Source organism: Xyrauchen texanus, chromosome 24 (assembly GCF_025860055.1).
Source record: "Xyrauchen texanus isolate HMW12.3.18 chromosome 24, RBS_HiC_50CHRs, whole genome shotgun sequence".
In the NCBI taxonomy this organism is placed as follows: domain Eukaryota; kingdom Metazoa; phylum Chordata; class Actinopteri; order Cypriniformes; family Catostomidae; genus Xyrauchen; species Xyrauchen texanus.
In genome coordinates, this window is record NC_068299.1 from 30,102,618 (window position 1) to 30,162,324 (window position 59,707).

Genomic DNA, 59,707 nt, shown 5'->3' on the forward strand with positions numbered 1-59,707 from the left:
GGGGCTCCTCTCTCACGGATCATCCAACAGCAGTTCACCCAGATGCCCGTGGAGCCTTTTACCAATGGTGTTGCAAAAATGTCATCACACTGTTTTTGTCAGGTTTAATTTGGCTAATTAGTGCAAATGCAGACCCTGAAAGACAAATAACACAAATCAAAGGCTGTGTTTTAGATGGAGTTCGTTCAAGAGCAAAATATTTTATAGAACTTGTGCCGTCCTCTGCTTCATTTTAAGGCCTAGAGGTATCCATTAATTCTTAATTGTTTACAGAGGAATTTGTTTACGTCTCTACAAACACCACTGCAGTTGTTTGTGCGTCTTCAAACACACAGGCGGTGCTTTACTGAGAGAAAGTGTGATGGAGTGCAAATTAAAGCATAAATAACTTTAAATGACTGTTAAATAATTGTCAAATGCCCTCGATTAATTAAATTAACCCTTAAAAAAACATTTGGTCCGTGTTAGATCTTAATGGGCATCTTTCCTTCTTCTTTATTAAGGGAAATAAATCTCTCCAGAGGATAACACTTTTACATATTGTTTTGTTTCACCAAAGCTCTTCCATACATGTATTTTTAAATAAACACACAAGGCAAATACACAAATGTAACAAATTATACAAAATAAATATTTGTAAAAATTGTTCAGAAATTTGGAAAGTATAGACAGATTTTAGGAGATGAAACATTCAACCTTATATCGCCGACTTTTCTGGTCTAGTTCCTTAGTGGTTCTTTTAAACATTAATAATTGTGTTCCAATACAAGTCCTGATACTGCTGCTCTGTTCAAATGCCACAAGGAAATTCTGCACTCACACATAAGATTCAATATTATAACTTTATGTTTAAGGTTATGTTGAGTCAAATAAGACCCAGAGTACGGTCTGTTTTCTGCAGTAAAAGTTTGAGCAACATGATCCAACTGTCATCTAATCAGGAAACAAAGTGCTGTAAAAGACTATGAATTATTAAAGAAAAAGTCTTAATCTGAACCCCCACAGTACTGCTGTGTAACTGTTGACCTGGAACTGTGATATTTTTCGACATAATTATCTGGTAGGGTGGTGGTTCAAATAACTCTATTGGACTATTTTAACCCAACTTGTTCAGCCCGTATAGCTCTCTCTGAATGTTTATCGGGTATTTATGTTAACTAATGCCCATGTTTAACGTTAGCAATCAACGTATATTACCGTCATCAGTACCACATTGCGCTTCCCAGATATACAAGGGCATTCTCATCAAATAACAAATACACACAGCCACATTAATGACAGAGCTGTTTTTCTAAACTGATATTAAAAAGAATATTGAATTGGACCGTTTTATCACGCCAAGCATCTACTAATCTTTGGCCACTCAAGCAGACTGTATGAAAAACTTTTTGCTTCAGTGAGCATAAAACCCCCCTTGTAGTCATCTGAACAATACCATGAACTCAGGATTATGCCAGAAATATTTTTTTTTGCATACAGAATGCTGTCCAAAACTTACTTTTAAAAACATTAATTGGTAAACTTAAAAAGTATTTTTTTAGCTGCATACATACATTGTTACGGAAGCCCTGAAACCGCAAGGTGGAAAAAAAAAACCGGTAAAAAATAAAATAAAATAATTGTCTCAGTTCCTTCCTGAGCCTGTCTTAAATGTTTTCCTCTCTTCAACAATGTTCATTTCTCTCTTATTTTTTTTCTCTCTCTCCTAATTTTTTTTTTCTCTTCAAAAAAAGGAATGTGGTACCAATCTTGGCCACCAGATGTCACTATCAGTAAACATGTAATATTATGCTTTTAATGATTTCTCTTAATTATTTCACCTTAAATAGTTTTGATAAATTGGGTGGAAAATGTGTTAATGTGATACAATTAAATTTAAAAACATAGTTTCTTAAAAGTCTCTTTCAATCTCTGAAAGTATCTCCCGTTATATCTCCATTGGTTGAATCTGCGTTTAGTCTACTGACTAATGCATTAACATTACCATGAACCCCTTAACACCAAAACGAAAATGTAAACTAACATAATTTAAATGTACAACCGAACCGAGCGATATAGGTGATTCTTCACCCCACACCACTTTGTTTGGGATGAGCATTTCACATTGGCGTAACTGTCTAACTGTAGTTTAGACAGACCAACAATATTTGAATATTTATAAATTTTTTTTTTTTTTTTTTTTACCTTGTGGTTCATGGCTTCTGTATATTATAATAAGTCATGGTTTTCAACTAGGAAATATTTTTAAATCATGAGAAATTAATTTTAATCATGTATGGTCTGAGCTTTTACATCCCAATTAATCACAGCCATGAAGTTCATAATGAAGGCCATCTTCTCAGCATTGGTTAAATATATGCAAGGAAGTCAAGACCAATCACAATTCAGTATGCAAATAGATGTTTAAAAAACAATTGCAGTTCCATGACATCATCAATGTCAGTTACAATTTGAATGCTGGACATTGTATCAATGTAAGTCAATGAGAGATTTTCAAACTTTAATCTTAATTGATCAAAAAGCATAATGTGTACAAAAACTAAAATAGATAGCACATCTAATGCTGAAGTTTGATAGGAGTTTATGTTGAGCAGTTAGGGCTGAATCAATCACAGAAAAAGTATAGGTAACACTTTACAATAAGGTTCAATTTGTAAACATTAGTTAACAGCATTATTTGTCATGAACTTACAATAAGCAATATTAATTAAGTATTTATTAATCTTAGGTCATTTAAATGTTAATATATACTATACATTTTTTAAATCAAAATTTGTATTTGTTAACATTAGTTAATGCACTATGAACAAACTAATAATGAACAACTGTATTTGTATTAACTAACATTAACTGAGATAAATAAAATATGTAATATATATTGTTCGTTGTTTGTTCATGAAACCTAATGCATTAACTAATGTTAACAAATGGAACCGTATTGTGTTACCAGTTAATACTTAGGAATATTAATACCGAAATTTTTGTGTCATGATGACTTGAAAAGGTTGAACTGGGCAAAAATGCAATTTGATTTAACTGAAGGTATTGTGTGTTACTTATTTGAGCTGCTGTGCATGTGTAGTCTTGTTTATCTCTTTGTAGGGGGATTAACATTTCCTGAATAAATCTAAAGTATAAATCTGAAAACCTACATTGTGGGGGGAATTTATTATTAAATAATATCTTAATTCATGTGTTAAAATGCCACAAGATATCTGCAAGTGGTAGGGTTAGAGTAAAGTAATTATATGTATCTTAATGTAAGAGCATGAGAAGTCAATGAGACTCCCCACCATCATGTTTGTGTGTTTGAGTGTGTGTGTGAGTGCGTGTGTGTTTGTGTGTGTGTATGTTTGTGTGTGTTTGTGTATGAATGTGTGTGTTTGTGTATGAATGTGTGTATGTTTGTGTATGAATATGTGTATGTGTGAATTTGTGTGTATGTTTGTGTGTGTTTGTGTATGTGTGAATGTGTGTGTATGTTTGTGTGTGTTTGTGTATGAATGTGTGTATGTTTGTGTATGAATATGTGTATGTGTGAATTTGTGTGTATGTTTGTGTGTGTTTGTGTATGTGTGAATTTGTGTGTATGTTTGTGTGTGTTTGTGTATGTGTGAATGTGTGTGTATGTTTGTGTGTGTGTGTGTGTGTATGTTTGTGTGTGTTTGTGTGAATGTGTGTTTATATTTGTTTGTGTTTGTGTATGTGTGAATGTGTGTGTATGTGTGTGTGTGTGTGTATGTTTGTGTGTGTGTGTTTATATTTGTTTGTGTGTGTGTGTGTGTGTGTGTGTGTGTGTGTGTGTGTGTGTGTGTGTGTGTGTGTGTGTGTGTGTGAAAATGTGTATGTGTGAATGTTTGTGCGTGTTTGTGTATGTGTGAATGTGAGTGTGTGTGTGAATATGTGTATGTTTGTGTGTATGTGTGAATGTGTGTGTATGTTTGTTTGTTTGTGTGTTTGTGTATGTGTGAATGTGTGTGTATGTGTGAATGTGTGTGTGTGTGTGTGTGTGTGTGTGAATATGTGTATGTGTGAATGTTTGTGTGTGTGTGTGTGTATGTTTGTGTGCGTACGCGTGTGAGTATGAGTGTGTGTGTGTGTGTTTCTGTGTGTGTGAATGTTTGTGTGTGTGTGATGTTTGTGTGCGTACGCGTGAGTATGATTGTGTGTGTGTGTGTTTCTGTGTGTGTGTGTGTGTATGTTTGTGTTTATGCTTTTCTGTGTGTGCGCGTCTGTGTGTGTGTGTGTATACAAGTGCAGGAGACAAGTGTCATTTTATCAGATCTAGAGCTCCACCTAGTGACTGCAGCCTATTCTTGCTTTTAGTTGTCACATTTCTGCATACCTGCAATCAAATCATAAGACCTACTATTCAAATCATTAATAATCATTCCATTAAACTGTTTCACATTTTTCTGTTCAAAATAGATGGCAAAACAGAAGTGCTTGTTATTCAATTCAACAATGAGTTTTCTGAGTCCCTGTGTGTGTCCGTTTACAGAGATCCATGACAGTAATTTGACCCCCTGCTGACTGCAGTGACAGAGAAGGCAATCTAAAGACAGACTAATGGCACTGTCTCCTGGCAACAGCTGACGCTGATGTTGACACCTGTGGATTCTATCTGCATAATCCCTTACCCGACCTTAGCAAGAAGAGAGATGCAACATCATTGAAAATATATTTCTAAAAGTTAATTCATTTTTTGCTATTATACTATAAATAATTAATGGAGGGGGAATCTGGTCCTGCGATGTACTGTGTAAGACTCCTCAGGGCGCCCTGTGTGGATTCAGATGAAGTGAGTCAGTGGCTGTGCAGACGCATGAATTTGCCCTGTGAGAGAGGTCCAGAGGGGAGGTATGACTTTGACAGCATGGTCAGGAAAGACAGACGGGCATTCGCCAAGTTAAATCCACAAGCCCAGTGGCCTGATGAAAACGCTCATCTGGTGCCGATGCGTGACGATGTGCCACTAATAGATCCGTGCTCTGGTCAACTGAGTGCAGGGACACAGGTGCATCTGGAGGCAAAGAGCAGAACCCCATTCATCAATAGAGTTTACACTCCGTCCGATCTGTGGGTTCCGGCTGGAGCGAGAGACAGGCCTCAGACTCCTCCAATCAGACCTTCAGCTGTGCAGTATGACACATCTGAGCACAAAAAGTGGAATTCTAGAAAGAAATCAGAGGCAGCGTTGAGGGCAAAACTTGGAGGTAATTGCAACTATTTTGTTTTGTAACTTAAGCTTGGCAGTGGACAGCGATTGTAAATTGAGTACATAACAATTAAGCAATATGACACTCGGAATAGTGTTGTTGTTCCAGAGGTAATCACAGTCATGTGGATGAACGGAACCATTGCGAGTGTGATATTGCTTTTCTATAACAGTTCAACAAACTGTTCTGTAAACTGGGGTCTGGGGAACCACAGGTGCCGCAGATAATTTCAGAGAAATATAAACTGTGAAAAATGTGTGTAAACTAAATTTAACAAAAGCTACCATTACTGATTCTTTATAAGGACTGCAAATAAAATATTAAATTTAATGTAAAAAAAAAAAAAAATCATAAAATATTTAAATATTTTGTTTTTACTTCAGTAAAATTATGATATAAAAGTATAACTATTACATTTAGCAAACAACATGCTGTATTTTATAGTATCATTCTTAATAATTTTCGAATAGGCTAAGAAATAAAAACGTTCATAATTTGTAGGTTTACTGAATCCTTCCTTGTTCACATTACTCAAAAATCCATGTAACCAATTGAACTTAATGTAACTGTTAGGATTACCTAATTTAATTAGGTTCCTTCTACACAAAGGATTTGAGTTAAGATTATATATTATTTGGGGTCCTGGGTAGCTCAGTAAAAAGACACTGGCTACCACCCCTAACTAAGATTACATATTCTTTTTCAGTTAATAAAACTCATTTAAAACATGTGTAAACACTGTCCACGATTGAATGAAGTTCAGTACACTATAAATGGGTCTTATACATTTTAACAAATCAGTTACGTCAGTTGAATGATTCACTCATAAAATAAAAGACACTATTTTCCAGAAAAGGTCAATGAGAATTATTAGCACTCTAGCACTCTTGGAACATCTCTTGTCCAATCAAATTATAGGACCAGAAAAAACAAATCATTAAATAAGTATTTACTTATTCCATCTTCTTTGTGCCAGCAGGTTGGACAAGTGTGAAGAGTCTTAAACCCCACTCTCAGGACAGCAGTGAAAATGTGGTCAGTAATCATTTAAAGGGATAATTATCTTCATTTACTCACCCTCATGCCATCCCAGATGTAAAAGGCTTTCTTTCTTCTGCAGAACACAAATTAAGATTTTTAGAAATTATTTCAGCTCTGTAGGTCCTTACTATGCAAATGAATGGGTGCCAAAAATATAAAACAAAAAACAGCATAAAAGTAATCCATAAGACTCCAGTGGTTAAATCCATGTGTTCAGACATGATATGACAGGTGTGGGTGAGAAACAGATCAATATTTAGTCATTTATGGTCATAAATTCTCCTCCTTGCCCAGTGGGGGTGCGATATGCACAAATATGGTAACTGCAAAAAGCAGAATAAGGAGAAAGTGAAGGTGAAGGAAAAAGGACTTAAAATATTGATCTGTTTCTCACCCACACCTATCATATCGCTTCAGAGGACATGGATTAAACCACTGGAGTCATGTGGATTTTGGAGATTCAAAATTTTGGCACCCATTCATTTGTATTGTATGGACCTACAGAACTGTAGTATATTCTAAAAACCTTCATTTGTGTTCAGCACAAGAAAGAAAGCCATACACATCTGGGATCGCATGAGGGTGAGTAAACAATGAGAGAATTTTCATTTTTTAGGTGAACTATCCCTTTAACATTAACATACATGCTCAGTGCCTTAAATCTTAACTTGTGTTTTAAACATCCTTGTTTTGTCATTCTCTTATTTGGCAGAGTATGCAGATGTTTAATGTTCTCTTTTTCCCGTATGTCTTTGTCATAGGATCCAAGATCTTCAATTCTCTCTGATACTATACAGAAGGCAGCTCAACGATACAGCTACACTTCTACAGCACAACGGTTTGATTTGTTGTTCTAAACACTCTCTACATCTACATCTATCACTACAATGTATTTCCCATGGCTCCCTCAACTTGCTAATTTTTCACTTTTCAAATGCTTTTTGTTCCATTTGTTTGTATTGGTCCAGTGATTATAAGTTAAAATGAATGATTTTCATTATAAAATGGGGCCATGTCTGATACATACTGATTATTTCCATATTGTTTTTTATTATAATTACACGGCTCTCTGGAACACTTGATTCTGATTGGTCATTCACTTCATTCTTTGGTCAAATTTTCTATATAATAACAGCTAAACCAGTTACCTAGATAGCTGTGCAAGCTTCATATCTCTAGCATCACTTCATGGTCTTCTCATTAAATCGAAATTTAATGTCCATTGTTATGGCTGACTGTATTAGCCTATCCCTTACTGTATGTGATTTTGGGGAGATGCTGTGTACAGAAGTTATGAGGATGTGGACTGGGACTCAAAGTTACCCCCTCGCCACAAACCACCCACAACTTCTCTGGAGAAAATGCCTGACCCTGTGAGTCAACGTTTCATGCTGAAGAGATTCCACAGCAGGCCTGAGCTATGGCAGGTCAGTCTATTTTATTCAGAGTGTAGTTTCTTATTAAAACCGGTGAGTTTCTGCTTTCACCACAACATTTTGAGAGCATTTTCCATGCTTTCAGGCCATTGGATCCCACTGGAACAAACATCAATTGCGTGCCACATTTAACGCAATGAAACCCATAAGCTTGTAAGTGATTTGAATAATGTTTCGATGGTTTTAGACTTAGTTACTGAATTTATAGGTACAGCATTTGGAACAGATACAATATTATCGTTCTGCATTTAATAAGGCAATGCTGAACCTGTATATCTATACTGTACATCTATTTCTACATCTCTGTGTATAAATTGTTTTTTCTGACTGTTTATTTTTAACTTCTAGCACCAGCCCATGCCCAAAATCAGGCCATATCCCTTTATACTGGTAAGCAAATGCAGAGATATTTATTACAGAAATGACCCTGCCTCAGCACATCTTTAAGTTATTCATTCCTCAAACAAAATAAATTACTATAATTGCTGTGTTTTATATAGTTGGTTACCTATTAATGAGTCACAGTCAATGTCTAATATATGCATTAAGATTTTGAATGATATTTGTGGTCTTGTTATACTGCACAGTGGCACGGTGGGCTCTGAGAACATGGATAGTGTGGACAACCCTAATGAAGACTTCATTCCTCTGACAGTCCTGCGGACTACAGTGCCTCACCACACCCCTACAAGCTAGTATGAATCTGCTCTGAGTATCTGCATATACCAAATAAACATTCTGTATAACCAGGATTTATAAATCGGTTGTTTTGTTTTCTCTAGCCGACCTACTATACCTGGCTACACTGGAAAAGCCCAGTTTGATAGACCACAGAAGTCAGCTGTTCGTTTGCCTTCTTTGCCACATCCACCACTGACAGCAGGGTAAGTCATTTCAGCCTTTCTGCTGACCTCTGTTTCACACCTGTGTATTAGTGTTGAAACAAAATGCACTGAAGATGCATCAAGCATCTAAATATACATTTTTATATACTTAAAGACACTTAAAATATTCGTACTACTTTTCAAGTAATAGTACACGTAGTGTGGTGTCGTAGTATGAAAACATTGTGAAATCTGACTATAACAGGTCCATTTATATACTTATAAAATCAATCTATATACAGTCAGGACAATAGTGTCTTATTTCACAACAAAGCCAACATAATGTCAGTGACATTATGTCACAATGAAAAATAAATAAATAATAACATAATGTCTCTAAACATGCTCTTTATGCAAAATATAATTTCCAGAATGTGTTTTCCTGAGATTCACCAAATAATAATAATAATAATAATGATAATGTATTCATTTGTTAATGTAATTAATCTATTAATTTATTAATAAACTAATGAACATTCCACCACACTGTAGGACGGCTTGTCTCAGCAGGTGGCAGCATTGCTATATATTACACTTTTTCTCAATCGTTTGGCTCAATTCTCGAATGAGAATTATTTTTTCAAAACAATATGTTCAAATGTCTGAACAATTCGTTTCTTGTTCACATCAGTTTTGGCACGTGTGCAAAAGAGTAAGTACAATTGTCTACAATTTGCACAATGTCTAAATGCACATGGGTGATGAGTTGAGGCAAAACTGATTAGTTGATTCACAGTGAAACTGTCAAACTCTTCACTACTTATAAACATTCTTTCATGCGTGTGAGCCATCACATGCAAAATTATCCATTCAATTATCAAAATCTGTCAGACATACATGTATCTTCCATAAATATGAAATATCAATGACATGGAGTATTTGTAAGGTCTGCTAAATCTCTGGCCAGACCAAAAAGAGCGACAGGATGTCCACCAAGAAGATGGGAACTTGTAGTGTTACGTACTGTGAGGAGGTACAATTTATTGTTTTTTACAGAACTACCGCAGGTTTTTTTCATTGTTGAGTTGTTGTTGTTGTTTTTTTTGTGCATGGATATCATTTTGTGGCAATTTTCTGTTCACTATATTTGACTTTACATGCAAGAAATGTGTAAAAATTGACATGCAAATGTGAATTTTCTGATTACATGTAACACAAAAATATTTGTGTATATATACAAACATGCATATCCTTTTTCTGTGCACTACAGTATTGTACAATATTGACTTTTCCTAGTAAACTTTTACCTACTGTTGAAATCGGTATCTAAAAAGATCTGTGCGATACACAATAGCATTCAACTAGACAAAACTGGCATTCTTGTATAGTACAGTAAGCAGTGTTCAGTGTCAACAAATTTTGAACAAAATTTTAATTTGTAAATAACACACATTTCCAGGGTTGACTGCCATGGTGAAAAACATCTGAACATTTTGACCAGTACGGCTCACACGATGACAATTTATTTATTTATTCATTCATTTTGGTGGCATTGGCAATTTACTGACACAATAACTAGCTTTTGAAGCATGAATTAAATGTTTTTAAATTTAATAATTAAATATTAAAACAGTTGTAATGCTGTTTGGAGAATGTTAAGGCTATTTACAAAAATGAGCCAAAGCGATTGAGAAAAACGTAAATTAATTTTCTCTCCATCGTTGTCATAAAATTTACAAAAATTGTGTTTGTTGTTAAATCTTCTATATTAGCTTATTTGAGCACTAAATATATATATTTTTTTAATTATATTCCTCAATTTAACGATTATTAAATAATGAACTTATAGTGAATGAAAAGCATTGTAAGTGGGGTAACTAATCAAGCAATTTATGTCATTGCATAGATTTATATCAGCTTATAATATATAGTCATAAGCATGCTCTGTAACAGTCAGCTCATAGGATCACTCTGAAGAGGCGTTTCCCTTAAGCATTGCAAACCTTTATCTTCAGATCTTTTCTTTCTCTATTGCTATCTTAGTATCTGCACTGTCAAGATTTTATATTTTAATTTTTTTTGAACTCCTGCATGTCCCCCTTCTGTTTGAGGCTGAGCTCTTCGCCTGCCCTAGATTTACTACTCTTCAGCACTCCTCAACATGTGCTTATGGCTGGAGGTGTTTGAACAAAAAGCATCATACACCCACAGAGCATAGACATAAAGCATTAGAGCATCACTTAGAGCACTTAAACATGATGTGTAAGGCTGAACAAAGTTTTACAAATGCATACAGGACGAAGAGACCCATTACAGATCAAAAGTGGAAGATTTGAATTCTCCATCGATGTTGAAAAGCAGCAAAACTCATGGTAGAATCATCAAAACTTGTTCTTTTCTGTGGGTTTCTGAAGAGTCAAATCAGACAGACACTAACGGGAACAAAGTCAGCCCTGCAGCACTCTTCCACCCTCTAGTCTGCAACGGCAAACATCCTCAGCTTTCAGAATGAGTAGGAATGAGACGTCTGCAGCTCGAGCAAAGAGGAAGAAAGAGGAGGAGGTGTTTGAGAGAAGCACTGGAGGAAAACCAAACTCCTCACCCAGGGACTGGGTGTTTTTTTTGAAAACCTGTTTCCTAGCTGGGCCCCAGAATAGCTGGTTTACCGTCTTTTTGGAGCAGACCTCTCCAGATGGCCCTATCGAAAGCTTAGCTGTTCTTGATGCCGGTGGTAATCGTGGTTTTTACTCAACCCAAATCCATTTTCCTGGAGTCACTGGCTTGCTGAAATCTGTTTCCTTTGCCGATAAAACAGGCCTCCCATCTCTTTTCCTTACAGCAGAATGTCAGCACCTTAACAACTTCCCCTAACTCTCCCCTCCTCCTTATTTGGTGCTAACTCTTATGTCTCCAAACTGTTTTCATACCCCTGAAGCATTTACAACACTTAATCACATGAGGCTGTATGAAAAAAAATACATTATAATACTGTATAGCTTTTCAGGTTGTAGTATAAAAATCTGGAATGGAATTGGTATTTTTAACCCATGGATTCCCCTAGGATTTTCCTATGGGTTTTTATAATGGTAATTTTGGATTTATGAGTAAAATAAGGTATGTGGAGAACAATATTTAAAGATACCTGGTTGTTTTATTCTACAACATAAATTAGCTCAAATGTGAATTTTTAATTCATTTTTATTTTGCTAACAAGTTGCTACAGTAAATGAGGACCACAACGGTTTTCTGTTTGGTCAGGCATGTCAACTCACATGCTTGTGATAGTTAACAACTTGTTGACAGCTTCAAAATTCACATATGAGCTACAATTGTGTGTAATTTACTGTATGTTGTTGAACAAAATGTCCAAATATTTTCAAGTAATGTTTACCACAGACCATATTTTATTCATAAATTGTAAAACCCCATTATAAAAACTCATCGGAAATTCTCGAGGGAACCCATGGCGAATTGCCTGCACTTCTTCTCTTGGAATATTGGCAATCATTTTTATTAAATTCTTTTTGCTGCATTTTTTTGAAATTCTACAGTGATTTTATTAAATGATTAGTTTTTGTTCATGTCCATTGTAACAATAACAAAAGAGCATATTCCAAATAAGGCATTTACATGACCCCAAATTCTGATTACTGTAATACAGACATATGCCAGCAGTCTTTTTCATAATTCTAGAAAACTTTAAGCCTAAAATTTCAAAAATGAATATGGCAAAATTCTAATTATTATTGGAAAATGTTTGTGCATGTAAGTGCAGTACATGTAGTTTTTTTAACAAGTTGCCATTGTTTGAAGCAAGTGAATAGCGTCTTTAAGACCCCAAGCTTTTCAAAGAACTGGTCAATATCAGTCATTATCTTTACTTTGATCCTTCCCAGTTTCATTAAGTGTTCCATTTCTAGGAGCAGTCGTGGTGCCTGGAGCTCACCAACTTATGGACACAAGGCACCTCTGTCAAGAATGGTCACCACTGTCCCACCAGGAAACCCCTACCTTCATCTTAAATGCCCAGTACTTTGCATGAAATGACTGCAGAAGCTCTACAAGTATAGATTTCCTTAAATATAATAATAAATGGTGAAAAGTGTGGGGAATGAGAAGCTCCCTTTTCATGAAATCCAATCTGTGTTTGTGAATAGATCTATAATGATGCTATGTCAATGACTGATTCTGTGAGTTCTGAATAATGAGATGCTTTATTAGCATAATTTCCCTTGATTTAGATGAGTGGTTCTGAAAATGTGGAGGTTGTGCTTTTGTCTTAAACATTCTGCGGGGGTGTGGGTGCATGTGTGCGTTTGCATTTGAGTATATGTGTGTCCATGCGGATAAATGAGTGAATCATTTCCTCACCAATCCTTTTTGCACACTTTTATTGCTTTGGTACGTCCAAATAGTACTGACAAAACTTTTTTAACATTGCTCGTGGAAAGAGCTACTTTGTGGTTATGCAGCAATGGGTGTGCAAACTTAAAACTCTGCTGTTTCTCCTAAAAAAAAAATAAGATAAGAAAGAATTTCTTAAAATTGCTCTAGCTTTGCACCCCAAGAACTGTGGTTTGGAGAATAAAAGAAAGAATACCAGTGCAGCTTCACCTACTGGTTTCCTGTTTTTCCCTTTGTCGTCTTTGTGTTTCTGTGTTGAAAACAGTCCGCTCTGGATTCAGCTCAGTTGAATCCACCAATTGTAAACACCTAATAATCAACATGTATTCAAAATTGCTGAACAGTCATCCACATAACTCAACCTCACGTCAAACACAGGTTTTGGTGGGTATAGAAATAGAGGAAATAAAAAATAATTCTATCTAATGCTTTGCAATGTTTAACTGTTTTTTAAAAAAACATATATTCTTTATATAAAAGTACCTGATAAAGTCACAGACACTTTCCACAATTATGTTACACTTGTAATTTACTTTTGTTCAGTTTTAGATGCACAAATCCTTGAAACAATTCTTGTGTGCTTTAGAATTATAATAAATGTAAGAACAAGTATTATTTAACATACAATTAACCGAGCATGTAAAGTTTTAAACAAGTGTTTAACAATAACAACAAACCAAAATTTTGTCCCAAAATAGCTTGCTCATATTAAATGATAGCAGAACTAAACTGCTTTTAGATATGTTTACAATTTTGGAAACAAGGTAAAATCTTGGGTGTAAAATCACATATAATTCTTGGTTGTAAAATAATAATAATAATAAATTGGATTTGTATTGTGCCTTTCGTACATAAAATGCAGCTCAAAGTGCTTCATATTTGGAAGTATAAAAACATAGAATTCAACATTAGTAGTACATAGTTAATAGTATAGTAAATATAACAGCTCATATTAACATAATATTTAGCTTGAACTCTTGAGGTTAACTATTTCTGAAGGTGAAGCACCTCTTTTCACTGACCATTTATGTTTTAGGCTCAATTTTATAACCGGTTCACGGAAAGTGCTCGTAGTTTACAAACAGCAGGCACATTTTTTTCTGGGCAGTGGGAAAATATTCTGTTTTCAGTTAGTTTGATGGCTGAGCCATGGTGGGAATAAGCCCTCTCTGTGGTCTTTCCAGAGATGGAGATGTGGTTAACTGATAACTAACGTACCTCTTGGGGCCATGGCTGTTTGGCAATGAGAGGGATCCAGACCTTTCTTTTGTCTCAGAGTTTGAAGTGCTTTGTCCAATGTGACCTGGCTTCAGCCAATCACAATGAGCTAAGGTAAGACAATGTGAAGGCCTTTCCGATACTATGAGACAGACTTAACTTTATATATCAGAGATTTTTCCTATTGATTCTATTGATCTTTTTGCATGCAAATATAATTTCTGTGAATTTTTCTCTTCTTCTCAATCTACACTACATCACCCTGATCAATCTTTAAATGTTAAATGGTCTTTTTTTTTTAACATTAGCGGTTACCAAAGCACTTTACCCTGTGTCCCAATCACCTATTCACACACACATTCACACTCATACACCAATGGCGGCAGAGCTGCAATGCAAGGTGCTAGCCTGCCATTGGGTGCAACTTGGGGTTCAGTTTCTTGGCCAAGGACACTTCGGCATGTGGAGTCATGTGGGCTGGGAATCGAACCGCCAACCCTGCTATTGGCAGCCGACCCGCTCTACCACCTGAGCCACAGCTTAAGGCACATGGCTTTATCTACCACTGCCACGCAGATGATACGCAGCTCTACCTGTCGTTCCAGCCTGATGACCTCATCACATCAGCTCGTAACTCTGCCTACTTCTCGAAAATCTTGGCTTTGATGAAGGAACGTCACCCAGCCAACCTGTCTGTTGACCACAACCTCTCTATTCATCTTAGTTCAACTAAGCTATCCCAATCCAGGACAGCCCAGAACCTGGGAGTGGTGGTGGATAACTAGCTTAACTTCACTGCCAACATCTCAACAACTGCCCAGTTTTGCAGGTTTGCACTTTACAACATCAGGAAAATCAGACCTTTCCCGTCTGAATATGCTGCACAGCTCCTGGTTCAAGCTCTGGTCATTTCAAGTCTGGACTACTGTAATGCCCTGTTGGCCGGCCAGCCAGCTAGCACAATTAAGCCACTGCAGATGGTCCAGAACACAGCAGCATGTCTGGTCTTCAATTGGCCAAAGAGAGTTCACCACACTCTTGATTTCTCTTCACTCAACTGGCACTCATCAATTTCAAGGCTTTGACTCTGGCCTTCAGGACAGCCAATGAACCAGCCCTCTTCTTCAATTCACTCCTCCAGGTCTATGTCTCAACTTGCTCTCTGTGGTCAATGAACAAGCAGCACCTAGTGGTCCTGTTGCTAAGAGGCACAAAGTCTATTTCACGATTATTCACTTTCTCTGTTCCTCTGTGGCAGAATGATCTTTCAGCCTCCACACAATCTGCCAGTGGTGATTTCTCAGGGCTGGCATAACATGCCTGATAAATAAATATTTATTTTCATTCTCACTGACATTTTTGCATATGTATTTGCAATTGCTTTCCACTCCTTATTCATATACAAGGAAATAGCAAAAAACTAAAATGTATCCAATCAGAATTTATTCCTCAATGTTTACAAGCAAAGTGTGACAACTGTTTCACAAATCGCCTGCTCCTTAGCCGAAGCAGCGCGTGAGTCTGAGCTCCACCCCGTCAGGCCTTCAGAATTTCCACAGAATGCATCAACAGAGCAGTGAATAGACATCTAAAGTCAGATTGTCAGATTTATCAGCCAATCAGATTGATTTATTTGTTATTGTGGGTGTGGTCTTTAGGATATTTAGGATTAGTATGTGCTTTTTGTATCGTTACAGCAACATCAAGAGTTTTCTAAGTGATAATTAGGCTGCTTGAGCATTCAGAGTCAGATCAAGTTTTGAAAAGTAACTGTGCAGGAAACTTACTTTATTGCAAGCAACATTTAAATCGCAAATATTATTGAGAGCTTTTTCTTGGTATTAGACCACCTTGGTTTTGGCTTTCGGGCATGTCAATTGGTATTATTAGTTGACTGCCAAGTAATGTATGATTATTCTTTGTTAAACTGTGTTTTCTTCATGGCATGAAGGCCATTAAGTGTATTACAGCCTTTTCAACACTGTATTCTAGCTAGATGCTATAACAAGGAATTTGTCTGTCCACACTGAATGTAAAACTTATGCTACATAATCACAGCCAATTGGAACATATTTGATGTTTAATATGAGTGTGATTTTGGACAGAAATACATTCTAAACGTTCTTTAAAATGTGGCGTGATGAATGATAGATCCAATAAAATGACTACTGTGGTCACAGCTGGTTAGGATTTGCATGGAAGAGATTGCTTTATCACATCACTTTCACATGTTAGGGGTGGGCTCAGCCTCAACCTAATTTGGGCGATATATTGGTGTAGAGTTACATCTCTTGCTATCAGATCCTTAAAAGTCACCTGATGTATTTAAGTGGCAGGGTCACAATTGGTTGCATTTTATTTTGTCATTTCACTGGAATAGTGAGCAGGCTGTGAATGAGGAATAGAGAAATTTAATAAGTTCAGTATCTGAAGGACATGTATGGAGGCAGCACAACAGGACATTTGCACTCTAGGGCCCTGTTTCACCTTGTATTAAAGTGTGTTTTGGGCAATCCTTTTGAAAAGACAACACTAAAGATGGGTGTAAACGGGGTCCGAAATGTTTTGAGATTTGTCCACTTCACCCTCATTCGAAAGTGATTAAAAACACACGTGACCACACTGGGATCATAGTGTAAATGGAAAATGGTTTGAATGTGTTAAAACAGCTGCAAAGCACCACCTACTAACCTGTCAATTAAACTCTAGGCTAAAACAAGACTTTTAAATTTTGCCAGTTGTAAAAGGAAATAACTATAAATGCATAGGCCTATATTTATATGCACAAGAAGTTCATGAATCTTGTTCAGTATACCTGATATCAACATGCAGAGATATAAATGTAAGGCACAGAAAGTCTATTTCGACTTTTCCAGGGTCTGCCACTAACTAGAGGGAAGGATAATTCAAGTCAACATGAAACATTGTGTTGCCGATGAACAACCCATTTTATTCTAAATGAAAAAAAAATAGGGTGGGACATTGGATTAATTGGATTGTGAGAAGTGTGCATTACACAGGGCCGCAACTAGTGTATGCAATATTAACGCTGACGCCTCCTGAACCTTTAGCCATCCAACTGGGAGTCCCCCTTGAATGCCTCGCCGTCCGAAACATTACATATGCGAAATACACCATTTTTGGGTCACTGCAAACCAGAATGGAACCAGGTGGTTAGAGGAAAGGGGCTTAAAAGTAAGAGGGATTCGTGTTTTCATCCAAAAAGGACAGTTGTTTCAGAAGCTATAACACTTTGATCAAAGGGTCACATAGACACAGATTTTTAGGGGGTCTAAAATGCCCTATAGTATGACCTCAACATATTTATCCTCTGTCCAGTCTAGATATTAGAGTGCTTACTGTAAAAACGACAGCATCTCTCATCTTTAGCCTAGCTCCGTTCAAATAACTTCCCCAAATGATAGATGTGTGATGATTTCTTAAATAAACTTTTCTTCACTCCACTCAGTTCCTTAAGATTAGTCTTTGTCTTGTCTACATCGTATCATTGGCTCAATTTTCAAGATGGGGTCACAAACATAATGACTGATTCACCGACAATCCTTTAGGGTCTTCACCATACTCGCTCGGCCGAGAGATTAATTTCCCTTTCGTCGCTTAGTTTTTTTCCCCCGTCATTTCCACATAAAAAGGCTAAATGTTAAGCATGCCTGACTCCCCCCAGTGACACATCCATTCCTGCAGATAATTACCATAAGGAAATTGATGCTTTAGTGTGCAGAGGGGAATTTAATTTACTCTGACATCCCCCTGCATAATGCATTCCCAAAGAAAGTGAGATTTTTTTCAGCCCGGATTAAGTATATTAATACACCAGTCTATTAGCTTGATTACCAATCTCGAACATCTTCGACTCCAATTTAGGGTACTAAAATCAATTATAGATTACACGGATGTCTCAGTTCGCTCACTCATTGTTTTACATTGCAAGATACTACAAGACAATACATTTAAAAGCCCCTGTTTTTCTCTGTGGTGAGACTCGAGTCATGATTGATGAACATCAGTGTGGTAATTCTGTTTATCCTTTCATCTAAAAAGAAATCCAAATTCTGCACAGATGGTCAAATTCTAAATAACAGCAGTCTTTCTTTCTTCTTAGGAACACAAACAAAGTAATTTTCAATTATATATGTCTGTTTGTCCATACAGTGCAAGACAATGGGGTCCAACACTTTCAAGCTCCAAAAAGGGTATAAAGGCATCATAAAGGTAATGCATACAAATCCATATGGTTTAATCCATGTCATATGAAGCAACACAACCAACATTTTTCTCCTTTTTCACTACAAATCTTGCCATTTGCAGTCTCCTTAGTGAGAGTTTAAAGTGAAATGTATTGAATTCAAATTGAATTTAAAGTCAAAAAGGAGTTTTTGGTCTGTTTCTCACCCAAAGCAATCATACATCTTGAGAAGACATGGATTAAACCACTCAAGTCATATGGATTCATCTTTATGCTGCCTTTAAGTCCTATTTCAAGCTTGAAATATTGGACCACATTGACTTGCCTTGTATAGGTATATTCATATAACTTCTCCAAAATATCTTTGTTTGTGTTTCGCAGAAGAATGAAAGTCATACGGGTTTAAGACGGCATAAGGGTTTGTAAATTATTAGAGAATTATAATTTTTGGGTGAACTATTCTGTCAGATATTGTACTGCTGTTAATTAGTATGTTTGGGGCATGTTTTTCCATCTTCCTTTCAAATTGTACTTGTACTGTAAAGCATTTTAACAACAAATCTTTTATTCTGGAACTCTATTTCAATCCAGTCCATTAGAATCTATTTGTAGATACTAAACAACTTAGATTTAAGTTGTTTTTCCTAATCATGAAATTAAATGACTGTTTTAATTATTATAGGGCAGAGCACTATAGATGTATAGTTAATCAGAACTTGCTTTTTTTTGTACATTACATTCAGTATTCTAAGTACTGTATCTACACCCTAACTCTAAACTGTTTTCTTAGCAGTATTACTAAAATTTAGGATTAAAACATTTAGAGGGAAGAATTAATTTCCCTTAAACTTGTTTCATATCATGACACTAATTTGTAACCTTCACAGACAGAAACCAAATATTTGTCAAAATTAAAAATGGAAGAGTATACCTTCATGTTCTCCAAGTATTTAAAATGTATATATATTTTTTGTTGTTGTAAAAAACTTGCATTAGATAACAAAATATCAAACCAATGGCATATTCAACAATATACTGGATCTTTTCTCAAATCTAACTTTTTTTAACAAATCATTTTCAGAGGTCATTTTTAATCTATGTATGAAGTTCCTGTCAAATTCACACTGGTGCCCATCATAATGGACCTAGTTCAGCGAATTAACCATGGACACGTTCCACTAAGTTTGACAACCATATATTGTCTTAATTTTAAACAGTTTTTCTACTGCTTTTTCTTTTAAAAATCAAATGTATTTATGTTAAATGTCTTGCCTGAAAACGCCCCTGCTATCTTCCTTTTATAACACTTAATATGATATTTTGTTGCAATAATATGTAATGAAATTTCTTATAAATTTGGCTAAAATATCCAAAAACTTTTGGGGCTATTGATAATAAATAGTGGGGTTAAAAAGTCTGAAAACAAGTGTAAGTTTTTATTGCAAATACGTAATATCTGCATAACAATTTGAGTGAAAATTGACATGAATTTTCAGAATTTCTCATTTGGTATGTCCAAATGTCATTGACAGCATGCACTCGACTTGCCATGGACTCCACTAGTTTGTGCAAAACCTGATGATCCATGTTATCCCTACATGATTTTAAAACATTTCAAAAAGCATCTTTTGATGTTACTGAATGCTTGGTTACGTCTGTCTGTTGTACAAAGGAGTTAATATGGCTCATGCCAAAACACCATATGCTTACTTAACAATTTATTACTTAAAAATAGCAGAATTAAGCAGAATTTTAAATATTCTCCATTTTACTTCATAACTTGCATGCTTCCAAATTCCAAAACAATAAACGGTAAATAAAAACCAAAACAAAATAAACTTCTGTAGTCTCATTCTTTTGGACCCCATTTGTACTGTATATATCCAATAGATATGATTTGGTCAATTTGTGTTATACTGATCGTGGTAACATTTAGGTCCAAATGTAAACTAATAGGCTGTCACTGGTAACTTCATACATTTGAGGCATGTAAGTCTTCTCTCTACTCGGCTGGTAATTACAGGAGCTAGAACACAGTTTGCTGAGTCACCCTATGCCATAAGCATTCCCTCAGTTTATTCTTTAAATATTAAACTGTCCCATTGTAAAGTCAGCCAATTTAAGCTACATTTATCATAATATCAGAAGGCAACATTTAAAGCTGTCCAGAGTGAAACAACCGTACTCAAACCACAGGTTGTCCTGAAGAAACAAGCCACATCATCCAACGTTCCCATTTCACCCCACACCCAACTGCCTGAAAAAGTCTTCCTGGAGAGGGGAGATAAGAGTGGCCCCCTTCTGTACATGACTCAGCACCAGCAGCTCCTGAGATATGGTTACCTGGAAGGGTCAAACATTTGGATCACTTGGAAAAAAGACTCATTTATTACACCAGTACCCCAAGAGGCATTGTACCGGAAATATCATTTAGAATATATTGCCAAAGCATGGGAAAGAAATGACCCTATTTGTTTAAAACAAAATTGCTTTCTAACTCATTATTTATTGACTGTTTCTAACAATATTAATGTAAAAAATAAATGATATCTATTTGGATGAATGGTATTGTTAGAGCATCCATTCTGATTCTGAAGATATATTTTCATAAAGTAATATTGGAAATATTGAATAGTTCAGATTGCGTGGACACAAAGCTTGAAAATGTTAATTATTGATTAAAAAATAAAGGCAAAAAAAGACTTCATTATCCAAGTATTTTAAAGATGGCTAAACTCACTGCGCCAACAGGTATAATGACTGACTGGTCAGGCACAAGCAAGTCATTACAAATATGTGCTACATTCACTTGCTTTAGTGGGCTACACAATCTCATTTGTGTGTTGCTGTGGAACATAAAGTATCCTTCATGTAAAGCTACAACCTAGAAACTGACAGGATGTACAACTTTCATCTAAAGCAACATCCGTTTTGAGCCATGAAGAGTGTATTCAAAAAAACCTAATTGAAATCCAAGCAGATAACAAATCAATCATGTGCCACTCATGACCAGTACACTGTCAAGCGGTAATAAACACTTCCACATAAACACAGAAAGCATCATAACATTTAGCATGAATTGTGTGCATATGGATGCATAAACTTTAAATGGCAGAGGGTATTTATGGGCAATTAATTAGCCAAATCAATTTTAATTTCTCATTAAAATAGGTGGAATTTCACTTCTTATTTAAGAAAGGCACTCTATTCTTCGAACAGGTGAAAACAGGTGACAGGAGATCACGCACTGAACAGGAGACCCTCTTGTCCCTCTGAGAGAAATAAATAAATAAGACTTGATCGGTCCACTCTCATAGCCCGCTTCATCCCATCTCATGCATGGCTGCCAGTGATGGTCTACTGGGTGTCAGCTTTTATTGGCACGATACAAAGCGAGGTGCCAAGGTCTGCTGCCTCGATTCCCCGAGCAGATTCGGCCTCTGGAATAAAAGCTTGCAAAATGCCTCATACGAGCACAGAGACAGAGCAATGCTGGGCTGGAAGGAGGAAGTGCAGTGGAGAGGGGAGGGACCGCGCGCAGAGTTCCATAGTGCTGCCGCGGCACTCAGAACTTCTGCACATGGAGCGGCGGGGGACAGCTGGAAGAGCTTCATACTGCAAACTCAAGGAATAGCAGGTAAAGTAACGCTCACGGCGCTTTCCAAGTGACAGATATTATACATGTGTAATTAAAAAGTTGTCAAAAGTTAAGAATTTTCCTCCGTGAGAGCGAGAAGAACTGGCGTAATGGAAATTGTTGTCCTGAACTCTGCAACGGGTGCACGAGCGCCGCTTCAATCCTCTCAGAGTCAGGCGCGCGTTCGTTTCGCGCGTAAACTTAATGAATTAGTTGTACATTTGCGCAAGGATTTTATTCAGTATTATTTTTAAGTTTAAATATACCTGATATAATTTTCTTTTCTCGGTTCATCCTCTTTCCCCACTTGTTTTCCACATGGGAAAAGTTTCCCGATGTCCCAAACTTGAAAATGGAACTGAGTGGATTTTCCCCCCCAATCATTTCACTAATAATGAAGTTTTGTACACGTAACATCTTTCTTCATTAAAATGTTGTGAAGATTCTGCGTGAATAAAATGTTAAAATGTACTTTCACAATCTTTTCTCGTTACGCACCTGTTGCTCACTATTACAATTCCACACTATCTTTAACGATGTGGAATTTCGAGTACATATTTTGCCCAATTTTTCCGAAAAAGTGTATTTTTAATAAGGCATGCAATTAATCGGAGGGCTAATTTGCCTGTCAACAAAATAACAATTATTTAAAAAAAAAAATGGAATCGAAAAAGTAGCTTTTGTCCATCAGGTTAGCCTGTTTATGCATGTTTCAGAAATATTTTTAAGAAGTTTTTCACAAGATAATTTTAGGGAAAGACAACGTTTTTGGGGGGCTTTTGTTTTGTTTTGTTTTTTGTCCATTTTTCTCAAGTGATGAATGCGCGAGAAGAGCTTCTCTTTTGTGTCCTTGTTTGGTTTCATTTACACGCGTTCATGTGCTCACGGTAGAAGTCATATGGGGCAACACAAGATAAGTTGTGCCAAAATACACCGGGTGAGAGACTTGAAAATAGTTAGCACATTTATTTAAAAAATAAAAATAATAAATAAATTATAAATTGACCGCAACGAAGTCCTACACACAAAACGTTCTAACTGAGAAACGAAAAAAAAAATGGAAACGTTGCTGCGTTTGTTTTAGGAGGGGACGAAAATATAATGATCAAAGTTGTATTCGTTAAGGTTTCTTTGTTAACAATAACCGCTTTGTGTATTTCATTACAGTTTTTAACTTATAGTCACGTTTTTTAGTTAAGAACTTTGATAAAGCCTTTGAAGAATAAATGTCTATTTGCGCAAACAAGTAAACGTGCACATACATTAGGATGTAATTGTTTCACAGTGTGCGTTTGTAGGTTTTGTGACGTCTCCAGCGCATACAGTCTGAAACAATTATCTTCCATCTCTATTTCATCCATATTATAACAACATCTTTTGTGCTTCGTTTCAGGCGCTTTTTATAACGTGTTAAACATATTTTACACTTTAATGTGCCACATAGGGAAAGAGAGAGATGAAATTATGAAGTTAATAAAACGACTTAACTCAATACCAGTGAAGTGAAGTGTGGCCAATGCAAATGAAGTGAGCTTCTTTTATTTCTGTGAAAGCCCCAGAAAGCAGTTCCTGCATATCATCTTTGACAGATAGCAATCACTCCATCTACACCCTCAAATGTGATGAAATCCTCACTGATGCAAGACAGGCCAGTCAATGGATGTCCTATTTAACAAAAGCTAAATAGTGTACAGAAGTTCAGCTTTCCTAATTAGAAAGCATTATTTTCACAGTGTTTAAACTGTGAATAATATTGTCTAGTATTATTCATTTATTTCTTATCCATTCATACTCCTAATGTTCAAAGAGTGCAATTTTATAATGTCTGAAAATGTGTGTTTATGTGTACATTATATCATGGATCATAAATAACATAGCATTAGCTTCATTTTTTAATAAGGAAGGAATGATTTTAGGGAGGTCACTTTTGGATAATATTTATAAAAAGAAAAAACATTTCCTACATTGAATATTATAGACAGCAGTGGGAAAAGGGAACTGAAATTGTTTGCAATAAGCAGTAAAAATGCTCCCTCACTAATTAGTATAACATGGGTGGACCAAAATGTATAACACTGTATACATATACAATGTATAAGGAAATCTGTTACATTTGTCCCATGTTAGAAGATATAGCTTAGAAGATTAAAAACGAACTGACCAAATAAACAATTTAAGTATTAATTATGGAATTATTATTGTTTATGCATGATATTATTTAATCAGTAAACCTGAAGGTAGCTAAGACAAAATATGTGAAAACTAAAAAAAAAAAACACAAAAAATTATTGTGAATGTTGCATCAACAGTATGTGTTTGTCTCAAATAGTAAATTAGATAAATCAATACTGTTCCCTCTGAAATCATGAAAAGCTACTGGATTATTTTTTCTGATGTTTCTAATCTTTTTTTGGAATACTGCTGTTTTTATGCAAAGGTACGAATTCCGCCGAAATGCAATCTTAACAGAAGATATTTTCTTCACTCATCTGATTTATTTGTAATTCATGCAAACATCCCTGAGTCAAATGATGAAACTGCAATTGTTGCAAGTACAGCTTTAGTTAAGTCATACTCACCTTTGAATGGCTCTGAACCCATCTATGGCATTTTGTCTGTTTAACGGCTCTGCAGGGTCGAGCCTCCACCCATCTCTTAAACTTTTTTTCACACTTAGATCTGTTTTCCTACCCTTTACACTCCCTTTCTTTTCACACACACATATACACAAATGCACAGACACACTACGGGTGTTTTTAAAACCCACATAGCTCTTCCTGTCGCTAAGATAGCATGCTTGACTATGCTAATCTCCTGTATTGAGTGTGACCAATGTCCTCTCATCCACATGCATACTGAGGTTTGACAAGAAAAGCAAAAACTGGTATGATAACAGTTTTGAGAGCTATTTACATGAGCGAGTGGTGTAGTGTGTACTGCCACTGACAAATCAGGAATAGCATAACATTTCATTCAAATCAGGATTTATCTATCGAAATAATACTAAAGTAAACTAAACCATACTTTTATTTGGCCTCTCTTTTTAGACAGAGCCCTCAGGTGTTAGTATCTCAGGGTGGGGGAATAACATTTTCTTTAGCTATACAGTCATATATTATAAAGTTATTTTGAGCAGTAAAGAAGCTCCTTCATATTCATCAGTAAGCAGTATTTTGACATTTTCTTTCCCCTCTTTGACTACAACACTATTTCCCCTCTGACATCTGCCCAGAAAAGGGGGCGCAGGGGAATACCGTACCACCACCCATCCAACACATGCATACACTCTACTTTTGAATGCCACAGAGCATGTTCTCATATCTCAGTTATGAAAAAAGGATAGATACAAAATGGTTAGTTTGCGGTGTGGGGTGCACAAGCAAACGAGAGAATGAAAAGTGTGTCAGATTTTAATTGCATCTTACCCTAACCCAAAGAGAACCAGACTCTAACCTCAACCTTAACGTCTCTTAAAAGAGTATCAAAACATGTATACATTTGCTCTGTATGATGTTAGAAAGAATTCACCCCCTTGATTTCATTTTTGGATTTTATTAGTGTTAACTCCAAAAATATTTATAATTTAAAGATGCATTTTCTCCCTTTTTTCTCAGTTACACAGTAAATTCAACAAATTATGAATGAATAAAAATAAAGCATTCACAATCGAGTAACATTTAAAAAATGATGTATCTTTGCACATTTTCTTCAGGAGCATACACATCTAATGCCACTTTAGATAGTTAGTGGACAGCAATTACCAAGTTCTGCCACAGATTTTCAATTATATTTAAGTGGCTTTCTGAATTTGCTTGCATTTGACTCCATATTTTGCCCTTGATGGCAACAAGCTTGTGCTAGTCAACGGCAAAGCTAGAGCAGTGGCAATGAACTGGCAAGGAAGCCAGTTGCCTTTCTTCTAGTCACTCAAAATCTGATCACAACTCTGTGAAGTTTTGACAAGAAACTGTGCCATTTCAAAATGTCCTGTTTCAGCCAGGGCTGTAATCACCATAGACATTGAGGTGGACATGTCCCCCACAATTTTCATAATAGTGGTCCACTGATATGGGTTTTTTCCATGGTTGATTATTAAATGATTACATTTGTAATTATTATTGTAATTATATTAAATAGTAATTATGCATTTCTTATCACCCACAACCTGCAATCCTTTACATAAATCACGTGCACCAAATACCTTTAACCCTCTCCATTTCACACACACACACACACACACACACACACACACACACACACACACACACACACACACACACACACACACACACACAGACACACACGCACGATCGCGCTCTGACACAACAAGCCCCCAACAGGGTTTTGGGTGTACGAAATGGTCGAAAGTCTTCCGAGAAGTGTATTCCCAGGAAGACATGGGACATTGCGACAGACGGTAGGCCGCTGGTTTCCCACTATTTGTTCCAAATGTGTGGAGCCATCTGTCATTAAAACAGGAAGGCCTTGGTTCCCCTTCTCCCAGGAGCTGTCTTCGGCTTGCTTGGCTATTTTCAGGAACTTCACTTCTCCCTGTGTGGCTGGTGAGGCTGGGCGTGGGGCCCTAGCGGGAGAGTCTTGAAGTGGCAGCAGCGACGCCGTGGCTGTTGTGCCCATCTGCTGTGGGCCCAAGTGACCCCTACATTATTAATGGGGCCATGAGCGCTGGTGACTTCTCAGATATGCAGGCCTGGCCTGAGGAAGTGCTCACCACTAAACTGACTCCTTCTGAGAGAAAAAAAAAACTAATTCTGGCCTCCCACACTGGCCCTCAGCATCACACTTCTTCTTTCTTCCATTTCTTCTCATGATATTCTTTCACTCGCTGTCTCAATTAGTTATTTTTTGTTAAGCTTTTCCATATTTCATAATATATTCATTTCCCATCTCAGATAAACTTGCTTTCTTTCTCTTTCACTTCATTTACTGGAATACTTCAACCACAATTACAATTCTGTCATTTCACTCACCCTCAAGCTGTTCCAAACCTATTTGATCTTCTTTGTTCTGGGTATTGTTGACACTGCTCCTTTCCATTCAAACCTCAAAAAAAAAAATTTTGTCCCGATTTACAAATTTCAAAACAAAATTCCATCAAATTGAACTGTGTAATCTTTAAAATGTTGTAATTAAAATAAACAAAAATACAAAAATGAACTTAAATTTTTATGAATAGAATTTTGTTAAAGATTACGACATTCAATTTGATGGAATTTTGTTATGAAATTGAAATGCGTAAATCTTAAAAATGTATAAAGTTTTATTAATTTAATTTGGTTAATGATTACGCCATTCAATTTGATGGCATTTTGTTATGAAATTGAAATGTGTGTGTCTTAAAAATAGGCTAAAATAATTTTATGAGTGTGTGTAGTGTCCAGTGACTGACTAAAGAAATCCCTAAACGTAGTCCATAGGACTTGTGCGCTATTTTTCCAAGTCTTTTGAATCCATCTGATAGATCTGTATGCTGAAAAGTCTGCAATTTAAGTTGTTATTTGCTGAAAATTACTTATTTCTTACTTTACATTTTCAAACCTGGCACCTCAAGATGCGTCTTGAGGTGAACATCTATAACGTCAAATGCCATTGGTCCTTGTGTATCTTATGACTGATCACAATGCACCAAGTTTGAACACATGCAAAACATCCTTTTTAGTCCTTTTTTTGAGCTTGACAACCACTGGTAACTTTAAGCTTATGTTTTGAGGAAAAGAACGGTGTGAACATTCTTCAAAATATCTATTTTTGTGTTCCACACAAGAAAGAAAGTCATGCAGGTTTGGAACAACATAAGGGTGAGTAAATGATGGCAAAATTTCCATTCTTGGGTGGAATCCCTTTAAATGGCAACTTCTGTGTCTTTTTCTCTCTCTGCGCGCATGTGTGTGTGTGTGTGTCTGCCTGCCTCTGTTTGAGTAACGTGTGTGTGTGTGTGTGTGTGTGTGTGTGTGTGTGTGTGTGTGTGTGTGTGTGTGTGTTAAAGAGAGCTAGAGGGACAGAAAGATGCAGAAAGAGTTGGGCTGCCGGGCTCACCCATGCATGCACAGTAAATTAGAGTGAACACGAGCTCCAATCAGCTGGCTATGCCAAACACCCGCATCCTCCATGACCCAGGGCCATCTAATTTTATGCTTAATTTTGCTGCAGTCAGTTTGCATTTTTGGACGATTATGAGGTGGGAAATTAACAATAAATAACAAATGTGGTCTGAAAGCCTGCTACTTTCGAATCTCCCCCACCCCATCCCCGGTCCTGTATAAGTACACCAGACAGTCTCAAACATATTCTCTCAGTTCACCCTGTCTGTCAGACTGGTAATTAAAATGTCTGTAGTTCTTTGTCATGTAATGTGGAAGACAGTGGTATGTGCAGCTGGAATGGGCTGTTCTTGCCAGGGTGATGGAGATGCACAAAGAGAGGGCATTCTCCTTTAATCACCAACCACTTCTCCCCAATAGGGCTATATTTGAGGCGACAAGTGCCCATGATAGTCTTTCTCTCTTTTGCTCCTGTTAGAATACCTGCACAGGATGGAGACTGAGGAGGCCAAGGAAATGTCCCAGATAGCAGGTAAGAACTGCCTCTGACACACTTAAAGCCGCAGTGAAGCAAAGACAACAGTCTTTTGACTGTTGTTAATGCAAGCACTTTTCCCGGAAAAATCAAAAATGGAACAAGGAACATAATCTGTATGCACTTAGAATTTGGACCAGCATTTGTGCTCTGTCTGCAATTTCATATCTAAATAAAGTTATGCCACTTACACTAGAGACATGATAATGTGCTAGAGCTTCATTTATTGCATTGAGGAGAATTATCTACAGTATGTAAGGGACAGTGTTGGGTAAATGACGAAAGAGAAAATGCAATCCACTACAGATTACATCTCTAAAAATTACAGATTACATTTCTGATTACTTAATGGAAAAAGTAGTCATTTCTAATTGCTTTGCTTTTAAGTTACTTTCTAAAACAATTGGCACAGAATGTGCATAAAAAAATGTCCATTTCATATTCACTCGTCCCTTCAGCTGTCACATAAACACAAACAGAGGTACATATGAACATCATATTATTAAATGTATTCTACATAAATGATATTGTGATATAATAACATGTAACCTATGCAATGTACAAAAAAGTAATTAACTTAATTGAAAGAGTAATCTGATTGCAGTATTTTAAATTGTAAAACGTTTTACAATACGTTTTGACTAAAAACATTTTTTAGATTACAGTAACTAATCACATTGAAATCAGATGACACTCAACACTGGTAAGGAATAAAGTGCATATTCTCACTATATTTTACAATAATTACCAGTTGACTGTATATTATCCTTAACAAATAAATACATAAAAAATAGACATGAAATATTGATTTGAGTTATTAATTATTTTATGTGAGAAAAGCAAGAGAAACAGAACACAAAGTGCATCAAGAGAAATGAAGATAAAGGGATAAAGGTCAATGGTCAAATATACTGTTTAGTGGCCATTATATAACAATATTTGGCCACAGAATGCAGCTTTTGACCAATCAGAATAAAGAATTCCAAAGAGCGATGTAATAATCTGTGTTTGGAATGCGGAAGTAACCTATAGCAGAGTAACATTTTTGTGGTGAATGGGAGACCACAGTTAATAATATTTGTGTGTCACCATTTGCTCCAACAGCAAAAGAAAAATCCACTATTAAGTTTCCATAACTTTCCAAAAGAGGGTAAAGAAACAGAGCGGTCAGAATGCCAAATTTACTGTCACTACGTCAGCAGCTGTATTTGAAAGCCCATCACAGCAGATTTGACTGATATTTTTTATAATGCCAGAATCATACACAAAGAATAATGTGACAAATTTAAACTTGAAAATATAAAAAGATTGCTAGATTTATGCTGCTAAATAAAGCGCAAATGTGTCATCACAGTTTGTGAAAAGGGTCCATTAGTGCTACTGAGTGTCCATGCTGGGTAAGTACACAAGCTGAAGATCAAAGCACAGGGTGTTACCCTACTTTTCTTAAATGTATTTCAACTGTGGTAAATGCAAAAGGGATGTAAAGGAAGTTACTTGGCCTGGATAGTGGGTCTGAATCTGTATTGGTAACTTCTCTACTTTCTGCTCAGGAAGGGACAGCCCTAATGTCAACGATGGGGGAGAGGACCAAGATGAGGCCATGCCTGTCCCTGAAGACCTGTCAACCAGCACAGGCCTCCAGCACAACAACCGCACTGACAAACCACTGGGTGAGTCAAACCAGCCTATGCCCAAGCTGGGACACTACCACAGAACTACCTCATTCACACAGTTACATACATGCAATGTTCAGTCGGATATAGCTTCCACTGTAGCCCACTCTTAAACTCAACCTGACACAGAAAACTTAGACGCATAGAACAAAGGTGAAAAACCAAAATCAAAATGTTACAAACTTCAAGTGTAACTCATCAAACTGATGGTTCATGCCTATGGATTCCGGAAAACCGTTGGATATGCAACAGCAGATGCTAATTTAATGCTCTAAATGTATGTTTACTCATTGAATCAGCCTACACATTCAGTAACATGAGCATTTGTGCCAGGAATAGCTGTTTAACCCACTTATAACCCCTCCATTTTTTAAGATACACTTATTTAGTTTGTGTGCAGTGATTCTCATGAAATTTGCTATTGCAGTACTGCTAATTTTGTTAGCTCATGTGATACCTTTTGGTTTTTTTGTTTGTTTTTTTTTTTTGTGCTTTTCCTCATTTGTAAGTCCCTTTGGGGAAAAGCATCTGCTGAATGAAATGTAAATGAAAATCAAATTTGAAAATTAAGAATTAACCTATTACCCAAAAACTAAACATAACTGGAATCTAACAAAATATTTCCTATTTGTCCTGAAAAAATAAAAATAAAAATATATATATAATAATAATATTTTGGAAAATATCAGGTTTGCTCGATTAGTAGTAAAAGAAGGCTGAATTAATTACGTATTAATAACTATAGTGTTAGCAGTGTGAACATAAATTGGGTTAACCAAAGGCAAAAAATTTGCGGGAAAGAATTTGGCTAATGAACAGAATGAACAGATGGCCTCTTTAAAATCTGAACGTATTTTAGTTTGGAATTTTCACATGCTGAAGTTCAAGATTAAGTCAGACTTAATGTGTGACCTGCTCACTTTGATGCTACTGAAAGTAAGAAAGAGACTGAGAGAGAGAAAGAAAGAAAGAAAAAAAAAGATGTTAGAGGAAACTGAAATAGGATGTGCAAGAGTTTCCTAAGAAGAACTTGCCAGAACTCTCTTTCAACACTCACTCAGGGAGATAAAATGTTCAGGAGCAACATCTACAAGCAGACACACAACACACGACCCTGCACCTGCACTCTATACCATGCTTTCACTTCAACTGCCAACATATTCACACTCATTCACACACCCACTCCAAATTCAAATTCAACTCCAAAAGACATGCTTTACTCTCATGAAAATATTGTGATGATGATCAGAATAGCACTTTCATTTCTCCCTTATGTGTGATACTTCTATGAATAACCAAATGATCAAAAATGTCTTTAGGATGTGCTTGATTCTTACACACTTCTGTACACCCTGCATCATGTCCAGACCAGAATACTAAGGCAAATAACTTGACACAAAAATACAATCCACAATTAGCAATCTGAATTTCATTGTCTCGTAAAAATAGCAAACGAAAGAACGACCTTGCAAAGTGATAAAGTAGATGAAGTGAGAGATCATAGATGGGAGGCACAGAATGCAAAGGCAAAACATTGCCACAGCGTGTTCTTCCGCTGCACTTGAGTTAAAAACAGCAAAACCCTTCATTAGTCATGAGTTTGAACAGTCAGGGTGACGTTGTCAATATTGATATGAGTATTAAAATGGCATGTAACTAACCATGAGTCACTCAGCACTTTAAAGACAATATTTGTTTTGTTTTTTTGAGTACATTCTTGTTCATATTTGGGGATTTAGAGACATTTTGGACATTAAAGTAATTGTTTTCGACTACTCAAGAGAAACAGGAAACTAAACTTCAAATGCAGACTAAACTCTTGCATTAGCAGAGGTTTGTGTGAATGTGCATGTGTGTGGGGGAATTTACTTTACTATAGTTCAACCTGTTCAGGGACAAAATCCGTCCCCAGAAGTTAGCTAAATATGGCAAAAACACCCTTTGAGGACATTTGGGGATGACCTCATTTGGAAAACATTTTTCATAAATAAATCAAATACATTTTTATCATTTTCTTTATTCTAAAAATGCAAAGGTTTCTTTTAGGGGTTGGATTGCGGCTTGTGTTAGAGATAATCTAGAGTCATTGTTATAAGCTTTATATAAAAACAATGGTTAATGGAATCGCCTTCATCTAGGTAGGTAAGCAAACATGCCTATAAGCGTGTCTGCATGTTGTCCCTGGAGATATCATCAGTCAGTATGTGAGAGGATGTGAGTGTTATATCTCCACAGTGCATCATTGCTTCTCTGATTAAGCCTGAAGTGTATCAAGGGAGTTATCTGTTCAGAGTGTGCAGAGCTGCAGTACGCTGTGCGATCAGAGGTGTGGCTATATGGTGTGAGAAGGCGTAGAACAGCGGGAATACAAAACATATAGAGTTTGCTCACTCTGTCTCCTTACTTATCTTCTATGCTAAAGGTGCTCCAAATGTCACTGCAATTGTGTAGTGTCTAAAGATGGAGTAGACAAAGATTTATAAATTATGTAACAAATATATTTTTTGTTCATGAAACCTAATGCATTTATTAACGTTAACAAATGCAACCTTATTGTAAAGTGTTACCAAATTAAACATGTTTTTTCTATAATAAAATTTTAGTAATCATGTTTTTTTGATGGAATCTATAGTTTTAATGCAATTAACCACGGTGTTACTACAGTAATATGGTGTTAATATAATAACCATGTTTAATTTTGTGGTTACTTTGATTTTAAAACAAAATACCAATGTGATACTATGGTACCATTGTTAATTTTGTAAGGGAAGGTAAAGGTTCGGTTTAAGGGTAGGGGTTGGTTAGTATTTAATCAGTAGTACAAATAGTATACGGGATGCAAATAATATCACTATCATAACACTATTTACGCTTAGTACAAAGAGGATGCATTCTCGGAGGCTAATCAAGCCTCCGAGAGGGATAAAGGCTGACTGCGGATGGTGGTGCAACAGAGGGAGAGCGTTTACAGGCAGCTGTCTGTCATATGTGTGTGTTTTGGTTTAAGTTCTTAATTAAATATCATTTATCTGTATAAATATAATTTATACAGATATGCCATAGCTTGGTCCTCGGCCACTCCTCCACCCCCTAATGGACGTCATCCGTGCCTCCCCAGGTGGATCGGAGGCAGTCCTCTGGCCCCTGGTGGACGGACGCCCCACTATGTTCTCGGGAACAGTAGGGGACTCTCTCGCTCAAATCACGACCTGGCCCCTCCCTCTGCCCCATCACAATGCTGATTTGTCCTTAGTATCTTCAATTGGACCTAATTATATTAAATTAAAATACTACAACAAACAATACTATACAATTATTGGTCAATCTTTTTGACCAATTAATAAAAAAACGAATGTATCATTCATAGGAGTCATACAGTGAATCAGACTACTGGTAACGCTGTTCGTACATTGTTACGTGCAATTGGCAAGGACATCGCAATAGTGTTGTCTAGTTATTGTCTTTGTGTTATTTTACAGAGCAGTCTTTCTCTTTCTTCTTTCAATTCAGACTGCACCTGAAATTGCTAAAATAAACGTTTATTTGCTGTGGCGCTGTAGATTCAGTAGTGGTAACACACCACTAGTATTTTAGTGCGATGTTCCATCCACATCAGAGGAAGAATGCAGAAGTTCAGGAGCGTCATGAAAATCATTTGGTTCCATTGTTTTTAAAAAGGTCAACCATATGTCAATTCTCAGCCCTGCTTATTGGTTTGGCCATAACATATTTATTAGCATTGCATTGTATATCATGCTCTCCAGTGAGGTGAAGGAAGGTTTTCATGGTGAAAGGGGTCGGTACTACTGTGCGATCCTCTTTTTATATGTATGAGGGTGATAGCTGGGCCTTAAACCTGTCATGTAGCAGTGTCTGAAGAGGTGGGCATACTGTGAATTTCTAAGTAGGAATTTTCCTACTCTTGCCAGTGCCATCAGTTGCGCTCCCACAGCCCTGTGAACGTTTAGAGAGAATCTCTATACACACACACACATACACACAAACTATTCACTATACACACACAAAACTATTCACTTTACATTGTTACAAAAAGTTCCGGGTCAAAATCCTACTCGTTGTAATGGCGGCCATACATATAATCACTTATTTTAGGTGGGCATATGCAAAATCCTACGAAAGATAGGTGGACATATGGCATATGCCTCTATATGCCTGCTAATGCCCTAGACTACACTACTGAGTGTAACACTCATACTGTTCCATATGCATGCGCATGCATTCTCAAACACATACTCTCACCCACACAAAGTGGTTAACATGTATGTAGCTCTGCAGCACAGAATAAGCTATGCGAATATTTTCAATGCTTTGACTGGAACAAAGCCTAAAAAAAAAAGTTTTTTAACCAGCTTTACAAACAGTGATAATTCACTTGTTAATGCGCAATTGTATGATAATGTGTGCATGCCATTATTCAGGGAGTGTGGCAACATAGTGGCAAGTGTCATAGGATCAAACCAAGAAGAGAGACTTACTGACTTCCCTTATAACCACTGTGCCCCTCAGAAGCATCATGCCAAGTGGATTTTAAATGCAACTTCAAATGCAATAAAAATGCATGATGATCATTGGCAGTCAAGTTCACCTGCAATTTATTTAAATATACATATGACCCAGCACTGCCACTGGTGCCCTCTCAAAAAATGGGTGCATGATGGCCATAATGCACAATACAGGTTTTAGTGAGAAGTGGGACACTGCTAGTAAGCTGCTTTTGATGATAAAGAGTCTATTAGATTACAGTAAAAACGTGTGATGTTTCAGAGAGATCACGTTCTGAGGTCTGCCTGTTATGTCGTTCTGTTATATGTAGAGCTCTTTTGTTTGTCCTTGTCTGTGGCTTTTGACACTTGCTTCCCAAAATGGGTAAATTAGGATGTGTGACAATCGTTATACAAAGTAAAAGCTCCTCTTCCCATCCCCAGTTTAGTCACAACTTCCCCAAATGTTCCATGAGAGACCATATCATGACAACAAGCCTAGTTCCCTCTGCAAGACTCAGGTCACATCTCACTGGTTAAATCATCATATCATTTAAGCAGAAAGGATGTCAGTGGATCTTTGTGTGTGTGAGAGAAAGAGACGCATCCTTTTATGGGTGTAGAAGGGAGATTGCATTCCTGTATTGACTTAATGCTTTACACAATGTAGTTCTATTAATTGCTGCAATTCACTCAGACATTGAGAAGTTCATATGAACCTTCTTTGAATTCAACGTGAAAGTCTTTTCATGATCCATTCAGTTCTCGATTGATAAAATGTCCCAATCTACAGTTTATCCTCGTTAAAAGTCCTGTTTCACCCGGAAATTCAGATAGCAGAAACTTTGTCTCAAAATTTACATTGCAATCTAAGAGAATCCAACATGAGCTCACAGGTTCTGGTACCATGGAAACCATGCAGGAAGTAATCACGCTCACATAAGCAATGGTGTGTGTAATTCAGAGTCCCATTTCCACTCTAAATTACAGTTTTACTCCACTGATGGTTAGGTTTAGGGTGGGGGCTGGGGTTTGGGGTAAGGCATATGGTTAATTTATTATGCATTCCTGTTACTGAAGATACAACTCGGTTTTGGCATCACCTGTGTTCATCTCATCAACACATCCAGATTCGTCCACTGGTGGCAGTGGTTTGACTTTCGATAAGCACAGACCGATTTCAACGGCAGAACTTTCGACCTTACGTTGCTGAATTCACAGTGTGATCAGCCTGGTTAATCTGATCTATCATGTGAAATAGGATAATTAATGAGAAATGGGTGGGGCTTCATTTTATCTATTAGGAATTGATTAGATCATTAAAAGTAGGCATTGCACACAAGAGATTCATGACATCAGATGAAATAGAAAGTCGTTTTAGAAGCAGAGCATGTTATTACATTTAAATGAAAGATTTAATACAAAATTGTCTTTATGTTCTAGATCAGGAAACGTTGTTAATGTTGTAGCTGTTTCGCACTTGCGGTAAAAAACAAGATCATAATTCCAATGTTATTTTGGAAAAACAGTTTCACGCATGTGAATATAGATTAACCTGAGGACAGACAGTAGTTCTGACTATAGATACTCTCCAAAGTAATCATGTGCTTTAGTTGCTGATCCCTGTAGTCTGAATGCTGAAAATGAAAAAGTTTCACTTGTCATGCTGAACAATTCCCTGTCTGTACTTCCCTTTCTGTCACTTCTCCATAACTCTTGTCCTTTTTTTTTTCTTTTCGGTTGGGCCGGTGTTGAAGCTTCCCCATTTCCCTCAGATTCCCATTTCATTATGTCTACTTCTTCCTCTTGAGTGTGTACCAGTGTTATTATAGTTAACGAAAACTAACTAAAATAATTTGTTAACTAAAATACTTTTACATAACTACACTTCAACTAATTAAAATAAAATAAAAATGATCTTGAATTTATTTTAGTTTTTGACATAATATGTGACTATGGGCAAAGTAGGACAATTTTGGAAATTGTTCATTTCTTGACACTTTGTATTATGATCCAAATGTCACATAACCAAACATTATACCTTTGAAGAAAGCTTAGGATGTTTCTACCTTATTCAAAAGTAAAAAATAAGAAACATTCAATACTGGTAAGTAGAACCTTTGAAGAGCCTCTTTTGATCAAATCCCAGATTTGTTTAAGCAGCAGGGCCTACTGGTAAAGTGGGACAGAGGAAAAATAATTCTCTAGAAAATATCTATATATTTAAAATTATTTTTTATAGTTTCTTCTACACTTTCACATCATAACATTAAGTTAACTTTTCTTGTTTATAAGCTTAAATTGATTTTCCTCAAATTTCTGTCATTTTCTTTACCATTGCTTTTGACACCAGTGGTCATGAAATTAGTTCTGCCACACATCCCAATGTATAATCGTCAATTTTAAACCTCAAAAAGATAAAGGGATAGTTGACCAAAAATGAAATCATTTACTCACCCTCATGCATTCTCAGATATGTATGATTTTCTTTCTTCAGCAGAACACAAATGTAGGTCCATGTATGTAGGTCCATACAATGCAAGTTTAAGGGGTCTGAAACTTTAAATCTCTAAAAAGCACATAAAGGCATCATAAAAGTCATCCATTAGACTCCGGTGTTTAAATCCATGTCTTCAGAAGTGATCTAATTTGTTTTGGGTGAGAACAGACCAAAATGTAACACCTTTTTCACTGTACATCTTGCAATTACAGTCCTCAACAATCATGATTTCAAGCTCGATTACACTTACTAGTAGAGTTTGCAGAGTGTTAGATGGCGCTGGGAAATATAATCAAGCTTGAAATCATGATTGCCAAGGAGATTGCTGATGTCAAGATTTACAGTAAAAAGGGACTTAAATATTGATTCTAATAATAAGAACTTCATTTTTGGGGGGTGAGCTATCCCTTTAATAGTATATTAGTTTAGATTAGTTTAGTAATGATTTGTAATCATTTAATAATATACATATGCATACAATGTGGCTCAGGTGGTAGAGCGGGTCGGCCGCTAATCGCAGGGTTGGCGGTTCGATTCCTGGCCCACACAACTCCACATGCCGAAGTGTCCTTGATCAAGACACTGAACCCCAAGTTGCTCACAATGGTAGGCTAGCACCTTGCATGGCAGCTCTGCTGTCATTGGTGTGTGAGTGTGAATGTGTGAATGGGACACAGTGTAAAGCGCTTTGGTAACCTCTAAGTTTAAATAAATTGGCTATATAAATGCAGACCATTTACCATCAAGCTTAAATGTCTTTTGTCACTTTACCCATATTCTTATATTAAACATTTTGCAACATTTACAGTCCACATTAAACATGAAAATACCACTAGATAGATGTAACACAAGACTGCCCAGAGAAACATAATAATGTTAGACTTTAAATTATACCAGTAAACGCTCAGGTTTGGCAGCCATAAAAAATACTTAAACTAAAATAAAACTAACTAAACTGAAACTAAGAAACACTGAGAAAACAAAAACTTAATGAAAACTAACAGACAAACTGTGAAAACTAATGAAAACTAAACTAAATTGTAATGACAAATTGAACTGAAATACAAATGAAATAAAAAATCCCAAACTATAATAACATTGCTCTGTAAAAACAGAGGCCAGGGGATGGGGAAATCCGCCTGGCACCACAGCGCCTTAACACTGACTTCTAACTGAGTTTAATTGTGCTGAAGGTGTTGGTGAAAAATGATCTTTCTGAAGAATAGATTCATTCATTTATGAATGAATCTTTAAATGGACAGTTACAAAGTTATCTCCATTTAATTTGCGTGTTCTTTTTCTACGCTTGTGTGTGTGTGCGTGTTTACCACGGTTTGTTGTTCTGGTTTACACCGCTGAGAGTCCTCAGTTTCACAGTGCTTCCTGTGTCTCTGTTTCCTGTTTATCAGTCATTTGTTTCAGAGAAGTGTGATGGTGAATGAGATGGTGCTTGGAGTTTAGATTTCGTGAGCTGTCAGCATAGAAGAAGAAGATAGGATTATTTCATTGTTCATATAGTGGAATAATAATAATGATGTGCAACTCACATATTTGCAAGGCATCAATGTATTGATATTCCTCTAATATTAGGGATTTAGAAAAATATACATTAAAGGAATAGTTCACCCAAAAATGATCATTCTCTCATCATTAAAATCATATTCACCTTTATGCCATCTCATATGCCTTTCTTTCTTCTGTGGAACACAAACAGATATATAGATATATCCATACAATACAAGTCAGTGGGGTTTCAACAGTTTGAAGCTCCAAAAAGGACATAAAGGTAATCCATACCTTTAGAAGAGATACAACTGATTTTGTTTGAGAACAGACCAAAATGTAACCTTTTGTCCACAAAAAAATTGAAAGATTTTGGAATTGAAATTGAATCAATTGAAGCTTGATTACACTTCCTCACACTTACATTTCGGTCTGTTTCTCACCCAAAACCCATCGCATCATGGATTAAACCACTCGAGTCATATACATTCCCTTTTACATTGTATGGATATAAACACATCATATCCATAAAAATATATATATATATATATTTATATTATTGTGTTCTGCAGATGAAAGAAAGTCATACAAGCTTGATGCAGCATAAGGTTGAGTGAGTGAAGTATTCCTTTAGACCTCTGCAATAAATTCTGCCTTAATGTATTGTACACACTCAATTCAACCCTTTTTGTTTTGTATCTATGTTTTGTTTCTATGTTCTATGTAAAAAATCCCCCACTGACTTACATTTTTAGCATGTTCTGCATTAACAATGTTACAGACAGTGATGATGTAATCTTAAAATTTGCATCCCTAATTGCGATTGGTTTAGAACTTCAGACTGAATTGTGATAGGCTTGATTTCCTGAATACATTTGACCATCTATAACCACCTTTACACTGCAAATGTATAGTACAACATTATTCATTGATTTTCAAACACAGAAAACAAGATGAATGACTGAGTGTCATGACAATGGCAAAGCGGCTCTGATGTAACATTTCATTTATGCAGAACATGAGCTTAACTAAAACTTTAACATTATTCTTTTGCAAGAACTGGAAATCTACTGTAGTTTTCTTTTCTTTATTGGAGGTGGGGCTTTCACTCAACTATTATGTAAACCAATAGTAACACTTATCTCTATCCTTTTAGTTGTCAGTGTCACCCATAGAACACAGGAATAGATTTTTAACAGATGCAGTTAAAGTTATCTAATATCCAATGGATTTTCCAGATCTGTGTTTCTCTGTAATGCAATAAAAATGTATGTTTTGCCTGTTACTAGAAAAATGGTAACTAAAGGTTGAGAGAAAGAAAATAGTTGCTCTGCAGGTGCACTGTCTAGCATCAAAAGTATTAAGATATCATGTTATGGCAGCATTAGTTAGAGAGTCAGACAAAATAACCACCCAGCCTGGCACTTTATTTAACGGGCCCACTACCCTCTTTTCCAGCCTGCAATATTAAAGTTGAGGCTCGGAGTGACGAGGAGAACGGGCTTTCCTGTGAGATGAATGGAGAGGAGGAGGAGGAATGTGCAGCCGAGGACTTGCGCGTACTCGATGGCTCGGGGGCCAAAGTGAACGGCTCCCACGCAGGCCCCGACAGCAAGCCGGCTGCCTACCCCATGGCCGGGGGCATCCGCCTCCCCAACGGGAAGCTGAAGTGCGATATCTGTGGGATAGTTTGCATTGGGCCCAATGTGCTGATGGTGCACAAGCGAAGTCACACTGGTAAGCACAACTGCCTCCTTATACTCTCACCCACGGCTACAGTAAAGCTTCAGCTCACTGGGTGCTGGGCTGGGTAGGTTGATCCGCATATAGAGAGACACAGAGGTTAGAGAGAGACACACAAAGAGCAGGGTAGAGATGCTAGACATGTCTTTAAGACATAACCAGACCATCATCAGAAGCCAGAGCAGAGCAAACAAATGATGGAACATTTTTGTATGGCATGTCTTGTATGTATTGGACTGTTAAAACTGCTAATTGATGTAAATGACCAATCTGAGCATGTTGGGTTGAAGGAAGCCACAGTTTCAATGGTGGCACAATACTTGTTGTATGTGATGTGGTTTTCGAACATTAGCATGTTGCAGAATTATTGTTGGCAATTTAATGGTAATGTCCACTGCCCGATATGATCATCAGATGTTAAAGAAAAAGATCATATTTATGTTTTGGGCTTAAAGGAATATTGCAGGTTTAATAAAAGTGAAGCGCAATTGTGGCATAATGTTGATTACTACTAAATTCTAAAATCTAGTCATTTATTAAAATTAAAAATCTGGGTTAATGAGGCCATTACAATGGAAGTGAAAGGGGTTAAATTTGTAAATGTTAAAATTCTCTTTGTTTCAAACGTGTAAACACAAGACACAAACAATATATGTGTGTTATCATGATTTTACTGTGATGAAATCACTTACTAACCTTTTCTGTGTAAAGTTATAGCTAATTATACAAATTCGGCATCATCGTGATGTTACGGCGTAAACCCTAAAATGACCATAAAAGCAAATATTTAAACAACTTAATAGCTCAAATAAAACACACGGTTCTTTTTTTATATGTAAGAGCTTTTATAAAATTATAAGCTTCACATTTCTGCCTTTAAACCCTCCAAAATTGGCCCCATTCACTCCTATTGTAAGTGCCTCACTATGACCTTGATGTTTGCTTTTTTTTTATGTAAGAAAAGGAGGGATAAATCCAAACTGATTTTTGTGGTAATCAAAATAATGCCACAAATGATGTCTATTAAGCCCAGACTATTCCTTTAAGAGGGATATAGGAAAGAGAACTAAAAGTTTAAAGAAGACATATACATACATTAACATATACATAATTTCTTTTTTAAAAATTCTTTATGACAGTCCAAATCAAGCAAAAAGACATTTCAAAACAGTCCAAAAGCAACAACCAACCAAGAAAAGTCTCTCTCGAATCAAAGGGCAATTATTTCAGTATTAGTTATTTTCTCCTTGTCTCAAATTGATATTCCACTGCAATGAACTCAAACCAGTGGGTGAGAACATTTTTCAAAAAGGCACTTAACTTTAGCATTTGACAAACTAATGAAACTCAAAATGGAAGAAAGGAACAGCAGGCTAATGTAAATTCAGAAAATAACGTATAATAAAAGATATAATGAAGTGCTTCCTATTTAAATAAAACATTTGCAGGAGGTATCGTGCTCCTGAAATGCCTTTTTAATGAGTTTCTTTTTCCGTCTTTTTGCTGCTTCACTGGTGACTCTTATTTTATAGGCCTTTTGAAGAGAGTGCCGTATTAATAGTGCTCTCGGAGAATGCCACAACATTCGGAGGAGCTGGATATTGGTTTATTCCAGGGGCGCTGATCAGGAAGACTGGCTCTCAAACACAAAGTGTTTCCTTCACTTTATTTAAATGAGCTCTGCATTTGCATTGTGATGGGCCGCTCTTACTTTAGAGCTGAAGAGGAGGAAAAAATGAGATTTTCAGATCAAATTGACCCAGGCAGTGGTGCATTACGAAACTGGCAGGCAGAGTCTGAAAGCCTCTTGTTCGATCAGGGCATGAGTCGGCGCGCGGAGCCAAGCAGCGCACGCAAAGCGGAGAGCGGCACTGACGTGCATGATGCCGCAGGCGTGTTTGATTGAGCTTTGGCACGAAGCGGTGCGTTGTTGAGGATGTAACAGCGCTGTGGAGCTGTGTAGGACAGTGACCCTGCATTCACAGTGTAATAGCGCTACAGAAGAGGATGGTTTGCTTGCACAGGTCCAATATAGAGCCTTAGACGCTCACCATTTAAATGCCTGGGCTATTTGTCGTTGGCATACTAAGTTAAAATGAAATTCAGTTTTATAGACCTAAAGGTGTTTATATAACTTTTATAGATTTGAAAGTACAACAATCAGTCACTCTCCCCTTACATTTCTTTATGAATATATTTAATGAAGGATCTTAAGAAGCTATTTTAATGCGGACATGTTTCCTCCACCATAAACAAAAACTTGAGTTTTCAAACTCAAACTGATTAGTGTGGATGCTGCCTAATACAATTTAGATTAAAAACACAATTTCCCTATATTTACGCCTCTCATTAACAATAGAATGGCATAGATATTTGAAATGCTCTCCGTGACCATACTTTGGAAAATTATGATGTTAGGAAATTATAAACAGAGTTTACAAACTTAAATGAATTAGTGTGGACGTGGTCTGGAATATAGCAAGTTGACACAGGTGCCCAGCAGAGTAACCACATGTGTAGTTCATCACAATAAATATGGATTAAGTACTATCTTATTAAGATTTTTCCCCATATAACTATTTTTTTTATAATTTTAATCCTAATAAACTTCTTTTAAAATGTTTTGCATGAAAGTGTGATATCTTGTATTTAAAATACCACTTTGTTATCAAATGCAAAGCCACTCATATATTTTAAGTGTCAAATTACTTTTTGGGGACCATTATATTGCATGTAGAGTCTCTGAAAAAGAAGAATGTACTGAAAAATAAAATGCAGTTTTTTAGTCATCACTCTTCTCTTGCAGAATGCACTTCCTGTAGTACTTCTACAGAAAATAAAAAAATTAAAGATGCACATAAGTTATGCATTGTCTTTCTTTTTTGCAGGGGAGAGGCCATTTCAGTGTAACCAGTGCGGTGCCTCCTTCACTCAGAAAGGCAACCTGCTTCGACACATCAAACTCCACTCTGGCGAGAAACCCTTCAAATGTCACCTGTGTAACTATGCTTGCCGCCGTAGAGATGCCCTTACTGGTCACCTGCGCACTCACTCGGGTAACTTATTCTCCTGCACAGTTATATGTAATTTCTTGTCATTTCAAATTGCTGATTCAACATAGATCACATGAGCCACAATACATGTATGACTCCAGTGGAAGTACATTTTATGGCATGATTGAGCAGATGTTGTTTATATTTTGAACTGACAGTCGGAAAACCCCATAAGTGCGCATACTGTGGGCGCAGTTACAAGCAGCGGAGTTCGCTGGAGGAACACAAGGAAAGATGTCACAACTACCTGCAGTGCATGGGCCTTCAGAACAGCATTTATACAGGTCTGTGAACAACAGAATACTCTCTAACCTTCCCACTCATTCCACTAACCTTTTTGAAGTTACCATAGCAAATGTTAAGAATATAGATGAAAGGTGGCCTGGGTAGTTCAGCGAGTTGACGTTGACTACCACCCCTTGAGTCGCATGTTCGAATCCAGTGCATGCTGAGTGACTCCAGCCAGGTCTCCTGAGCAACCAAATTGACCCGGTTGCTAGGGAGGGTGGAGTCACATAGGGTAACCTCCTCGTGGTCGCAATTAGGTGTTCTCGCTCTCAATGGGGTGTTTGGCAAGTTGTGCGTAGATCGTGGAGAGTAGCATGAGCCTCCACATGCTGTGAGTCTCTGTGGTGTCATGCACAACGAGTCACGTGATAAGATACGCAAATTGACGGTCTCAGAAGTAGAGGCAACTGAGACTTGTCCTCCGCCACCCGGATTGAGGTGAGTAACAGTGTCACCACAAGGACCTACTAAGTAGTGGGAATTGAGCATTCCAAATTGGGTGAAAAAAGGGATCATTTTCTTTTTTTATTACATTTAAAAAACATTATATAGATGAACTGTGGCTTACCCATAACCCTTTGTTTGCATATTATGGCTCAGATGTCATTTAAGAAAGTGTCTGGGTTATGCTTTCTTTGAATTTACTCAGAAAAAGTACAATCCAAAATTACTGCAAATTTAAGGTCAACAGTTGAAGTACAACTACCGTCATTCCATTCCTTCCTGGATTCCCTGCCCAAATATTGCCATTCAGATTTTCAGAGCCATAAATGAACAATTGAGCACATACAAACTAGTTCAAGCAGAGATTAGAATATGACATATCTTAATAAAATGATTGAAAGCACATCAGTCTTAATTATCTACAATGTAGCCTTTTTTCACAATCCAAATTTTTTTTTCAGAGGATGAGCTCAGGTTAGATATGAGTATTTGAATCTTATGTATGGTTTCTTTGTCTTTCTATAGTGAAGGAAGAGAACAGCCAGAATATGCAGAGGGAAGACATGTCTGCATCTGAGAGGGCCTTGGTGCTAGACAGGATAGCTAACAATGTAGCTAAGCGTAAGAGCTCTATGCCACAGAGGTTTGTGGGTAAGAGTTGAAGTTTGCTTTTCTTTGTATACATTGCAGAAGTTATTAGAGCAATGATACTTTGCAAATCAGATCAACTTGAGATAAATATCATAGCATTTATTTGATATTTCTGAAGAAAGATGAAAATAAGAACATAAATTACAGAACTGTGCAATGATAGGGAGACCCCACATTTCCCTTCATTTGATGAGTTCACATAAATTAAAGAATAATGAATTTGTGTATTGCTAATTGTTTTAAGATGTCTTTCAATTACATATAATCAGCCACAACATTAAAACCACCTGCCTAATATTGTGTAGGTCCCGCTCATGTCGCCAAAACAGCGCCAACCTATTCTTAGATGCCATTCTTCTCACCACAATTGTAAAGAATGTTTATCTGAGTTACTGTAGACTTTGTCAGTTTGAAACAGTCTGGCCATTCTCCGTTGACCTCTCTCATCAACAAGACATTTCCATCCGCTGAACTGCCGCTCACAAAAAAACAAAAAGCATCCAGTGAGGATCAGTTCTGTGGATGGAAATGTCTTGTTGATGAGAGAGGTCAACAGAGAATGGCCAGACTGGTTCAAACTGACAAAGTCTACAGTAACTCTGATAACAGCTCTGTACAATTGTGGTGAGAAGAATAGCATCTCAGAATGCTATTCTGAGATGGGGGTTGGCGCAGTTTTGGTGGCATGAGGGGGATATTAGACAATATTAGGCAGGTGGTTTTATTGTTGTGGCTGATCGTTGTATATACTGCATTGCATTTTAAAGAAATATTACAGGTTCAATTCAAGTTATGCTCAATCAACAGCATTTATGGCAAAATACTGATTACCACAAAAAATTATTTTGAATCGTCCCCTTCCTTTTCTTTAAATAAATAAATAAAAAATGTATGTTAATGTATTTAAAATAAAAGTGGATGGGGCCAATTTTTGAAGGGTTTAAACTGTGTGGGTTTGAAAGGGTTTGAAATGTGAAGCTTATAATTTTATTAAAGCACAAATGCTGTCCATTGAGCTTAACTTGTACTGAAACCAGAATAATCCTTTAATCTTTTGTAACAATCAACAAGCCCTAAATCCTTCAGAACTCTGCAGAATTGGAATGCCCACGATTTATATATTTACCCGCCCCTTTCGTGTTCATTTATTAAAAGATTTGGCAAATTTTAGAATCCTCAGTTAAACACAGATTTCTGCCCAAATCATAAAGTTCACTTTCAAGTTCTATTTGGGCCTTGCAATAGGTCCATTTATAAATAAATAATGTGATTTGTTATTTTATAAATCACAGTACTAAGTCCATTTGATATTTACCCCAAGTTATGTCAATTTATATGCTCATCTCTTCATTTTGGTGTTTACTTAAAGGAAAAGTTCACCAAAAATGGAAAATTCTGTGATCATTATTTTATGTTGTTGTGAACCAGACTGACTTTCTTTCATATACAGAACACAAAAGGAGATATTTTAAGGAATATATCAGTTTTCACAACACAATGGCATTGGATATTGTCTCACTTTAAAGCTCAAAAATGATGCATAGGTGTCCTAAAAGTAGTCCATGTGACTCGTGCATCAAGTCTTCCGGAGGCATACAAAAATCTTGAAGCCGCGTCCATGAGTGCGATGAGAAATGCTTGTTTTCAGTGACATCATTGTACTTTGTGTGAGTTCTTGTGTAAACGCATTATACTGAGAAAGAGCATTTTGTTACTTTTGGATCCTTTTTTAAGCTTATAAGTGAGGCACTTTCAACTGCCACTGTATTGAAAAGACAGTCCATGATATTCATTAAAACATCCTCCTTTTGTGTTCCGCACAAGAAAGGAAGTAATATGGGTTTGACACAACATGAGAGTAAGTTTTAATTTATGGTTAAACTATTCCAAATTTGATTACAAGATGATGAAGACGTGACCCTTTTTTATGAGTTTACCAGTGAGGTTGTATCAAATATTATATCATAAGAAAGAAGAAATGTCTGTTGCTTCAATGAAATTAATAAATAAAATCCTCATTGCTTACACAGTTCTTGACTTTCTATTTACATTTACAAAGTAAATTCAGATATCAAATCAGTTAAACATTTGCTCTTTTTTCTCTTTTTCACAGGAGAGCATCGTTTGTCAGAGCTCTCATTTGAGGGTGGCTCGAGCGAGCTAATGCAGCCTCATGTGATTGATCAGGCCATCAACAGTGCTATTAGTTACCTGGGAGCAGAGTCATTGCGGCCTCTGGTTCAGGCTTCCCCTGGCTCCTCTGACATGGTGGTCAGCCCTATCTACAATCTCCACAAGACGCAATCAGCCGATGGCAATGGCGTGTCAGCTAAAGACAGTGCTGCGGAGCATCTTCTTCTGCTCTCCAAGTCCAAATCAGCCTCAGTGGAGAAGGACGGCTCCCCAAGCCACAGTGGCCAAGACTCCACTGACACAGAAAGCAACAACGAGGAGCGGGTGGCCGGAGGAGGCGGTGCAGCTGCAGGTGGTCTCATCTACCTGACCAATCATATGGCCCCAGGTATGCGTAACGGAGGCCTGCCTTTGGTGAAAGAGGAGCAGCAGCGGCATTATGAGGCCTTGCGGGCAGCAGGTATCGATCTGAGCATGGCAGCATCGGAGGGGTTTAAGGTGCTGAGCGGAGAAGAAGAGGTGAGGGCATACCGATGCATCCATTGCAGGGTTTTGTTCCTGGATCACGTCATGTACACCATCCACATGGGTTGCCATGGCTTCCGAGACCCCTTCGAGTGCAACTTGTGTGGTTACCGCAGCCAGGACCGCTACGAGTTCTCCTCGCATATCACACGTGGAGAGCATCGTTTCTGAGTAAACACACAGAGACATTCAACATGCACAACACTTATACATGACTACACACATATTGAGTAAACAATTCAACTTGTCACACTTTTAAATGTTTTATTTTTTTAGACACTCTCCAAACACTGAACGGATATTTGGAATTGTTATTTTTTTGTTTTGTTTTAAGTTTCATGTGACATTGATTGATTGAATGATTGATTGATTTGAACATATGTACATACAGTATATATTTCACTTTCTTGTCTATTTTTTTATACTGTGGTGTGAGTTACTTGTGAGTTTGTAAACCAAAATAAGAATTGTAACTGAAAAAATAAATTGTGCATATTCAAGATTCTTAACATGCTTTTAGCTGCCCTGAAGTTACAAAGACAAAATAGTAAAAAGAGTAAAGCTACTAAAAACACAAAGTATAAAATTATTATACAGTATTGTGTACATTTATAAAATTGTATTTGTAATAGTAGTGAAGTAATCTGATCTATTTCGGTTTCTCTCAATTACCTGTTCAAACTGTTATAAAAACCTAATATTATTTTTGTCATCAACTTAATTTTTTATATAAATATTTTTATATTATCTAAGCAGTTTAAACAAGTTAATATAATTTGTTTTTATTTATTACAGTGAAAGAATATTGTGAGTTTTCCATTTTGTGTATAGATGACCTTTTGAAACGCTCTTATGTTATCTATGATATTGAACCACAACATCTTGTACCTGTGTGAATTATAAATTAGATGTTTTTATTTTATTTAACAGTACATAGTTTGACGGTATTTTACATGTTTACATCAACATCCTAAAATATATATACCTGCAAAATAAAATAAAAAATATTTTACATTTGTTCAACCGAAGGGGGTTTTAAGGGTAATCTTTTTTTAACATTTAAAATCAAATTGCTTATGTCGATTGCTTGATGAGTCTGTACCATTTGTTAGTTGCAATCCAACTAATGAATTATGAATGAAGTTTAAGCGCACACACCATAAACTCATGTCACTATTATTAGTGCATAATGAGTCCTAACATTAATGCAATGTGAGAGTTTTAAGAGAAAATCAAAGGCCACTTGAAAATAATGATAAAAAAAGTCTCTCTATGGCCAAGTGGGATAATTAACAACAGAAGGATGTCATTAAATTAAATAACATGTGCTCCACAGTATAAGATGCAAATCTCTGCCGGGTCATCTCCTTCACACACACAACACATAATACCAATGCTTGATTTTCATGCAGTCTGTCCAATAGTAGCCACAGATCAGTATCTTTAGTGAATACAACGCTGTGAACTCCTTCTCCATTACAGCTTGGAGATTTCAGCTCATGAGTTGTGGGAAGCTTGATATAATCAGCTATTAAAAATAGGACGAAATTCAAAAATCTTTCAAAATAAAAGTCCTGCTCTCTCAACTCATTGTGTGAAATAGAAGACATTACGACAGAAAAATATTACTACTGTAATAAAAGTATTATATTCAAAGCAGTCGCAATAATCCTCATAGTAAAATAATATAATGTGAAATGGTTATATTATTAGTATTATTATCTGTTCTATCACAAAAGCAAGTTCACTGAATATCACCATGATGTGATTTAACCATGGCAGCCTTTTGACTCTGGTAATCAGATTGATTTCATTTAATGTTTTCATTAATAATGTGTTTTTATTTTATTTCCTTTTTTTTTTTTTTTTTTTACAAAAAATTATATATACGTATATATTTCATTTGATTAAATCTTTACAGTATTTACTGTATTTGATTAAACACAATTTGATCTGAACATTTAATTAAAACATTTAACATGTAATCCAGAAAAAATAAAACAAAAGGCATAATTTGTGTCTAAATGCATTTCTTTATGGAGTTCTTTTTGTCAATAATTTTCTGAGGTTTTTTTAGTTGTTGCCTAACTACCGAGTTAGTATTGATACAGTAGGGCTGGTATCCTACCGAAGCCAAAATGTTGTTATCGGAGCAACCCTAGTCTGTGCGAGCCACCTACTGACAAACCACTTTTAAAATGACTGCTTTGCCCTTGCATAATATAAAGGTAAAGTTGTTTAATTTCATTAAGCAGTTAGATCAAAAAAGCATTATGCTCCTAGATCATCTACATGACAATTTGCCTGAGATGTACAGTATGTCACCTCTAAGACAAATTGCTTTCAAAATGAAAATTTGAGAGAAAATTCATAGACATTGAAGATAAACTCATTTTAATGTGTGGGTTGAAACAGCATTTATAGCACTATGGCTTTAGCAAATGCCATTAATAATAATGCACAATGGCCAAAGAGAGATGGAATGAACTGAACGAGAGCAGATCTGTATAGAGAGCAAGAGAGAGCTTGACCCAAGAGCTCATCAGCTCTTCGCAACAACACACACATCCAGATGGCTGCTGTGTTATTGGGTGAAAACGGGAAGCAGCTTTGGCCAATGCAGAGCCCCCCACGCTTCACTGGGACTTAACCGTGGAGAAAGTGAATTTGCATGAGAGGGATAATCTGTCCAGCAACCCACCCCCACTTCACTTACTTGGCCAATATTTTGCCATTTTATGATTATCAACAGCATAGATGTCGATAACCGTGGCCCAATAACAGAAGTGTTGTTATACCCTTTCAGTCTCAAAATTTACCAACAGATTTGTCAATGGACACTTTTTTTTATATATATATTAAATATTGTGTAAAAGAAATACTCATTGCATTTCAGCAATTTTGTGTACATCTTATTTTGTCATTAAATTGTATTGCATTGGCATTATATCAGCCATCGGCAATTAAAAAACCTCAACTGATTGATCACTACTGTGAAGTTTTGAAAGGTGGATTTATAAAAAACTTTGTTCATCATACAACATGATCATATACCTTGGAATATGACACATAGACTATACTTAATAAAGCACCCAAAAGGGTGTTAGGGTGAATCTAGACACTTTTAAATTTAATAAAATTGCCAGATTGCCTTTTCTTGTACATTTACCACATCTGCTGTTCACACATGCAACTGCTTTTCCTATTTTTTCCCCCATCTTGCTACCATTCACACAACAGCTCCAAAATTTTGTTAAAGGGATAGTTAATCAAAAATGAAAATTCTCTTATCATTTACTTAACTCTAAATCTCCACTTTCACTTTTACATCTGAAAGTGAAAGTGAAAAAAGGACTTAAATATTCACCCACACCTATTATATCACCTCTGAATATATGGATTTAAACACTGGAGTCATATGGATTACTTTTACATTTCCTTCATGTGATTTTTGTTGCCACAAATGTCTGATCACCATTCACTTGCATTGAATGGACTTACAGATCTGAGATTCTTCTAAAAATCTTCATTTGTGTTCTGCTGAAGAAAGGAAGTCATACACACTGGGATGGGCATGAGTAAATGATAAGAATTTTCATTTTTGGGTCAACTATCCCTTATAAACTCTTTGTCATTTCATGGAGAGGCTTTAGGTATTGTGCATCCCTTGTTCCCAAAAGAGGATATTTTATCAAAAGTAACAGATCACTTACCATTCCTATAGTATGTAGACAAATAGTCTGCCCAATGCGACATCTCTTTTGGCCCTATGCAGACATCTTACTTTAGAATGTCCTGATGTTTTACGTGCTAAATCCATATTGTTTTTTATTTGCTTGTTTGTATAATGAATGATGACAGAATTCATTTTTAGGTGATCAATCCCTTTAAGGTGAATATTAGTTGTAGATACAGTGATGAGAATGTGTTGCCTAGCTCCAGAGGAATTCTGTGTGCCTGTCCTCTCAGTCCAGCTGTGAGCTGCCCCTGCTGTTCTGACAGCCATCCACATCTCCTAAGGGATGGACTCACTACTTGCACTGCTGGCTAATTTTACAAAGTTTCAACACTCTGGCCAACCACAGAACCTTAAAATATTCATTAACCCGCTTGACAAAAAGATGAAAAATAAATAACACCCTTTTTCATGGGCTTCCAGTTTTTCTAAGATTGTTTCATGAAAATTACATGACTGATTCATTTCATGTGAGCACAATCTATAATCGGTGCCTCTGCTGGAGATGAAGACAACCCGAGAGTCAGAGTTTAGAATTGAATTAAACTTTTAAATCCCACTCATCTTCTGAGGTGTATTAACATTCAAGCTTACTTCTTGTAAGAAATGTTTTTAGTTGCAAGGAAGAACCAAATAAATCAATCAGCCATCTCTCTTTCAATTTTCCTAGACTTCAGTCATCAGGTTTCATGTAATACAGTCCTTTCACTTTAACACATACAGTATCATTTGCAAATGGAAATTTAATGCTAATGCAGGGGCATAAAATACCAAAACAACAGAAAGAAATTTCAGAGAAGATCCCACTCAAATGAAGTGACAGAATTCAAAACCATCTGAAAATTCAACAAAAAATCCATACTGAGAGGAAAGTTTTTGATTAGTTTTAGAAATATCTCTTTCATATTGTAGCAAGACTTTGAGAGACTTTATGGAGTTATAAATTATGCTCATTTAGGTTTAAATAAAACTTTGTCTCAGATGTTTCTCCTAGAATTCCTTTGGGCGAAATAGAAACAAGTGAGACAATTGTCAACCTACAAGAGCACAAAAAGGCAATAAAATATGGCTGGAATATCTCAGATCAATATGTTCTTGGGAAAATTTGATAAGAAATGATTGAGTTCATATTGTCATCTCTGATTTTTGATTGCAGACTGCAGCTTTGCAACACTGAGCACAGTTTGAGACATTGTTGAGATATGTTTTGAAACTCTATAGAAGGGGTCTTTTTCTCAGGATTAAAATCTGAGAAGCAGGAGACTTAAATAACATATTTGATTGTCTATTTAATCAATTTAGGAGAAAGCGATCTTTGTGGATTTTCTTTCTTAAGAATATTATGGAAGGCAGGAATCTACAAGGTCCTTTTAAACAAACAGAATGTCCTCAGAAAGATCATTCAAAATGTCATCAATTTGAGCTTTAGAAAAATGATTGATAATTTGTAACCCGACCAAAACCATTAATCTTCAAATTCATTCATTCTTTGCTTTGTGATTTGGCCTGGGTGAGTTCCCTCACCACTGGACCAGCAACTTTTATTCCTCATACCATCTGCGGCCACACAATTAAAGCTCCACAATGCTCCTCTCCATCCATCACCAGTAAGTGTGTCAAACCACACTTGTATGGTTATCTGCTTATTTTCTAGAACAAATAACTTTTGGTGAGGTTCATGGCTGGTGTTAGGGTCAAATACTCTCTCTAAAACCTGAAACTACTGAGGTTTATGAAATGTCAATAAAGTGCAGCAGTCTGGTTCTGGAAGAAAAAACTCCACTCATTTTATTAATGGGGAATTGATTTTTAAAGATAACTTATAAACCTTTAAAGACAGACCTCATGACCTCTGAGTTGGTTAATCAAATGATATATGCTCCTGCTGAAGCCACTTATCTGCTTTAAAATCAACTTTGTTTAAAAAAAAAAAAAAGTACACAATCCATAATGCTAAGGTACAAAATCCACCAATCAGGGAATTACGGCACACAAACTGCAGCAAAATATCTCAGCAGGACTCCCTATACTATTAAACTAACATATTTGTAAATATGTGAATATTTCACAAAATACTTTAAATATATTGAGTCAATACTTGTATTATTTTTATTATTTATTTCAAGAGCTTTACGTCAATAGATTTTTAATTTGTATTTATTACATCAATTACACAATGCCTCAATATAAGACATTAAGTACAGTCTTATCCTTGTGACTTTTTGTCTGATTTACAAATACTTTTTTGCTTCAAATCAAAGTTTGTAATGTTGTGATTCACCTTGGAGCTGGTTGTTTTGGTTCATGGCTTAGAACTCTTTTATGAAGGGTTTTTATGAAAATCAATGGAAAAAAATTAATGGGAAAAAATACTTCCGGAACCAAGAAAGCTGGAAAAGTGTGCGGACACTATTGCACTTCATTCTGTTGGTCAATTCTCTCCATCTATACTATTTTGGATAAGGAAAATTACGCTCTATCATAATTCAGACAGTTAAGATGCATTTATTTGTTCTGACATAAAAAGGTAAAATATCACTGCAAACAAACTCCATATCGATGCAGTTCTCTGCAGGCAATTTGTACAACGTTTAACTAACAAAACTAAACCAACAGACTTGTCTTGTCACCTGGGGATTATGTATTTCAAGTCCATATTTTTTAAACCCCCATTCATGGTACAAAGCCATTCTTCTGCTTTACCAGTCTTGGTCCGAGACCACATTGGACAGGATTAGCGACAGGAAGAGCACTGCAAGAGTTGATCTGTGGGTAACTCTTATCATAAGACCAGAATGCATGCTGTGTTGCCCAACTTCCCCTCCAAAGGCATTCCCCAAGACAACACAATGGAAGAGTTGGCCCTAAGGTGTTCAATGCTCTTTCTCTACAGGACTGAGGGCAGGTTAACATGGATAACCGTTGAATTCATTCTGTGAACACAGAGGGTAGGGCTGCCTGAACATAGTACTAGCTGACAGTTCCCCTTTGGATAAAGTGTGTTCAGAAGGAAATAACAGCCTCAAGACCCCATGTTCCCTTTTAGTGCTCACTTGGCACATTTCCTCTGTATTAAAGGGAAAACAGTTGCAGCTACACTTAGGTGATGCAACTGTTATCAGCAACATACAACTGCGGTATGCTAATTTTGAGACAATGAATACAGTAACAAGCAACTGGTTGTTTGAGAGCTGGTTTGAGTCATCAGATCAACCCTGTGTGTATTCATATATCTTAATTTATATGAAGTACATTACTGCTGTCATATTAAGGACATATTTTTAGGAAGTTGGATTCAAGAAAATCTTCAAAACAAAAATGATCCATTTATTTCAAGAATTGCATTTTCATACAACCCCAACACAATGTTTCAATAATACTAACATAAACGCAAACAGCAATCAGTATAAAAAAAAAAAACACAGACGGGCTCAGCGACCACAGCCAAAAGTCTTGTTCCACTCTTCATATAGCTCGAGATCTTTAGAGGAGACACTGGGCCGCACTGTTTTAAGAGCCTCCTGGAAGTCGCTGTGGAGTATGGGCCTAACCTGATCTGCTGTGATGGTAGCAATGTCACTAAGACAAATGCTTCGGATGGGGCCTAGTGCTGCTTCCCGACACAGCTGTGTCATATCCGCACCCGAAAAACCTTCTGTACCTTTCACTACCTTCTCCATCTCATCTGTTTCAAGCTGGCTTTTCTCACGGGACATGAGGTTAGTAACTATCTGCCGCCGAGCCTCTGCCTCTGGGAGAGGGATGTAAAGTCGCTTGGCCAGGCGACGGCGGGCTGCTTCATCAATCTCCTGCGGCCGGTTGGTGGCTCCAACCACAAGGATGCGATCATCTGCTGAGGTGGCGGCTCCATCCAACTGAACAAGAAACTCAGTTTTGATCCGACGGGATGAGTCGTGCTCTCCGTCTGTGCGCTGGGAAAGAAGGGAATCGATCTCATCAATGAAGATGACCGCAGGCTGGTGACAATGCGCGATGGCAAAAAGTGCACGTACCATCTTCTCGCCCTCTCCAACCCACTTTGACGTAAGAGACGAGGCGCTGATGCTGAAGAAAGTGGCTCCGGACTGGCAGGCAATGCACTTACCTATGAGGGTTTTACCAGTGCCTGGTGGACCAAAGAGAAGGATGCCCTTAGGTGGACCTCTAAGGCCAGTGAAGATATCAGGCCTCAACATGGGCCACACTACGATCTCTTTGATCGTGGCTTTGGCAAACTCCAGGCCAGCAATATCATCCCATGCCACAGGTGGGCCATGGTCCATGATCTCACTCATGATCAGCTCTATGATCTTGGGTTCAAAGTTCTTTAGTCGCTCGTCGACAGATTGCGCATCTTCGGGTGGGTTGTCCTTGGAGTTACTTTCCTCTTGTTTTGGCATGGGAGAGACAAATTTGGAGAAGGCCCCACGTGACCGATTTGCCCCAAGGCATTTTTTGGTGGATGTAGCAATGTTAGCTGCAGAGGCTCGCTGGCCCTGATGGGAATGCTTTTTTTGCTGGTCAACAATAAACTGCTCCCGTGCAGTTCTAAAGTTAGTGCCGACACCTTCTCCTCTCCGTCCTCCACCTCGCGGTTCCTGCTCCCCATGTGATGGGAATGAGCTTCTGTTGCTTTCAGTTCCTGAGCTGTAGAAGTTCTTCCTCTTGGAGGGGTTTGTGGAGGAAAAGAACACAGATTGATTATACACATTAGGCCCACTTGTGTAACCCAAACTAGAACTATCATTGCCAGTGGAATTGAAATTGTTGTGGCTAAAGATGGGTGTAGATCCTGTTGGAGCTCTTGGAGCATTCTGTGCCAGGGGAGGATGCAGAGGAGCTCCTTCACATCCTCTGGCCCACTCCACAGCACCGCTAAGTGGGTTACTGTCCCCCCTTCCCATCTCAGCTCTGGGTGGAGGCACCACAAGCCGGTGAGACAGAAGCTCTCGTTTTAACCCAGAGGAAGGACCAGAGAAAGCACTGCCTTTCTCCCCACCCCCGCTGACCTCACCACCAACAGTGATGTTAACATCTGATGGATCCACTGGGACTGCACAAGTCTTCATCATCCTTTGCACGTACGGCAGGTTGAACACATTTTCGATAGTTATGGATGACTCCCATTTATCGCTGTGGTTCTTTTGATTGCGGGCCAGATGCAAGGCGCTCTCTGCGTAGTTGTTGAGCCCTCTGCGTGGGTCATCTGAGTCCAAGACTGCAGCGTAGCTCTCGGAGTAGGTCCTAAGCAGGCTGGCAGCTCCAGCCGGAGAGAGCTCAGCACTCGCCCATGCATACTGAATGGACAGGATGTGTGCCCGATAAGCATCGGCCATCTGTTCAGGTGTACAGGTGCCAGACGAAATGTCAAAGGACCTCCTCTGCCACTCGTCCAGGTGTGCGCTGCTCATGCCTGGCCTGTTCCAGCCTGCAGAAGAAGTGGGAACTAGATTAATTAATAATGTATAGAAGTAAAAAAGTACCACACGACATAAGCATGGACTGTCCTGGCAAAAAATAGATGCAAAAAGTGGTTTATGAGATCTAAATTACATCTACAGAAAGTTAGCATTTATTTCAAGAATTATTGTTAGTTCAAATAATACAGTAGTAAAAAAATGCTTCCCATTAAAAACATTTTTTAAATACAAACATATGAGGGTTTTTCCCCCCCATTTTATCATGTCTATAATTAAACATGGCCCCTATATGAGGCAAGGCAAAAAAAATAAAAAAATGTGCTGCAGCAATTGGCCAATAACAGAAACAGGCCTAATATACAAATCAGTTTGGACATTCAGAACTGAATTTACATTTCTCATAATCTTAAAAACCTTTGATCAAAGGTTTATGCTTAAAAGCCTGAAATATATTTCCGAGACAATTATATTCTAAATTGTGCTTGTGTTTTATTATTATTATTATTTTTACAATATTTATATAATATAATAATGTCATAACATACTATTATATAATTTTTGGATCACTGCATGATTCCCACTTAAATTTTTGATAATTCATAGTTTTAAATTAATATTATTTTACAGTGTAAAATAGTAGCCAAATAATAAACAATGAGTATGTTTGTCCAAACGTTTGACTTGACCATTATTGTACTAATGGTAACCTATACAAAACGTTAGACAACAGTAAACGTTTACAAAGGCCGATTAATTCTGATCTCGCTTTTTTAGCCGCATACACACAAGTTGTTCTTGGCTTTATCTGCTGAACGCACTGATAAATGAAAGCCCCGTTTCACATGAACAGTAATCAGTGTGCCAACTAGTTAATTAATGTCACAAGGGATAACAAAATCTCAGTAAACAACGACGTACTGTCAGAATAGTAATAAAGTGTTAGACACCCAGATAGGACAGTATGGCTTTGTTGAAATGTATAACGTGAGCTGGAACACGAATCAAGTTTCAAACACACTTCTGTGTGCATTTTATTTTGGGCAAGCAAAATAGTAACATACCTCTGGATTCAACGTGTATCAGCAAGTTTCTTGTGTAAATACTGTAATGTTTAAAAAACACAACACAACCAAACCTTGACTGAACTTCCCGCCTCCCTAATGAAGCTTCCGCACGAGCAGCTTCCTGCCGCTCACAGCTCGATGACGTGATCGCGAGCGCCATCGCCTGCTGAGAGAGGAACACAGAAAATCAAGATGTGTCTTAACCCCATTTATTTTATTATTATTATTATTATTATTATTATTATTATTATTATTATTATTATTAAACTACATTTTAAAACATAAAATTAAACATGACCCTTAAATTTTACAAATGAAAATAAAGTAAAATAGCCCCTGTATACAACATTTATAAATAAATGTTTATGTTTTAATGTGGTCAACAACATCATTGGTTGTTAATCCTCAGGCCCGTTTATCAAAGGGCTTTTGGATTGTTTAACATGTTTTAAATCCACTGGCATAATGGCACTTACTATTTAATAAAATAAAAATAAATAATGTGTCTTTTTCTTCTGCTCTAGCTTCTGTAATATAGCTACTCAGGGAACTTGGCAGTGCGATTTTGCAGATATTGTTGACTTTTGTGGATTGCTTGTTATGTTGATCATTTGGGAAAAAGTGCTGCCCTCTTTGTTTTAAGATTAATGTGAAGGGGGTGGGGGTGGGGATAAAAGTCCCTCTGATAATGACTAGCAATATAATTTAAGAATCTAGAAGAGAAATACATGTAAAGAGGGAAAAGACAAAGAATCAAAGAGAAATATAGATAGGTAGACAGACAGACAGGCAGGCAGATAGATAGATAGATAGATAGATAGATAGATAGATAGATAGATAGATAGATAGATAGATAGATAGATAGATAGATAGATAGATAGATAGATAGATAGATAGATAGATAGATAGATAGATAGATAGATAGATAGATAGAATTTATGATACATGAAAAATAAATAAGTTTAATAAAAAAAGGAACTTTTCAATCAAAAAGAAATCAAGATTATAATATTTTTTAAATGGATATTCTTACCAATCTAATGCACACATAATTGGTGAAGGTCATTGTGAGATATAAGGTTATATGAGACATTGTACTTTTGCATACGACTAACTGATGAACAGATGTTTGTTCCGCTGAACAAGATGTTGGTTCTAACTTGTTTTTCTCTTTCTTACTTGTTTCTCTTTCGTGTAGCCCACTAAGTTAAACTAGGTCAACCTATATACGGTGAAGAAACTATTCTGCTAAATTCTATTGGCTTATACTGCTTTACTGAATGATTTATAAAGATGTGCTTGAACAATAAATGACAAGAGAAGGAACTGATACAATCTTGTGTAGTTGTCATGAGGTTCAGAGGTGCAAACTCAGCGAATGCAGACTGAGACAAACTATTGATAGAGGGACCAAAGAAAACCAATCCTTACTAAGCAAACTCCAGGGTTTTCTTACAGTCATGTAAAACATTTTTTTACTATAAATTCTGTTGGCTATCTGTTGGTAGCTGAATGTACCACTGACTACTACAGAATGGGTTTTTATTTATTTATTTATTGAACATTTTGTCATGTACAGACAACATGGCAACAATAATACATCTTTTCATTATAACAGTAGGATCAGGTACATAAAAGTGACAAATCAAAACATACAAAAAATAATAACAATAATAAAAAATGGTATAGGCCTATATATATATATATATATATATATATATATATATATATATATATATATATATATATATATACACACACATACATATATATACACATACATACATATATATACATATACATACATCTATATACATACATACATATACATACATATATATACACATACATACATATATATACATATACATACATATATATACATACAT

The 59,707-nt window shown here is 36.7% G+C and overlaps 3 protein-coding genes across 7 annotated transcripts in view; 2 read left to right on the forward strand and 1 right to left on the reverse strand.

Moving 5' to 3' along the window:
• LOC127617751 (spermatogenesis-associated protein 48) overlaps positions 1-12,567 on the forward strand; it is a 27,714-nt gene extending 15,147 nt beyond the window's left edge. The window contains 9 exon segments of the mRNA XM_052089832.1: positions 4,593-5,216; positions 6,199-6,254; positions 7,022-7,098; positions 7,549-7,687; positions 7,782-7,849; positions 8,045-8,086; positions 8,284-8,391; positions 8,479-8,580; positions 12,441-12,567. Coding sequence (XP_051945792.1) covers positions 4,593-5,216; positions 6,199-6,254; positions 7,022-7,098; positions 7,549-7,687; positions 7,782-7,849; positions 8,045-8,086; positions 8,284-8,391; positions 8,479-8,580; positions 12,441-12,567 — 1,343 coding nt within the window.
• Positions 12,568-21,688: 9,121 nt separating this feature from the next.
• Positions 21,689-48,613, forward strand: ikzf1 (IKAROS family zinc finger 1 (Ikaros)). Of its 4 annotated transcripts, XM_052089966.1 has the most exons (8): positions 21,885-21,986; positions 28,524-28,577; positions 30,134-30,253; positions 40,220-40,498; positions 43,393-43,560; positions 43,716-43,841; positions 44,815-44,940; positions 47,054-48,613. In XM_052089966.1, exons 2-8 carry the CDS (start codon positions 28,538-28,540, stop codon positions 47,767-47,769), a joined length of 1,575 nt encoding a protein of 524 aa, XP_051945926.1. In that variant the 5' UTR covers positions 21,885-21,986; positions 28,524-28,537; the 3' UTR covers positions 47,770-48,613. The 4 variants fall into 4 exon arrangements, with proteins under 4 accessions (XP_051945929.1, XP_051945926.1, XP_051945927.1 ...); XM_052089967.1 differs by lacking the exon at positions 44,815-44,940; XM_052089968.1 differs by lacking the exon at positions 40,220-40,498.
• A 6,052-nt stretch (positions 48,614-54,665) lies between these two features.
• Positions 54,666-57,942, reverse strand: fignl1 (fidgetin-like 1). Of its 2 annotated transcripts, none has more exons than XM_052090303.1 (2): positions 57,890-57,942; positions 54,666-56,762 (listed from the first exon to the last, which is right to left on the reverse strand). In XM_052090303.1, the coding sequence occupies exon 2, from the start codon at positions 56,743-56,745 to the stop codon at positions 54,766-54,768; it is 1,980 nt and encodes a 659-aa protein (XP_051946263.1). In that variant the 5' UTR covers positions 56,746-56,762; positions 57,890-57,942; the 3' UTR covers positions 54,666-54,765. The 2 variants fall into 2 exon arrangements, with proteins under 2 accessions (XP_051946263.1, XP_051946262.1); XM_052090302.1 differs by having other exon boundaries at positions 57,816-57,930.
• Positions 57,943-59,707: the final 1,765 nt, after the last annotated feature.

Excerpts from the sequence above, each read along its gene's own strand:
- ikzf1 (XM_052089966.1), top strand. The coding sequence starts at position 28,538 with ATGGAGACTGAGGAGGCCAAGGAAATGTCCCAGATAGCAG. Across the intron at positions 28,578-30,133 it reads GGAAATGTCCCAGATAGCAG|GAAGGGACAGCCCTAATGTC; the intron begins GTAAGAACTGCC and ends CTTTCTGCTCAG. Across the intron at positions 44,941-47,053 it reads TATGCCACAGAGGTTTGTGG|GAGAGCATCGTTTGTCAGAG; the intron begins GTAAGAGTTGAA and ends TCTTTTTCACAG.
- fignl1 (XM_052090303.1), bottom strand. The coding sequence starts at position 56,745 with ATGAGCAGCGCACACCTGGACGAGTGGCAGAGGAGGTCCTTTGACATT.